Source organism: Pristiophorus japonicus, chromosome 2 (assembly GCF_044704955.1).
Source record: "Pristiophorus japonicus isolate sPriJap1 chromosome 2, sPriJap1.hap1, whole genome shotgun sequence".
NCBI lineage: Eukaryota > Metazoa > Chordata > Chondrichthyes > Pristiophoridae > Pristiophorus > Pristiophorus japonicus.
The window spans coordinates 338758838-338830926 of record NC_091978.1 but is presented as its reverse complement, the minus strand read 5'-3'; the positions used below and the strand labels follow the sequence as shown (position 1 = coordinate 338830926).

General features: G+C 42.8%; 1 protein-coding gene across 4 annotated transcripts; it reads right to left on the bottom strand.

Moving 5' to 3' along the window:
* Positions 1-22143: 22143 nt before the first annotated feature.
* On the bottom strand, positions 22144-68574 carry pcdh10a (protocadherin 10a). Of its 4 annotated transcripts, none has more exons than XM_070872169.1 (5): positions 65593-68574; positions 64629-64687; positions 64408-64514; positions 42704-43003; positions 22144-22769 (listed from the first exon to the last, which is right to left on the bottom strand). In XM_070872169.1, the coding sequence occupies exons 1-5, from the start codon at positions 68071-68073 to the stop codon at positions 22750-22752; spliced, it is 2967 nt and encodes a 988-aa protein (XP_070728270.1). In that variant the 5' UTR covers positions 68074-68574; the 3' UTR covers positions 22144-22749. The 4 variants fall into 4 exon arrangements, with proteins under 4 accessions (XP_070728270.1, XP_070728269.1, XP_070728283.1 ...); XM_070872168.1 differs by lacking the exon at positions 22144-22769 and adding an exon at positions 37997-38089; XM_070872182.1 differs by lacking the exon at positions 22144-22769 and adding an exon at positions 52242-52366 and having other exon boundaries at positions 42918-43003.
* Positions 68575-72089: the final 3515 nt, after the last annotated feature.

Sequence of the window (72089 nt, the reverse complement as noted above, 5' to 3'; positions counted from 1 at the left end):
ACTTCTGGAACAATAATACCATTAAAGACATGAACTTGTAGGTGTGCAACAAAACACTTATCTGGTAGCTCCTATTTTCATGTATCACAGTTGATTCCATTGTATTTGGTCAATATGTCATATTATTATGAACAATTTGGCAGAAGAGACGAGAGCTTTATACAAAATTTTCCATGGAATGAACCCTATGCATGGTATACCTAGACCTTCAAAAGGATAACATTCCACACACAAGGCTATTAGTTGAGCTCAAATCTGTGGCAATCAGGGTAAATCTTGGGAATGAATAAAACATTAGTTAAATGGTAGAAAGCAACAGAGGAGGAGTTATGTTTCGGTGGGGTGGGCTGGGGTGGTTACTGAATGGGGTTCTCCGGAGATTGGTCCTGGGACCATTACTCTTTCTAATTTGCATCAATGAGTTGTATTCAGAAACTGAATGTAAATTAGTGAAATTTGCAAATAATACCAAACTAGAATAGACAGCAAAATTATAGGAGATAGCTCAGAAATTAGAGAATGAGTTGGATAAAAGACAAAAGTAGACAGAACAATGGCAGATGACATTTAATGCACATATTTAAGGAAAAGAAGGGTGACATACGTGCTGAAGAAATTGATTAAAATAACTAAAGGATCAAATTGATAAAGACCTATGGGGTCGAAATTGATCAAAGGCAAGTTTACCGTTTACCGTTGGAAAGACTGCTAAGATCCTGACGTTACAGGACTTTGGTCAAAAAGGAGGAAAAAAGCACCCGGCAGCAAAATGGCCATTACATGCCCATTCTGGGCGGTAGAGGGCGGTAGGGGGGATTCTGGGTAGAAAATGGAATCCTGAAGAAAATCATGCCAAGGCTGGAGTTGGGCCTAGGGAGGGGAGAACGCACAAAAAGAAATGTTCAAAAAATAAAAAATAAAACATCACAAAATCTTCAGAGGACCCTTTATCACATAATTGCTGCAAAAGAAGTAAAAAACAAATCTCACTTACCTTTTCTTGCAGGTTTGCATACCTACCATCCAGGTCAAACCTGCTCCCACGCGGCGGTCTTTTCTCCTGCAGGGGCGGAGGACCGCTCGGATGAATCTGGGGCGGGAGAACTTTTTTCGGCGTTGCATGCTGGCACATGTCAGCGGATGCTCCCAAGCAGTCCTTCCAAACCATTGGCGTGAGAACCTCACTAATCTTCCATGGAGGGGAGAGCCTCAAAAAAATGGGGAAACCACCGAGAAAACTCTGCGGAATCCGATGGTAGGACCATCCATTTCGGCCCCTAGGTGTTTTAGATTTGGTGCTCAACATGTCCAACTGGTGCAGAGCAACAATCAAAAAAGCTATAAAGCAAAAACAGTAGAGTACAAGTCAGAAGATGTCACAATCAAACTATATAATGGTCTGGTCAGACCACATCTTGTACACAAGGGATACACAAGAAAGCCACTCAAGCCTTGGAAGCAATGCAAAGAAAACCTCAAAGCTCTGAGTCATGAGGAAAGTTTGGAAAAACTTGTGTATTTTTAGCCTTGAAAAGAGGCATCTGAGAGGTAATCATTTTGAGCTGTATAAAATAGTTGATAGTATGGAAAATGTATATCTGGAAAATTATTTTAAACTAAGTCGTGAAAGTAGGTTAAAGGAGGTTCAAATTCTTGAATGAAAAATTTAGAACCATTAGTGGGAAATACTTCTTAACACTAAAACTGATCAATACAGTGAATGGAGTCAAAAAGCCTACAATTGTATTTTTAAAAATTGGATGCTGGAATGCGGTTGGGGGTAGAACTTTATGGTCTTTCTGGATGGATGAACTAAGATGGGTCAGCTGAAGAGCCTTCCTCATCCACAATTATCAGAACTCCATTCTGACTTCTGCAAATCCACAAGATGTTTTCATGTTAAGAAATATGGACAAGAAATATGGATAATAATGTCTGTCAATAATAGCTCCTTTGGGTCCCTTCGGCCAATCAGCCCGGCCCAACGACACACTCTGGGTCCCTTCAGCCAGCCGGCCTGACCTAGCCTCGCACTTCGGGTCTCTTCAACCAGCCGCCCGGCCCAATGAAGGGCTGTACCTGCCCTAGTTCGCTAGAGGTGGACACGAACATTTAAACAACTTACATTTTAGACTTTTTTTTATCAACTTTTAACCAACTCTTAATCTATTTATTAAACTTTCAATCAACCTGTGTAACTTTTTAAAAAATTAAATTGGAAATACTTTTAAACTCTTAAACTTTTAAAAAAACTTTCAAAACTTTGGGGAAATTTTTAACCTTTGAAGAAACTCTCCAAAACATCCCTCAGAACACCAGCGGACAGCTGACCTTCCTAATGCCTGCCCCCCAACCAAGCCTCGGGCCATCAACCATCAATAGCGCTACTCAGTGCCGAGCTTGCGGCTAACAACTCGCCGTAGGCAGCTGTGCTTATACAGCAGTGCATGGTCTCCAGTTTTCTTGGACCCCCTTGCCACTGGACCAAGACCTTGCTCAGCTAAGCCTGTGTGGTTGCCGGTGTACAGCGGCCACACCACGTTAAAAGAACTCACGCACAGGCATCTTCCACTTCGTTGATATGAAGTTCGGGACCTGGAACATCAGGACCCTCATGGACAATTCCAACAGCAACAGGCCAGAACGCTGCACCGCCATAGTTGCCCGAGAGCTTAGATGCTTTGACATCAACATTGCTGCCCTAGGCAAAACCCGGTGGTCAGGGGAAGGCCAGCTCAAGGAACATGGTGGAGGTTACACCTTTTTCTGGAAAGGAAAACCAGAGGAATAATGCCGCCTTCATGGAATCGGCTTCACCGTCAAAAATGAACTGGTCGACCACCTCGAAGACTCCCCCTGCGGGGTTAACGAATGCCTCATGACTCTTTGCCTTACCCTATCCCAGAACCAATGCGCCACAGTCATCAGTGCGTAAACCGCAACCCTCGATGCAACAGATGAGGCTAAAGAGGATTTTTATTCCAGCCTCGAGACATCCCTGTCCCGCGTCCCAACTGGCGAACAATTGATTCTCCTAGGTGACTTCAATGCCAGGATCAGCAAAGACACAGCCCTCTGGGGAGGCGTGATTGGCAGAGAGGGGGTAGGGAAAGCCAACTCCAATGGTACCCTACTTCTGACAAAATGTCTAGAACACAAACTCCTCATCACCAACACCCTGTTCCGCCAGAGGGACAAATACAAAGCATCGTGGCAACACCCTCGCTCCAAACACTGGCACCTGCTCAACTATGTCATCGTCCGAGCCAGGGATCACAAGGATGTGCGCATCACCCACGCCATGACTGGAGCTGAAGACTGCTGGATGGACCATCGTCTAATCCGATCCATCATCAATATTAACATAGCCCCAAAGCAGAGGGGACAGCAGAAGCAGTGCTGCAAAAAATGTAATGCCGGGGCACTTAAAGACCCAGTTAAGAGAGCCCAATACAGCCAGCGCCTCACAGCTAAACTGGTGTGCTTTGATGACCCTGAGATGCTGAATGCCTACAGCGCTTGGTCTGCCCTCCAGGCCTCCATAACCAGTGCCTGCAAAGAGACACTTGGTTACTCAACCAGAAAACACCAGGACTGGTTTGATGAAAATGATCAGGAGATCCACTAACTAATAGATCATAAGCGCAGAGCATTTCTGAGCCTCAGGCAATAACCCAACTCGGGAGCTGCAAAGCAACGTTACAGACGGCTCAAGGCTGACGTCCAACAAAAAACCCGGGACCTAAAGAACAGGTGGTGGATGGAGAAAGCACAGGCGATACAACAACTGGCCGACAGCCACAATATGCAAGGATTCTTCATTGCAGTCAAGGCCACCTATGGTTCAAACTCCCAAGGCTTCACCCCACCCCTGGCCAAGAACGGGGAAACACTCATCAAAGACACCGAGACTGTCAGGGCCCGCTGGAAGGAGCACTTTGAAGATCTCCTCAATCGAGACTCTGCCTTTGACTCAAGTGTTCTCAACTTCATCCCTCAGCATGCGACCCGCCACCACCTCAGTGAAACCCCAATGCTGCCTGAGGTAGGCAATGCCATAAAACAGCTCAAGAATAACAAGGCTACAGGTGCGGATGGAATTCCTGCTGAGGCGCTAAAGTATGGCAGAGAGGCGCTGTTGGCACGGATACATGACTTCATCTCTCTCATTTGGAGGGAGGAGAGCATGTCGGGAGATCTCAGAGATGCAGTGATCGTGACCATCTTTAAAAAGGGGGACAAGTCCGACAGTGGTAACTACAGGAGTATCTCCCTGCTATCAGCCACTGCGAAGGTTGTTGATAGAGTTCTTCTCAACTGTCTGCTCCCTGTGGCCAAGGAACACCTCCAGGAATCACAGTGTGGATTTCGACCCCTACAGGGCACAACGGACATGATCTTTGCAGCACGACAGCTGCAGGAAAAATGCCGGGAGCAGCGCCAGCCCTTATACATGGCCTTTTTCGATCTTACAAAGGCCTTTGACATTTCAACCATGAGGGCTTATGTAGTGTCCTCCTCCGTTTTGGATGCCCCCAAAAGTTTGTCAACATCTTTCATCTGCTCCATGACGACATGCAGACCGTGATACTTACCAGCGGTCCATTACAGACCCAATCCACGTCCGGACCGGGATCAAACAGGGCTGCGTCATCGCTCCAACCCTCTTCTCAATCTTCCTCGCTGTCATGCTCCACCTCACAGCCAACAAGCTCCCCACTGGAGAGGAACTAAACTACAGAACCAGTGGGAAGCTGTTTAACCAATGCCACCTCCAGGCCAGGTCCAAGATCACCTCAACCTCTGTCTTTGAGCTACAGTACACGGGCAACGCACATTCTGAGGGTGAACTCCAGGATATCGTTGATGTATTCACCAAAGCATATGAAAGCAGGGGCCTTATGCTTAACATTCGTAAGACAAAAGTCCTCCACCGGCCTGTCCTCGCCACACAGCACTGCCCCCCAGTCATCAAGATTCACGGTGTGGCCCTTGACAACGTGGACCACTTCCCATGCCTCGGGAACCTCTTATCAACAAAGCCAGACATTGATGCGGAGATTCAACATCACCTCCAGTGCGCCAGTGCAGCCTTCGGCCGCCTGAGGAAAAGAGTGTTCGAAGACCAGGCCCTCAAATCTACCACCAAGCTCATGGTCATGTAGTAATACCTGCCCTCCTGTATGGATCAGAGGCATGGACGATGTACAGAAGACACCTCAAGTCGCTGGAGATATATCACCAACGATGTCTCCGCAAGATCCTGCAAATCCCTTGGGAGGACAGGCACACCAACAGCAGTATCGTCGCCTAGGCTAACATCCCCAGCATTGAAGCACTGACCACATTCAATCAGCTTCGCTGGGCAAGCCACATAGTTCGTATGCCAGACACGAGACTCCTTAAGCAATTGCTCTATGAGGAGTTCCTTCACAGCAAATGAGCCAAAGGTTGGCAGCAGAAACGTTACAAGGACACCCTCAAAGCCTCCCTGGTAAAGTGCGACATCACCACTGACACCTGGGAGTCCCTGGTCGAAGACCGCCCTAAGTGGAGAAAGTGCCTCCGGGAGGGCGTTGAGCTCTTAGAATCTCAACACCGTGAATGTGCAGAGGTCAGGTGCAGGCAGCGGAAGTAGCATGCGGCGAATGTCTGTCCCATGTGTGTCAGGGTCTGTGGCTCTCGTATTGGACTGTTCAGCCACCAGAGAACTCACTTTAGGAGTGGAAGCAAATCTTCCTCGATTCCGAGGGACTGCCTATGATGATGATGATGATGACTTTGTGGCTAGCTTTAGGTAGTCTACAGAGACAATTAATCCTCGGGTAAAGGTTTCAGTTCAAACAATTATTAAAAGGTAAGCCTTTGAAATAAAACAGAAAATGCTGGAAACACTCAACAGGTCAGGCAGCATTTGTGTAGAGATAAGCATAGGGTTAACTTTTCAGGTCAATAACATTTTGTCAGAACTGGAAGATGTTACAGATGAAAACCTTAAAAAGAGAAGTAAAGCCAGGGAAAAGGGACGTGAAAAGAAAACATGGTCTGTGATTAGGTGGAGGACAGGAAATGATTAGATGACAGAAGTAGTAATAGTGCAAGGTGGAAGGAAGTGATAATGAGAGAAATTAGATAAACAAAACACGTGTGCAGAGGATGTGTAAATGGTCGCAACAGAATAGCAAAGGAGGGATACATGGAAAATCTGGAAAACAGAGAAAGTTCCCTTGATCCAGGAACATAGGTTGACTAGATAAATTCCTAGAATGACAGAATTGTCCTATGAGGAGAGATTGAATAGATTGGGCCCAAACTCTCGGGAGTTTAGAAGAATGAGAGGTAATCTCATTGTAAGATTCTGAGGGGGATTGATAGGGTAGATGATGAGAGGTTGTTTCCTTTAGCTGGAGAGTGTAGAATTAAGGGGCATAGACTCAGGATAAGGGATCAGCCATTTAAGACTGAGATGCAGAGGAATTTCTTCACTCAGAGGGTTGTGAATCTTTGGAATTTTCTACCCCAAAGGACTGTGGATGCTGAATCGTTGAATATATGCAAGGCTGAGATAGATAGATTTTTGGACTCCAGGGGAATCAAGGGATATGGGGATCAGGCAGGGAAGTGGAGTTGAGGTTGAAGATCAGTCATGATCTTATTGAATGGCAGAGTAGGCTCGAGGGGCCATATGGTCTACTCCTGCTTCTAATTCTTATAGTCTTATGTTCTTATGTTCATAGGAACATGGTGGAAGAAAAATGCTGTTCCACGAACTTGCGCTGAGCTTCATTTGAACAATGTAAGAGGACAAGGACTGCTAGGTCAGAATGGGTGTTGGACAGCGAGTGTAAGCTCAGGGTCGCACATGGGTAAATCGGAGGTGTTCACCAATGCGATCACCCAATCTACATTTGTTCTCCCAGATGTAGAAGAGACTGCATTGTGAGCAACGAATACAGTATACTAAATTGGAAAAAGTATACGTAATTAGCTGACTCACCCGGAAGGAGTGTTTGCGGCTCTGGATAGTGGTAAAGGAGGTGAAAGAGGAGGTGTTGTATCTCTTGTGCTTGTATGTGAGGAAGGAGAGCAGGTGTTGAGGATGATGGAGCATTGAACCAGGATGTCATGGAAGGAACTGTCCCTTCAGAATGCTGAGGGGGAGAGGAGCGGAAGATGAGTTTGGTGGTGGGGTCATGCTGAAGGTGTCAAAAATGGTGGTGAAAGATACATCGAATGTGAAAGGACATAAGAACATAAGAAATATGAGCTGGAGTAGACCACATGGCCTCTCGAACCTGCTCCACCATTCACAGAAACATTGAAACATAGAAAATAGGTGCAGGAGTAGGCCATTCGGCCCTTCGAGCCTGCACCACCATTCAATAAGATCATGCCTGATCATTCACCTCAGTACCACCTTCCTGCTTTCTCTCCATACCCCTTGATCCCTTTAGCCATAAGGGCCACATCTAATTCCCTCTTGAATATATCCAATGAACTGGCATCAACAACTCTCTGCGGTAGGGAATTCCACAGGTTAACAACTCTATGTATGAAGAAGTTTCTCCTATATCTCAATAAGATATTGACTGATCTTCTACATCAACTCCACTTTCTCGCACTGTCTTAGTGGACATAGTCTCAGAATAATTGGCCGCCCATTTAAAACTGAGATGAGGAGGAATTTCTTCTCTCAAAAGGTTGTAAATCTATGGAATTCTCTACCCCTGAGAGCTGTGATGGCTGGGTCATTGAATATATTTAAGACGGAGATAGATTTTTGAGCGATAAAGAAGTAAAGGGTTATGGGGAGCGGGCAGGGAAGTGGAACTGAGTACATGATCAGATCAGTCATGATCTTATTGAATGGCAGAACAGGCCCGATGGGCTAAATGGCCTAATCCTGCTCCTATTTCTTATGTTCTTATGTCCCTATATCCCTTGATTCTTTTAGTGCCCAACAATCTATCAGTCTTAATCTTGACTATAATTATTAATTGAGCATCCATAGCCTTCTGAAGTAGAGAATTCCAAAAATTCAAAACCATCTGAGTGGAGAAATTTCTCCACATCTCAATCCTAAATGACCAATTCCTTAGCCTAAGATTATGACCCCTAGTTCTAGACTCTCCAGTGTCTACTCTGTCAAGTCCTCTAAGAATTTTATACGTTTCAATAAGATCACCTCTAATTCTTCTAAACTCCAGAAAATTAAGGCCCATTCCACTCAATCTTCCTTCATAGGACAGCCCTTTCATCCTAGGAATCAATCTAGAGACTCTTCATTGCACCCCTTCTAAGGCAAGTATATCCTTCCTTATGTAAGACCAAAACTGTACACAGTACTCCAGGAGTGTTCTCACCAAAGCACTATAGAATTGCAGTAAGACTACTCTTATATTCCAAACCCACTTGCAATAAAGTCTAACATGCCATTTGCCTTCCTAATTGCTTGCAATACCTGCATGTTAACTTTCTGTGATTTATGTACAAAGCTGTTAGGGTGGAAGGTGAGGCCACATGTGACCCTGTCATGGCTCTGGGAGGGGAAGGGGTGTGGCCGAAAGTATGGGAAATGGGACTGACACAGTTGAGGGCTCTGACTTCCACAGTGGAGGGAAATCCTCAGCTGAGGAAAAAGGAGAACGTTTTTGCCATAGAAGATGTTATCATCAGAGCAGATGTGACGGCGATGGAGAAACCGAGGGAAGAGAATAGAGTCTTTACAGGAAGCGGGTGCGAAGAAGTATAATCAAGGTAGTCGTGGGAGTCAGTAATTATTGCTTAGACTGATATTAGGTATTCATAATATTCATGTAGACATTAATATTGTATTCAGTTTTTCTATATTTAGGGCTGGTTATTGAAAGACTGGCACGACACATGGTATAGAAAGGAATTCGGTCTCCAAGGGTGCTATCAATGCGATTGTCAGAAGGATTCATAAACTGGTTTCTATTGTTTGCCATAGTTAATTTTCATTAAAGTTAACCATTTGGAAAACTTTTTTAAAAATTCAAGAAAAGGTCTTGTTGAATTTCTCTTGGTAACTTTAGACCTTTGAAAGTCTTACTGGTTGAGGGAATGGTCAAGTACCATGATCCCAGGCTTCTGCCGAGGCTACTCTTGAACCAGTTGCTCACAGGTGTACAACTTGCTGAACCCTAGCTCCATGTTGGGAAGCACTGAACTCTACTCTATAGTTCCTCCCCATGTCAAGGCCAAGTTCAAGGAACCAGCATGTGAATAATTCTAGGCTTAAATTGGCATCCTTCTGCCAAATGACATGGTGTAATGAGGCACTCAAGTAAATTTCTCCAGCATACCTTTTAACTATTTAAGGGGTAAGAATTCCTTTTGTCTATATATGTAGCGACTTTGTGTTAAGAAGTGGGGAGGGATCAATCTGGTAACTACTGGCCAGTCAGTCTAACATGGGAACTTCTAGAGACCATAATTTGGGACAAAATTAATTGTCACATGGAGGAATATGGGTTAATAAATGACAGCTAACATGGATTTGTTAAAGTCAAATAGTGTCTGACAAACTTGATTGCGATATTTGATGAAATAATAGAGAGCATTGATGAAGTTAGTGCCATTGATGTTGTATATATGTACTTTACAAAGGCATTTGATAAAGCGACTCATAATAGACATATTAATAAAATTGAAGCCCATCGGGATTTAAGGGGCAGTGAAAGTGTGGAACCAAAATTAGCTAAGAAACAGAAAGCAGACAGTAGTGATGAACGGTTGTTTTTCAGACTGGTTGCAAGTATATAAAGTGGTGTGCCCCTGGGACTGGCATTAGGACCATTGCTCTTTTTGATATATATTAATGACCTGGATGTGGGGGCATAATTTCAAAGTTTGCAGATGATACAAAACTTGGAAATGTAGTAAGCAGCGAGGTGGATAGCAGCAGACTTCAGAAGGACGTAGACAGACTGGTGAAATTAGCACACGCGTGGAAATTAATGCAGAGATGTGTGAAGTGGTCTTATAAAAGCATATGGGACCCTTAGCTTTATAAATAGAGGCATAAGCGTACAATAGCAAGGATACTGGTTATAGATTACTGGTTAGGGTTTGGCTGGAATATTGGCCCAAAAACTGTCGTCAGAGGCTTCCTGTGGGTGGATGACTCTGACTGAATTATTTTTTACACATGTGCCTGGTGGTCCCGGAGGAACGTATACTTGAGGTCCAAGGCCTCCTTTCGCAGCCCAGCGTATGGGCTCACAATCTCAGGTACGTAAACGCAACCTAGGATCACATCAGCCTGGACCACCAATGCACAAGAAGTATTCTCATTGATAATAATGGGAGCTCCATTTGGACGAGCTACCATTACTATCAACGAGAATATCCCAAAAAAACAGATACAAGACAGAATAAATTTAAAAAACACCTCATGAATTTAAAATTAATTGAAATTGAATTAAATTAAATGTTTTGGGAAAATAAATTATATCTTTGAAAATGTTTTAAAAATGATTTACTAGGGTTAGAAATAAACTTACTTTAATGGACAGGATTATTAATATAAAAAATAGTGATACAATTGAATGTTTCTATCTTTTAAAACTCTTATGCTGGTAAAAGTAGGCTATACGCCTGCTTTTATCAGGCATAAGTGTTTGAAGGACATTGGCTGGGCAGGAGTTGGGCAAATAGCCCAAATCTCTGCGCGTGAATGTCCTTCTTCCAGGGATACGTGTGATCTGTCAAAAGACATTTTGACAGTTCGCAAATACCGGTTCTCGGTGCATGCACATCGCATGTCGATAACCGGCATTTGCGAAGCCTCTTCTGGTGCATGCACACATCGTACGCACCTGGAAAGGCCGCAATTTACCGCCCATTGTGTCTAATTCTGGGCACCATATTTTAGGAAGCATGTTAAGGCCTTGGAGAGGGTGCAGAGGAGATTTACTAGAATGGTCCCAGGGATACATAGAATTAGATAAAATATACAGCACAGAAACTGGCAATTGGGCCCAACTAGTCTGTGCTGATGTTTATATTCCACAAGGGTCTCCTCCCGTTCCATCTACCTCATCTCAGCATTTCAGCCTATCTTTATATTCCCTTTTCTTTCATGTACTCATCTAGTTTCCTTTTGAAAGCATATAAGCTATTTGCCTCAGCCATTTCCTGTGGTAGCGATTTCTACATTCTAACCAGTCTCTGAATAAAGACATTTCTCCTCATTTCCCTATTGGATTTATTAGTAACTATCTTTTATTTATGGCCCCTAGTATTGGATTCTCCCACAAGTGAAAATATTCTTTCCACATCTATCCTGTACAACCGATTCATAGAAATATAGAAACATAGAAACATAGAAAATAGGTGCAGGAGTAGGCCATTCGGCCCTTCGAGCCTGCACCGCCATTCAATAAGATCATGGCTGATCATTCCCTCAGTAACCCTATCTTGCTTTCTCTCCATACCCCTTGATCCCCTTAGCTGTAAGGGCCATATCTAACTCCTTCTTGAATATATCCAATGAACTGGCATCAACAACTCTCTGCGGCAGGGAATTTCATAGGTTAACAACTCTCTGAGTGAAGAAGTTTCTCCTCATCTCAGTCCTAAATGGCCTACCCCTTATCCTAAAACTATGTCCCCTGGTTCTGGACTTCCCCAACATCGGGAACATTCTTCCCGCATCTAACCTGTCCCATCCTGTCAGAATCTTATATGTTTCTATGAGATTCCCTCTCATCCTACTAAACTCCAGTGAATAAAGGCCAAGTTGATCCAGTCTCTCCTCATATGACAGTCCAGCCATCCCGGGAATCAGTCTGGTGAACCTTCGCTGCACTCCCTCAATAGCAAGAACGTCCTTAGATTAGGAGACCAAAACTGTACACAATATTCTAGGTAAGGCCTCACTAAGGCCCTGTACAACTGCAGTAAAACCGCCCTGCTCCTATACTCAAATCCCCTAGCTATGAAGGCCAACATACCATTTGCCTTCTTCACCGCCTGCTGTACCTGCATGCCCACTTTCAGTGACTGATGAACCATGACACCCAGGTCTCGTTGCACCTCTCCTTTTTCTAATCTGCCACCATCCAGATAATATTCTGCCTTCGTGTTTTTGCCCCCAAAATGGATAACCTCACAATTATTCACATTATACAGCATCTGCCATGCATTTGCCCACTCACCTAACCTGTCCAAGTCACCCTGCAGCTTCTTAGCATCCTCCTCACAGCTCACACCACCACCCAGTTTAGTGTCATCCACAAACTTGGAGATATTACATTCAATTCCTTCATTTAAATCGTTAATGTATATTGTAAAGAGCTGGGGTCCCAGCACTGAGCCCTGTGGCACGCCACTAGTCACTGCCTGCCATTCTGAAAAGGACCCGTTTATCCCGACTCTCTGCTTCCTGTCTGCCAACCAGTTCTCTATCCACGTCAGTACATTACCCCCAATACCATACGCTTTGATTTTGCACACCAATCTCTTGTGCGGGACCTTGTCAAAAGCCTTTTGAAAGTTCAAATACACCACATCCACTGGTTCTCCCTTGTCCACTCTGCTAGTCACATTCAAAAAATTCTAGAAGATTCGTCAAGCATGATTTCCCTTTCATAAATCCATGCTGACTTGATCCGGTCCTGTCACTGCTTTTCAAATGCGCTGCTATTTCATCCTTAATGATTGATTCCAACATTTTCCCCACTACTGATGTCAGTAAATAAAAAGAGAAAATGCTGGAAATCTCAGCAGGTCTATCAGCATCTGTGGAGAGAAACAGACTTAACGTTACAGGTCTGTGACCGTTCGACAGAACTTTAAATTTTTAAAGACCTCTATCAGGTCTCCTCTAAGTTTTCTCTTTTTTAAATAAAAAAGCCCCAACCTGTTGAATCATTCCTGATAGCTGGAACCTCTCAATTCTGGTACCATCCTTGTAAGTCCTTTTTGCACTTTCTCCGGTGCTTCTATGTCCTTTTTATAGTATGGAGATCAGAACTTTAGGGGAGTCAAGCATTATGGGGAGCGGGCAGGAAAGTGGAGTTGAGCCCAAGATCAGATCAACCATGATCTTATTGAATGGCGGAGCAGGCTCGAGGGGCCGTATGGCCTACTCCTGCTCTTATTTCTTATGTTCTTATGTTCTTAACTGTGCAGCCTGAACAGGGTCCTCTGCAAGTTTACCATACTACTTTTAAATTCTATTCCCCTATAAAATAAATCCCAGTGCTTTGTTAACATTTTTAATTGCTTTAATGACCTATAGTGCTGCTTTTAATGATTTGTTCACCTGTATCCCTCGATCCCTTTGCTGTTCCACCACACTCAGTTTCTTATTTTCTAAGGTCTACGTGATGTTTCTGTTTTTCCTACGAAAGTGCATCACTTCTCATTTATTTATGTTAAAGTTCATTTGCTACTTAACTGCCCAGGTTGCAAGCTTTCTAATGTGTTTTTGTATTATGTGCATTCTTCCTCAGTGTTAGCTATTCTCCCAGTTAGGTATCTTCTGTAAATTTTGATATTGAGTTACTTATTCCTAAATCCAAATCAATAATGTAAATAATGAATGACAGTGATCCCAGCACCAATCCTTGAGGAACACCACTATCTATCTTCCTCCAAGCTGAATAACTACTCTTTGCCTTCACTCTCTTCTTTCTATTTTTCAGCCAATTTGCTATCCATTCAGCCATTTGTCCTCTGATCCATATGCCCCAACCTTTGTCATGAGCCTACCATATGTTACCTTATCAAAAGTTGAAAGACTTCAGTTTTGTGGCGAGACTAGAGATGCTAGGAATGTTCTCCTTAGAGTAGAGAAGTTAACGAGAGATTTAAGAGAGGTGTTCAAAATCATGAAGCGTTTTGATAGGCTAAATAGGGGAAAATTATTTCCACTGGCTGGAGGATCGATAACCAGAGGACACAGATTCAAAATAATTGGCAAAAAGAACCAGGGGGAGGTGAGGAGATTTTTTTATGCAGTGAGTTATGATGATCTGGAATGCATTACCTGAAAGGGTGGTGTGAACAGATTCAACAGTAACTTTCAAAAGGCAGTTGGATATATGCTTGAAAAGTGAATGTTTGCAGGGCTGTGGGGAAAGAGCAGAGGAGTTTGTGCCAGAATAGGCATGATGGCCTGAATGGCCTCCTTCTGTGCTGTATAATTCTATGATTGTGATGATTTCCAGACCACTATTTCCAGCAAGATTTTGAATGAGATTGGAAGTGCACTTCACAAAAAAAATAATGATCAGCTCCTGTAGTTCAGGCTAACTTGAATGTTGGAGGTGACATGTTCTTGCCATGGGTGCGCCTCTGAAGGGGGAAGAAATTCATGTGCAGCTGCAGGACATAGGGCCTATAGCTGCAAAAAGGAAGATAAATGATGCTGTAGGGGGTCCTGGCACTATAGTTGATCTGACCCCAGTCCAGGATTATGAGAAGGAGGCTGTGGCCCTGGAACTGCCTAAGGTAAAGAAATCCAAGGTGGTCACCTTCAGCTGATCAGATAATGACAGGCCAATCCTCCACTTTGGCTCCAATTCAGCATGCAACAAGTCACATATTTCCACACAGCTTCGCTATTAAAACCTGGGCTCCGGATGCACTGTTCCTGGGTAAGGCCTACACAACTCCTGTGGTGATGGTAGATGCGGCCAGCAGGGCTCCACCTTCGGTGTCTGTGTTTCTTGTCATCAAGATAAGTGTCCTGCATGTCCAGGTTGCTTTCATCCTTGTATGCCAAATATCATTAGATGCTCAAAGACACATCCATTCTGGTGAAGGACAAGTTTGGTCAGCACTCGCCAGCACTCAAAGGAAAAGGTCCAATTTCAGTAATACAGCATTTGAACTCAGTCTTCGTCATCATCATAGGTGGTCCCTCGAACGAGGATGACTTACTTCCACACCAAAAGGGATGAGTTCACAGATATTTTAATGAAGGACCAATATTCCAGTCCTGAACTCCAATTGAAGGGATGGAAGATGCCTGTGCGTGGATTTTTTTTAACGTGTGGTGGTCGTTGCACATCAGTCTATGACTCAGTAACATGGCTATGAAGACCAATTGAAATGTCAGAACTCACTTGTGAAATGCTTCCTGCCTGCTCCAATACAAAGAGGGGCCTCAGAAATGCGCACTCTCGCTGCTTGGCCCTTAACTTTATATGAGCTAGCTGCATCTGGCTATCATATGACCTGTGCTCTGCATAAATAGAGAGCTGGGGTAGATGCCAATGATGTTATCAAAAGGTAATCTTCCTCTTTCAGTTTGAGTCAATTCTATATCGTTAAAAACTGGTCCCAGATCTGTTTGAGTGGTAATGGGTTAAAAGCACACAAATTTCCTGCATCAGCTCATCTTAGTTCAGTGTCCGGCTGCAGACTGAGACAAATGCAGGGAACACAATGGTGGTGGGAGAGGAAATATGTGTGGAAGTGAAATTTAAAAAGATGGGGACAAGTAAAAAGGAGTGTTCCAACGGGGGACAAAAATCTTGAAAGCCTTCAGGAAGGTTCAAAGGGCTCCTCGACCCATTAACTTCCCTTGCCAAAGCTGAAGGGACAGGGAATTTTGAAGTGCCAGACAAAGGATGTCCCATGCACAGGCTGAGGCCACAGCCCATGGGTTCTGCCACTCGATGAGCCAGTTCTACAGTACAGGTTCATAGCAGGTGTTCGTACAGCAGGTAACACAGCTCTGCATCTGGATTTGCTGAGCCAAGCCTTGGGAAGACACTTCCCCACAGCCATTGGCAGGTGGGTGTAATAATGCCTGTAATTGCCAACATAAATAATACCAACATTTATGTCGTACCACATAAAACATGACATACAGTAATTGGATGCTTTTGAGGAATCACCCAGTATAATGTTTAATCAGGGTAGCACACTTTTCGGTGTAAGCGGAGCTGCTGCCAGAACTAACATCATGAGTAGGAGTGTCTGTCTCCATTAATCATATGCCAAAGCGAGGTCCAGTCACCACCTTTGTATTCAAAGGTGGGTGTGCGGGTACCAATGGGCAAACTACTGGCCTTCTTACCAGCACCACACGTCAGGGAATTCCCATTGGGCAACTGATGCTCGTAATGGTGTTGCAGCATAACAAAAAAACAATTAGTATACAGAGAATCTATTTGTCATTAGAGAAAGGAATATAAGAAAAGCAGGTCAGAAATTACCTTTACTCAGCAAAGACAAGTTTCTTTACTTATCCACACTGCTTATGTCATGGCAACCTTGAATGCCCGTCTAAATGGATGTTATTTCCTATTGCCTTTGAAATAGTGTAAAACATGGAAAAGCAAGCAGGAGCCCTCAGCACAATGGCCCTGTGTCATTTAATGAGGCTCCCACCTGCCTCAAGTGGGAGATTTCACCATGCCCACATCCTCCAGGAATGTGTGTCAAGCCCTACTGGGGCAGAGACAGGCATTAATTGTTCCCACCCATATTTCTTTATCAGAACAGCGTGGAAATATGCACTAATAGGGCATGCCAATATGTCAATGTGGATCTTGGCTATGTCTGGAAGCTGCTTTTATTGGATGCCACTAATAATCTGCGAAAGCATGTTTTTTTCACCTCTGCGGATACAGGTGTGTTGGTGCCGGTGGGTTAGCACAAAGCTCATCTCATGTAGCCTAATCTGCCTGGTGTGCCTTCATCATCCTATTCTCCTTCCAAACACCTCAGACAGGGGGTTTCCCAGTGGAAACGCTTTATAGTCAGTAATGATGCTACGGCAAAAGATATTAATAATTTATGATTAGTACAAAGGCGCACGAGAATCTGAATCCAGGCTGTTCTCCCAGCTGCTGGAAATGAGAGCAGAAAATGGGACAGCAACTAAAGAGGGAGGGGTATTCAACACAACAATCCCCATCCTTGCTGCTACCTGCCGAATAACGACCCCAAAACTAAGCGGCTGCCCATGAAAAATCTGAGCTATTGTTCATTAATGAAAAAAATGGTCTCGTTTCAGCATGAGGAGAATTAATGTAATAATGGAACCAATAAGTTACAAAACATCTTTCACAATAAGGTCACAACAGAAAAATGATCAACAACTGAAAGTAATGCTTACAATGAATCAGCTACTGCTGATAGATTGCAGAATCCATCTCTCAGTCTTCTCTAGACTTTGATTACGATAATCTAAGAAACTGGTTCGAGCCTTGAATCGGAGCCCTGGTGCTTTTGGAGCCAAATTGCTGAGGGAAAAACAATCTATAAATTCTTACATGGTGCATCTGTGCACATTTGACATATGTCCACTTATAAACATGAAATGTGCATAGATTTATACATATTTTTAAGAGTTAGGCTCCTAGTCTCATAAAATGAAGGAAGAGTCAGAAGTATGAACAAACCAGCTTTCGTTTTTCAAAAGTTTAAGTCCTTCCCCGAGTTAGGAATTTAAAATTATGAAAATGCAAATTGCTTCATAACGGAATCCTATTTTGTGTAATATGCTGAGATAAGTAAAATTGCTTAGAAATCAAACTTGTGCATATCAGAAAAGGCTAAACCAGTTCTGACCTTGCCAGAAGCAAACTGGGACTTGAATGATTTTATTATACACATATGCAGAAGAATTTTAGTCCAGTGAAAAAAGATTATGTTTCAGTAAGACACGCTCCCTGTCAGCTGATTCTATTATAGTTCCATGCCAGTGTCATAGTCTTGCAACTCCTCCAACCCTTGTCACCATGACTAGGCCTGACAATCATAGTTGCAGTAGGCAACATCAGTAAGCAGAACAATCAATAACAGAAATTGTAAATTTTAAATGTAAGCAATGAAAGTCTGCATAAATTTTACAAGGTTGTAACACAATCAGAGATTAAATAATGTTTACAATCGCTCCAAACTCTTTGAATGCATTAAAAAGTACACAAAACCCAATTCTGGCCTAGCTGGAGAGTGGGTGTAGGGGTGTAAGATCAGAGGTAGGCGTAGAATTGCAGGAGGCCTAATAACTGAGCGAACACAGTCAGAATAGACCACACAAGGTTATAGGGTTACAGTTAAGGAGTGCACAACGCGTTCATTAAGGCAAGTCTAAATGTAATAGCAAACTTTCATTCCACTATCAATCACTGTAGCAGGCCCAAGCTATTGTTGAATTTTGGTAGTCTGTTGAGAGACTGTGCTGAATACACAAAGGGCAAACAACTAAAATGGCTGTGCCCATAATTATGGTGCTTATCTTTGTCCATGGTTCAACTCCCAAACTAATGTGGCCTCGCTCTCAAGTTGTTTGCCGCATTGCACACCCAGAACCAAATGTTATTCTCAATATGATATAAATAAGACAATGCCTATCTTGCTTACATATTGCAGAAAAAAAATCTTATCATGCGATGCTATACCAATTTAAATGAACTGGAAGAACAAAACAAGGCAGTGATAAAGAAAATGTAAATCTAAACGGCAAAACAAAATATGATGGGCCAGATTTTGCTGGAGTGGGGCATCTTGTGGCGTGCCCCACTAGTTATACTTATTCATGTACGTTTAGATTTGAAAAAAAAATTGTCCACAAAGTTGTTGGAAGTGCGAGATGATAAAGTGCAGCAAGGGCAATGGGTCAACTGGGACCTTGGTGAAGAACAGGACAAATGAGATGAGATTAAAGGACTGAGAAATAAACAGAGGAAAGAGGGTTCATTAGAGTGGGTGAAATCAATGTAAAATCAAGTAAAGATAAAAAGAGAAAGAAAGATTGGATCAAGAGAGATAGAAAGAAAAAGTAAAAAAAGTAAACATTTATACGTTTTACATTTTAAAAATCTCCTAAAACAATTCACACCCTGAAGGAATGAGACGCCACACTTATAATTGTTCACTTTCTGCACAATAGAGGTTCACGGGAGGTCTTTAACAATTACCATGTTGTTAAAAGGGTACTTATGCTGTTACTAGACTTAACTTTCTGCAGCAAGTTTAATGGGTAATTAATGTGCAAATGCAGCAACTTCATGAAAATCACGGGAAAGTTAAGGTGCCGTTTTCGTGAATCTAATGGTGGAGCAGTGAAAATTGGCCAGCAATTTGAGGTGGTTCGTAATTCACAGGTTATCTCTTCTTCACTACAAGTTTCTGGCCGATTTGCAATTAATAACGGCATGCGTTGTTCAGACGTCGTTATTTTTTCAGCAAAATCGGGCCCTATATTTGTTTAGAGCTGCTCCAGTTTTGTGGACAGGGCTAGATTCCAGTGTAATGTTTTTTAAACAAGCACAAAAGATCATGGAAAATCGATTTGCTCTGGGTGCAATTTCTGCTTGAAATTCCTTGATCTTTTGTGCTGGTTTGGCCAATTTGGGGTAATTTGTGCTGGCGCAACCTAGTGGTAGCTCCAAGCCATCGGGGCGGATTTTCGGGTCTTCTGCGCACCGTTTTTCACCCCAGAGCGGCAGCACTGGTGGCGGTGAGGTATTCTGGCCTTCAGCGCCCCACAGCGATCCTCAGGTTCGGTTTTGTGGTGGCGCAAAGCCGCACCGCCTGGAAGAGTTGCGCTGGTGTACAACAACCCTGGTTGCGACACCGACACGAGTTTTGACTTCAGCCAGACCCGTACGCCCCTCAGTGCGCCCCGCAGTGAACGCCTGGGAAATCAGGTGGTCCAACGACACCGACTGCAGAGATGTAGGTAATGGACTCCTAAGATAAGTGTGATTATTTTTTCTTTTAATTTTTTTGCGATTTATGTTGTGGTGTCGCGGCAATGTTTTGGGAATGTTTTTGTGGGGGGTTGTTAATATTTTTTTTTCTCCCCAGGCGTTTCTCAGAGCGCTTCCGCCCAGCTCTTTAGCTTGAAATTTTCCCATGCTGGCGCCCAAGAGAAGTGTACAACGCCTACCTTAGTGCTGCGTCCCCTGACTCAGGGCCCAGCTACCCAATTTTACTAACTGAGGTGCAAACTTTACTGCCCCGCCACCATTATCACCCCAACATCATTAAAACCGAAATCCACCCTTTATGTTTTATTGTCAAATATTAATCTCTAAAATAGACAGATTTGATTAAAATTAATTTTGATCTTCCATCGTCAAAAACTGTAGTTTAAGAAAAAATTCCTAAACTGAAATAATAATTATTCTCTTTACAATGAAAGCTGCTAACAATAACATAAGTGCAAATACTCAAAATCTGCACTTGTGTTAAACTAAAACTATCAAAAAACAAAGAGGAGAGAAAATGAGAAAGCAGTGGGGAAAATAAACAGAAAGCACTCCAACATTGTACAGTTCCTAACAGTCACTATAGCTAAATATAATCCTTAACAGTCACTTCACCTTCCTGCAACCCTTAACACAGTCAATCTAGCACCATACAATCCTATCACAGTCACCCAAAGATCAAATAATTCTTAACACATTCACTCCGACATCATGCAAACTTTAACACATATGTCATATAACCCTGCATACGGTGACTCCAACATCATCCAATCCACAACTTGAACATTATACTGTCCTTAACAGAATCATTACATCATACAATAGTTAACACTGTCACTAAAACATCTTATAGTCCTTACTACAGTTACTCCAACATTATATACAGTCCTTAATAGTCACTCCAACATAATCGTGCCATAGACTTAAGGCATGTTTATACTTACTGTACTTTGTATTGCTGACTCCAGAAAGAGACCTCCTTGCCCCACTCTCCACATTTTACACTCATCACGAATCAGTTTTTCTAAGTGTATTGGGCTCCTTTGTATGTCCCGATGGTGAGAGTGCAAAGGTCTAGGACCAGAAACATGTTAGCTCTTAAGAGGCAGCCTTAACCCAAGGGAAAATTCATTGACTGTATTTTCATGAGTATATACTGTTAGTTCCTGGAATGTTGGGTTGCTTATACTATGGACTTCAGCCAACAAGGGCAGAGGGCAGGGGGGGGCGGGGCGGGCGGGCAGAATCACATGTCTATAGTTAACAACACTTCTAAGGTGTGAAAGCATTGATAGTCGTTCCAACACCACACTACAATTAACACAATTACTCCAGCATCAGACTAACATTATTACAGAGACATAAATGGCGTTCACTGAACTTTTAATGAATAGCACTTTAAATCCATGATTGTAAACAATTGCATCATTATTCTGTACTGCTTGTTGAATTAACCCAGATGATTGCTGTGTAGCATTATATTTATTTCATGTTTCAAAGTTTTGCTGACTAATTTAAGCACGTATAAACTACTACAGTGTGGATAGAATAATAACGTATTACAGTTTTTATTGACAATAAACTGCTTCAACAATGTGAGAAAAATACAACATCCATTTGTTCATAATATTTTATTTTTAAAAAAGTCAATTTTTCCCAATTTTTCACCTCAAACTGCTGTTTTCTTTTTTATTCTAAAAAAGTTAAATTTGGTAGCTTAAAATAAGGGTAGGTTTAAATAGTTTCTTTGACCAAAATCAAAAAGGAGTGATCCTGTATAATATAAAAAAGCTGGCTAACAATAGATACCCCACTCAAAGATGTGATACCCTCTTGGGGTTTAATGGTGTGATTAACCATGGGAGCTTTGCTCTGTGGACTATTGGATGTCCAAGAAAACATATCAAATATGTTATGGCCTTTAAATATACTCCCACTTCTTGTTGATTTTATTCCAATTGTAACAGGAGTTACTAGAAACTTATATCACATTTACATATAAGTGGGATTGACCGGGATAACTTTATTCCTAAAAGCCTCCTTCTCCCCTGAGTGAAAGTGAAAAAGACATCACGAGAGAGGGATCTATAGGTTACATGTATGAGATAAAGCAAAACAATCTTCTCTGCTGTCTACGAGTGGAACTGCTGGTCCCTCTTGGGATACAGATCAATTACTCATGATGAGAAAATACCCAGCAAGTAGCTCAAAATGGTTTGTCTGCTAGGAAGAAGGAAAAAAAACTGTTTAAGTGTTTAAATTTACTTTTGACTTTAAGTGTTATCATAGATCAGCTTTCTCAATTTCCCATTTTGTGTGGTTTTAATCGGTCTTGGAAGTGAAAGAAGAGGCTATAGATAAATAGACACTTGGGATTATTGATATTCCGGGTTGCTAAATCATCCCCTTGCTGAATACCACCACTTCAGGAAGAAAAAAAAGGAGTACATTTCTTTTTATTTAGATGTCTCAAAAGAGTACAGTAAACACATTTGCAAGTAACACTGTGTATAAACTACAGAATGTTGCTGAACCGAGGAGCTCTGATAGTTGTGGGTCTGCGGCTCTTCACTGGAAAGACCTAGTAGTGTGCGCAAATGACACAGTCACAGTCTTGAAAAGTTGGTGCAATCTGGGAACACTCCATCACAAAAAAAATAGAAAAAACAGTCACATCTAAAACAGTGATATTGCATCTGTAATGCACATCTGATTGGTTTCTGTACAGTTGGCTTCTTTTGGTGCCGATCTGTGGTGGTCGGTGATTAAAGAAAGAGCTGGGAGCTCAGTAAAAGTTTTTTGAGTGCTGTAAACAGGCACACACAGGTCATGGAAGTGACCAGGCCAGTCACTTCCAAAAAGTCTCCAAATCGCATCATTCTCAGACCTGCTGAGAGCATTCGATTCCAGTATTAGCAAGATTGTGTCCAATGTTAGGAACCGACCATGTTACGCACAACTCGATGGCCAGGATGATGGACTGGAAAGTTGATTTTGTTTTTAAGTCGTTGGCTTGTGCAAAATCATGCTGCAACAACAGAAGGGACTAGCAAATTCTCTTCCGTGCTGTGGAGAGAAACAGACAGAAGCAATAAGTTATTCTTAGAGCTGACAATTGTCAACCTATCATTTCTGTCATCGCCAAAACGTATAGCGCTCTTTATTAGTAACTTTTATATATAATATTTCAATGTCTTATTGTTTCTCCTTCAATCACTGCAGCAATACTAATTCATGCCTTCACTATTTTAGAATCAAACCTTCTTTGCAAGCCTCTCCACTTCAACCCTTCTGAAACGTCACCTAATTTAAAACTCAGCAGTCCGTGTCTTTTCTTGCACAAAGTTCCACATACACATCACTCCTGTTCTTGCCAAACTGGAATTTTTTGAGGATGTAACTGGTAGAGTGGACAGGGGAGAACCAGTGGATTGGTGTATTTGAACAAGGTCCCACACAAGAGATAGGTATGCAAAATCAAAGCACATGGTATTGGGGTAATGTACTGACGTGGATAGAGAACTGGTTAGCAGACAGGAAGCAGAGAGTCGGGATAAATGGGTCCTTTTCAGAATGACAGGCAGTGACTAGTGAAGTGCCGCAGGGCTCAGTGCTGGGACCCCAACTCTTTACAATATACATCAATGATTTGGATGAAGGAATTGAGTGTAGTATCTCCAAGTTTGCAGATGACACTATACTGTGAGCTGTGAGGGGGATGCTAATAGGCTGCAGGGTGACTTGGACAGGTTAGGTGAGTGGGCAAATGCATGGCAGATGCAGTATAATGTGGATAAATGTGACGTTATCCACTTTGGACGCGAAGACAGAATATTATCTGAATGGTGGCAGATTACGAAAAGGAGGTGCAACGAGACCTGGGTGTCATGATTCATCAGTCATTGAAAGTTGGCATACAGGTACAGCAGGCGGTGAAGAAGGCAAATTGTATGTTGGCCTTCATAGCTACGGGATTTGAGTATAGGAGCAGGGAGGTCTTACTGCAGTTGTACAGGGCCTTGTTAAGGCCTCACTTGGAATATTGTGTTCAGTTTTGGTCTCCTAATCTGAGGAAGGACATTCTTGCTATTGAGGGAGTGCAGCGAAGGTTCACCAGACTGATTCCCGGGATGGCTGGACTGACATATGAGGAGAGACTGGATCAACTGAGCCTTTATACATTGGAGTTTAGAAGGATGAGAGAGGATCTCATAGAAACATATAAGATTCTGATGGGACGGGACAGGTTAGATGCGGATAGATTGTTCCCGATGTTGGGGAAGTCCAGAACCAGGGGACACAGTCTCAGGATAAGGGGTAGGCCATTTAGGGCTGAGATGAGGAGAAACTTCTTCACTCAGAGAGTTGTTAACCTGTGGAATTCCATGCCACAGAGAACTGTTGATGTCAGTTCATTGGATATATTCAAGAGGGAGTTAGATACGGCCCTTACGGCTAAGGGGATCAAGGGGAGAGAAAGCAGGAAAGGGGTACTGAGGGAATGATCAGCCATGATCGTATTAAAGGGTGGTGCAGGCTCGAAGGGCCGAATGGCCTACTCCCGCACCTATTTTCTATGTTTCTATGTTTCTATGCATGTGCCTGAACAAAGAAACTTCAAGATCCTTATTTTTAAATTGCTTAACAATCTCCCTGCACCCTTTCCTGGCAGGTGTCCTTGTCATAACCTGTGCTCCAGTGACACCTGATGAATGCCTGTTCCCCACTCCATCATTGGAGGCCCATATTTCACTCACTTCTCTGCTCTAATGCACCTCTCTCATTGTAAAAGCTTTCAATACGCTTTTCTCTTTGACCTTGCCTTAGTTTACCCAACCCCAAATATATCCTAGTGTTGACATTTCTACCTAATTAAGCACTCAGATGTTTACTTTTACATGAAGAGCGCTATATAAATGCATCATTTTTATTATTGTTGTCATAATTTCCCTACGCTACCTAACATTTCCTCAATTGAGAGGATGTGCAACCTGTTCCTCAGCCTTTGCTCACTACTCTCTTGAGCTGGCCAATAAGAGGTGTTCAAAAGCAATGTAGGTTGAGTTGTCCTCCAAGTGCCCTTCCCTGAAGGAGAGCGCCTCCCAACAAGTCTGTCCTCAGATTAGGGCATTCAGGTCTTGGCAGAAATGGAATGAGGTAATCTATGCTGTAACTGAGGATGATACACCCAGTGGCGCTGTCAGCGGACCACTTTGTTATCCTCTGTCCACGTACCGATGCCAGTAAAATACAAAGAACATACATCACAGGCAGACATGAAATTGGTTCGTAACAATCAAAGCTGGGAAACATTCTGTGATATGCTTGATGAATCCTTGAAGAGAATTTCTACACACACAAACACCAAGGTTACTTCAAATACATTTTGAAATCCTTTTTTTTTTCCTTTTAGCATCAGGTTACAGGGCACCTTTTACGAATGTGGTTGATTTGATGAATAATTTCAGTTTTCCATGTTAAAATTAGGAGCAGCATTTTGTTGTTTTCTTTCAGTCCCATTACAATATGCTTTTTAGAAACATCACAAATAATTTAAGCATGTTCGGATTGCATTTTGTCCAATGTTGGGGAAAGGAAATCTTCTTTAAAGCGCACAACAAAGTATCACGTATCATGGTATTCTGATCTCATTAAATTCAGATTTGCTTCAGAGCAGCAACAGAAAAAACAGACATTATAAAATCCTGGCCTAACTACAAAACTGCCAGGCTCATATATAGACGGAGAGTCTGAATATGCTTGATGCATGCCGAATATTTGTAGCATTCACTGTGTTTACACATGTCACGAACCTAAGTATTGACACAAACATTTGCAGTTCGTGACAGTGAGGCAGGTTGCCTAATCCAAGAATAGAATTCCAATGCACCAAACCATTTCCATTCACTCATACAGAATTTCAGTGCGTCAAACTATTTCCATTCATACCTATTTTAAAAAACTACAATGTACCAAATCATTTTCATTCAGTCCTATTATATAGAATTTCGATGAACGAAGCCATCCAGTTCAATCTCATTATATAAAATAATTTTTCTCACCAACTTCTTTTTTCCAGCCTTCTCTATTCCCTTCCTCTTAAGTCGGAATCACCAGGGCACAGCAAATATTGTAACATTGGGCGTATTGGGGTGCAGGGGATAGATCTTGACTTTGTGTGATTGGGTAAAATGTGTGATAGCGAGACAACAGCCTGTTGTCAATGGAAATAAAAATCGGGAGGGCTATAAAATGGGCTGCCGACTCACCAGCACCCATGTTACACTATCACATGGTGTAAAAATTTCCGCCCAGGTCTCCAAAGGAACCTGCATCATTTTCCTTTCACTTGAATTAATGGATGGACAATTTGGAGGGTTCCTTTACAGGTGTGCACTCCGACCAGCCTTATTCTCCGATATTCCCTGTGCCTAACTGATCCAGTGCACTTTGGTGCAGACCTGGGAAATTTTCCCTCTTGTCCTTTCTGTGGGACATCCTCCAGTACTATGCCTAAGTGGTCATTATTCATTTTTGAATCTCGACAATGACTGTCAAAAGCAATTCAACCACAAGGGTTTCATAGCCGACCCCAATGCTTCCCTCACACAACATCCACACACATGTATTTCCAACAATAGCTACCAGATAATGATCAGTTGATCTTCAGCTTCCTAACCTGGGCTTTTTGGGCAAATTGTAGCAACCCTCAGCTGAAATCAGCTACCTCTGTACAGAGTCAAGATCAAAACTGGGACCTTTAGCATATAATACTCACTTTATTAAAAATAGCCAGACCAGTAGTAATTTTAAGCTAGAGTCATCAGTATATTTTACAGAAATAATTACTTCTCTGTAAAATAGCAGTGATTACTACTTTGTCCCAGATTTGCTGATCGTCTGTTTTCATTGGCAGTTTATACTGGTCCAAGCAATATAATTTCTTGGCAAAGAATATTTACATGTTTATTAGGATTCAACTGTAAATACAAATTGATAAATGATTTGTTAATAAACTGCTGATGGAGAAAAGAAAATAATCTAACAAAATCAACTTTCACTGCTTGTAGGATCCAGTCCAAGGCTGCCTGAGTACAGAAAACCTTTCTCCCCTCCTGAGAAGTGATGTGGGCAAACATGGTGAGGAACTTATTAATTTAGAAAGCAGAATTACAAAAATGGGTAGAATGGAGATTGCCTATATATATATATTATATAAGAGACACATCAAGCTGCCTAGGCCCCAAGCTCTGGCACTCCTTCCTTAAACTTCTCTGCCTCTCTCTCCACTTCAGGACGCTCCTTAAAACCTATCTCTTTGGCCGAGCTTTTGGTCACCTGTTCTAATATCTCCTTCTGTGGCTTGGTGTCAAGTTTTTGTTGATAATGCTCCTGTGAAGCACCTTGGGATGTTTTACTACATTAAAGGGGCTATATAAATGCAAGTTTTTATTGTTAACATTATAGGAAAGGGTTGTAACAAGAAGGGTAGTAATGGAAGGAAGGATGATAGAAAAACAGAGAAAGAGGAAGATGTCAAATAGCTAGAGAGGAATGGGGAGAGGAGAGGAAGACTAAATTGGGAAAGGGAAAGAAGAAAACAGAAAATAAATGGGAAAAGGGTAATTTTAATCTAACTCGCCCGGTGGGAGACTTATAGGATTGGATCGGTTGTCCATTTTATAACCTGACCTTCATGGAAAGTGAAACGGCCAGCCTATCCGTCAACTTCCTGCCATGTGGGTTAGGTTAAAATGACCCCCAGTATGTTAGTGAGAGAGCTAAAGAGTTGGAAGTTTAATGATTCAGATACTAGCCTAGCAACCCAGAAGTCGTGAGTTCAAATCCCACTGTGATGAGTTGTGAAATTTCCAACTTTGTCTGTCTGTGTGTTACAGTATGGAAAAGTAGATTATGGGTTCATGCATCCAGGGGTATTCAACATTCAGGAAGGATAGAATAAAAGGAAAAGGAGGTGGGGTAGCATTGCTGGTTAAGGAGGAGATTAAGGCAATAGTTAGGAAGGACATTAGCTTGGATGATGTGGAATCTATATGGGTAGAGCTGCAGAACACCAAAGGGCAAAAAACGTTAGTGGGAGTTGTGTACAGACCTCCAAACAGTAGTAGTGATGTTGGGGAGGGCATCAAACATGAAATTAGGGGTGCGTGCAATAAAGGTGCAGCAGTTATAATGGGTGACTTTAATATGCACATAGATTGGGCTAACCAAACTGGAAGCAATACGGTGGAGGAGGATTTTCTGGAGTGCATAAGGGATGGTTTTTTAGACCAATATGTCGAGGAACCAACTAGGGGGGAGGCCATCTTAGACTGGGTGTTATGTAATGAGAGAGGATTAATTAGCAATCTCGTTGTGCGAGGCCCCTTGGGGAAGAGTGACCATAATATGGTGGAATTCTGCATTGGGATGGAGAATGAAACAGTTAATTCAGAGACTATGGTCCAGAACTTAAAGAAGGCTAACTTTGAAGGTATGAGGCGTGAATTGGCTGGGATGGATTGGCGAATGATACTTAAGGGGTTGACTGTGGATGGGCAATGGCAGACATTTAGAGACCGCATGGATGAACTACAACAATTGTACATTCCTGTCTGGCATAAAAATAAAAAAGGGAAGGTGGCTCAACCGTGGCTATCAAGGGAAATCAGGGATAGTATTAAAGCCAAGGAAGTGGCATACAAATTGGCCAGAAATAGCAGTGAACCTGGGGACTGGGAGAAATTTAGAACTCAGCAGAGGAGGACAAAGGGTTTGATTAGGGCAGGGAAAATGGAGTATGAGAAGAAGCTTGCAGGGAACATTAAGACGGATTGCAAAAGTTTCTATAGATATGTAAAGAGAAAAAGGTTAGTAAAGACAAACGTAGGTCCCCTGCAGTCAGAATCAGGGGAAGTCATAACGGGGAACAAAGAAATGGCGGACCAATTGAACAAGTACTTTGGTTCGGTATTCACGAAGGAGGATACAAACAACCTTCCGGTTATAAAAGGGGTCGGGGGGTCTAGTAAGGAGGAGGAACTGAGGGAAATCCTTATTAGCCGGGAAATTGTGTTGGGGAAATTGACGGGATTGAAGGCCGATAAATCCCCAGGGCCTGATGGACTGCATCCCAGAGTACTTAAGGAGGTGGCCTTGGAAATAGTGGATGCGTTGACAGTCATTTTCCAACATTCCATTGACTCTGGATCAGTTCCTATGGAGTGGAGGGTAGCCAATGTAACCCCACTTTTTAAAAAAGGAGGGAGAGAGAAAACAGGGAATTATAGACCGGTCAGCCTGACATCGGTAGTGGGTAAAATGATGGAATCAATTATTAAGGATGTCATAGCAGTGCATTTGGAAAGAGGTGACATGATAGGTCAGAGTCAGCATGGATTTGTGAAAGGGAAATCATGCTTGACAAATCTTCTGGAATTTTTTGAGGATGTTTCCAGTAGAGTGGATAAGGGAGAACCAGTTGATGTGGTATATTTGGACTTTCAGAAGGTGTTCGACAAGGTCCCACACAAGAGATTAATGTGCAAAGTTAGAGCACATGGGATTGGGGGTAGTGTACTGACATGGATTGAGAACTGGTTGTCAGACAGGAAGCAAAGAGTAGGAGTAAATGGGTACTTTTCAGAATGGCAGGCAGTGACTAGTGGGGTACCGCAAGGTTCTGTGCTGGGGCCCCAGCTGTTTACACTGTACATTAATGATTTAGATGAGGGGATTAAATGTAGTATCTCCAAATTTGCGGATGACACTAAGTTGGGTGGCAGTGTGAGCTACGAGGAGGATGCTGTGAGGCTGCAGAGCGACTTGGATAGGTTAGGTGAGTGGGCAAATGCATGGCAGATGAAGTATAATGTGGATAAATGTGAGGTTATCCACTTTGGTGGTAAAAACAGAGAAACAGACTATTATCTGAATGGTGACAGATTAGGAAAAGGGGAGGTGCAAAGAGACCTGGGTGTCATGGTACATCAGTCATTGAAGGTTGGCAGGCAGGTACAGCAGGCGGTTAAGAAAGCAAATGGCATGTTGGCCTTCATAGCAAGGGGATTTGAGTACAGGGGCAGGGAGGTGTTGCTACAGTTGTACAGGGCATTGGTGAGGCCCCACCTGGAGTATTGTGTACAGTTTTGGTCTCCTAACCTGAGGAAGGACATTCTTGCTATTGAGGGAGTGCAGCGAAGGTTCACCAGACTGATTCCCGGGATGGCGGGACTGACCTATCAAGAAAGACTGGATCAACTGGGCTTGTATTCACTGGAGTTCAGAAGAATGAGAGGGGACCTCATAGAAACATTTAAAATTCTGACGGGGTTAGACAGGTTAGATGCAGGAAGAATGTTCCCAATGTTGGGGAAGTCCAGAACCAGAGGTCACAGTCTAAGGATAAGGGGTAAGCCATTTAGGACCGAGATGCGGAGGAACTTCTTCACCCAGAAAGTGGTGAACCTGTGGAATTCTCTACCACAGAAAGTTGTTGAGGCGAATTCACTAAATATATTCAAAAAGGAGTTAGATGAGGTCCTTACTACTAGGGGGATCAAGGGGTATGGCGAGAAAGCAGGAATGGGGTACTGAAGTTGAATGTTCAGCCATGAACTCATTGAATGGCGGTGCAGGCTAGAAGGGACGAATGGCCTACTCCTGCACCTATTTTCTATGTTTCTATGTGTCTATGTTTCCTCCATAAGTTCCACATCTCATTGGCCAGTTGCAGGAAATACCAACAGAGAAATGGGCGTGCTACTTTACAGCTACAGAATAGTGCATTACATGAAGGTATCTTAAAGAAATGGAGAAAAATAATTCTAATGGGATCCTATCTTCATTAAATGTGTTTGTGAACATTCTTTTTATTTGGGAAAGGAGACAAATTGGAGGAAGTGTAATTTCTACCATGATGGCATTACGTGCAAATGAAGCTATGAAACCATTCAACATGATTACATCATTGCAATGTGTTCTGGTACATGAGTGGAAAAAGGTTTGCCTGATATTTTTGTATGTACTTGATGCCACTTTTAAATGTGGAAGATGGAGTACAAACAAAATTTGAAATTAATCATGCAACAGAGAAAAACAGAGCATCAAAAATCATTTAACATTCGGACAAAAATGTTTCCAACAGATCACAATGAATAAAGACCTTCAGACCATTTGCAATAATAGAAAATACAGTACAGAAGGAGGCCATTCCATCTGTGCCACTGCTAGGTTTTCAACTGGAGCTATGTTTTCTAATCCTATTTCCCTGCCCTTTCCTGTTATCCCTTTACAATTCTCCTTTTCAAGTACTTATCTAAATCCCCTTTAAATAATGTCTCAATAGCCACATATGTAAAAGCTTTTGATTTCATTCTTCCAGAATGCCGACCCCATGCTCTCCTCATTACAGAATTTAGTCTAGTGTCCTGTCTCAACCATCTTCCTGTAACCTTCTGTGTAAAGAAATACTTCCTGACATCTGTCCTAAACTTGTCCTGACAACCTTGAATGAATGTCCTCGTGTCCTGCTGCCATGGTGTATCAGAAGATATTGTTTCATGTTTACATTCTCTACTACATTAAGTGTCTTATATAGCTCTACAAGGTCCCCTCTGGATGTCTCCTTTTTGAAAATTAGCTCAGCTAATCTAATTATTTCTCACAACTCATCCGTCTAACACCAGGGATCTGCCTCATTGTACTACTGCACAACGCCCGTAGCGTCTAGCTGGCCTTCTTATGTCACACCAACAAGAATTGTATTTCATATTGCAAGTGCAGCCCAGCTAGAGCATTGTAAAGCCCCAGCGTGAATTTTGTTGATTTAGTAATATACTCCAGCATTCAGTTCTCCTTGCTTATTGCTGCCTCGCACAGTTGGGACATGGTGAGCCAAATAATACCCTTAGTACTGAGGGAGTGCTGCACTGTCAGATGTGCCATCTTTGGACTAAGACGTCTGCTCTCTAGAGTAGATGTAAAAGATCCCATGGCACTATTTTGAAGATGAGCAGGGGAATTATCCCTGGTGTCCTGGCCAATATTTATCTCTCAATCAACATCACAAAAACAAATTATATGGTCATTATCATAATGCGGTGCATGGGATCTTGCTGTGCATAAATTGGCTGCCATGTTTCCTACAGTGACTGCACTTCAAAAAGTATTTAATTGGCTGTAAAGCGCTTCAGGATGTCATGAAAGGCACTATATAAATGCAAGTCTTTCTTATCTTTTTAAGATCTTGACTGTCTCTTCTGAGCACACAGTCCCTTGTTTGGTGTCATCTGCAAAGTTAATTATCTTGCCTGGTTAATACTAATCTAGGTCATATACTTATAACAGGAACAGAAGGGTTTCCGACATGGACCCATGAGACATCCAACTCAAAACTGCTCTCCCATTTTGACCGAACTCCAGTTACAACTACCCTCTGATTTCCTTCCCTTAACCTGCTACTAATCTGCATCTATGTCTTATCCTTGACAGCCACTGACCTTAGCTGGTAAAGCAGTCTTTTATGCAGTATTTTTTAAAAAGGCATTTTGGAAATGTGGGTACACTATGTCACATGTCTTTTCCTATCAGTGTCGGATGTTACATCCTCAAAATATCTGGAAGGTTGGTTGGGAGCTCTACCCCTTTGGGAGCCATATTAACCAGCATTTATTAGATTATTTTCATACAAGCGCACTTCCATTTGTTTCTGATTATTTATTTAGTTTGTTTTTTGTTTATAGAGACCAGACTAATGGTTGGGTGTGCAATTGCCAAGCATGAATGTTTCCCTTTTCTTAAATGTTGGAACAATACTTACCTGCTTCCAGTCTGTTAAAAATTCTCCAGCATTCCACTTGCTCAATGCCACCCTCAGTGCTTCACAAATCCCCTCCATAGTTTCTCGAAGAAAATTGCAGTATAGTTCATTCATCCATTGGATTTCCAATTCTTTGGAGGTCATTTTAACTTTTGGTGATAGTATAAAATGTGCGATATCGGCTCAGACAGTTTTTAAACACTCTTCCCATGTTTTCGTTTTCATCATCCAAAGTCAAAATGATCCCCCATGAGCCTATTTGGAATCTCTGCTTCATGATCATCAAAGTCCTTCAACCTGCCTGCCCAATATGGATGCTGGGAAAATTCCAAAACAGACACATAACAGTTCCAGGCATTTTGTCAGACAGAGAGGGCCCCGGGTGCTGCAGTGTGTTAGCTCACTGTCCTTTCAGTTCTGGAATCATGGCTCGAATCCAGCTTAAACTGCTAATGGAAAGCATTTTATGAAATGCTATCAATGTTCATCCAAAGATTGCATTGGCCATAAGAAGCAGACATTTTGGACTTAAAGGTAATAAATCGTGCCTCCAAAATCTAGTGGACAATGGCTACCAACCAAATATAATTTATGTGGATTTTCAGAAAATAATAATAATGTTCTTCAAGCTAAGCTTTTAAAAAAGGCGAATTAAGGGCAAACTCGCTAGCTGGAAGAATATTTTTTAAGTAGAATTACATTAAAATTACAACACGGATATAGCCCAACAAGTCCATGTTAGTGTTTTTTCTTTCACACCAGCAGTAGTCCTAATCCTATGTGCCTGCTCTTTTCTAATATTCCTTTATCCCCCTTACCTTTAAACACTTCTGTAACCTATTCTTAAATGTTGTCATGATCTCTTTCAGTCACTAATTTTGGGCATAGATTCTACTGCTCACAACCCTCTATTTAAAAGGTTTCTGCTGCTCTCAGTCCTAAATCTCTTACATTTTACCATATGTCTATGTCCCCTCATTCTAGATCCCTAAACCACTGGAAATAATCTGTTTCCAGCTACTCTGTCCCATCCCAAACTAATTAAAACACAGAAGATGACAATAAGTGGAAGTAGCTCTTACTGGGGAGCAGTTACTTTTGGAGTTCCACAGACATCTGTCCTTCCATTAACATATTTCATCAATAATAGGGAGGATGGTTTCCAATTATGAAGCATGTGGGAGATTAATAACAACAATAACTTTCATTTATATCATGCCTTTAACGTAGTAAAATGTCCCAAGAAGCTTCATAGGAGCATTATTGAACAAAATTTGACACAGCATTCAAAGAGACCTGGACAAATCAAGTGGATTAGCTAAGAAATTACAGTTACATTTTAACAAAGTTATAATTACAAAGGTATAAAGAAACTTGTAAAGTAACTATGGTACAGAATAAATGAGCACCCATAAGCAACAGTGGAAAGGAATGGCATTTAGACGTGATTATAGATAGTTCACTGAAATATACAATCAATGTGATGCTGTTGTCAATCAGTACAGGGTTATGTCTTGAAGATTTTTGAGTATAAGTCAAATTCCATATAACTTCTTGCTAAGACGACACTGTATATCGTTTGGGCACTTTAACTTCAAAAGAACACTGATGCGTTAGGAGAGTTTAGTGAACAAGGACGATTCTTCAACTTGTGAAGAAAGACTCTGAGGCTCAATATGCTTCCATTGGAGAAAAGAACATTGAGGGAACATTATGATTCGGTCAAAAGTTATGAGACAGAAGGGTAATATAGATTTGAGCAGGTTATTTAGCTTAGACTGTGATCACACCAATAGAGGATATGTGCACAATATTAATAAACTCAAATGTGTCAAGACATTGGAAGATTTGTTTTTGGCAAACGGTATTAGATATCTGGAATAGATGCTCGGCAAAAGCAGTTAATGCTGCATTGATTAACCCCTTCAAAAGAGATAGATATCTGGTTAACGATGGAATTGAAGATTACAAGGATACCATAGAGACAGATGATTAAATGCTTTGTGGAACGCAATCGTCCTTTTGCTGTGGCTGAGTCATCTGTGGAAAGTAACTGCTCAGAGTTGAATAGTGCAAATTGTAAGAATGGATTAATATCTTGGAGTTTGATTTGATTTATCATTTAGAGCAGGGAGAAACCTCAGAGTTTGGTTGCCTTCCCCAGGAGACTATGGTCAGAATTTTAATCCGGAGGCGTGCTGGGAGCAATTGTGGGGAGGGGGAGCTAGTCAGCGGTTGAGAGACCCAGGAGAACAGATTTCTCACAGGCCCTGGTGAATTTAACGCCATTTCGAAGGTCTGTTTCCCGCCTGCAGCCACTGGCTGCGGGTGAGCAGGCCTGCGGTATTAGGCCACAGAGAGGAGGGAGAGAGGGAGTGATTGGGTGGGGGCCAGGAGTGGTCAGGAATAGGTGGCCGATTGTGGGGGGAAGGGGGAATGAAGCATGGGTAAGGCTGGAGCATCGGGGGGTGGGGGGGTGCGGCGTGGGGGGTGGTGAGAGAAGCACGGATCGGGGCCTGAGCATTGGGGCCAGGGAGCAAAGCATGGATTGTAGGATCGGTGGGGTGGCGGAGGTGGGTGGGGGAGGGAAGCATGGATCGGGGCAAGAATATCGGCGAGGGGAGTGGGGAGGGAGGAAAACCTTGATTTGGGCCGGACTGCAATTTCTGGACCATTTGCTTTTACCGATAGCCAGTTTGTTTTACAGCTCAGTGTCCATTCTTAAACAATATTTGATTACTAAATTTATACTCCTCCATGTGAATATCTTGCTGTATTACCAGTTGCCAAGCTTGAAATTGACTGCGGCTGCAGTACGATTTCCAATTTCTCCAAGCATGCGCATTTCTGAGTAGGATTGTAGGAAGATAGGAACAGGAGTAGGCCATTCAGCTCCTCGAGTCTAAACTGCCACTCAGTTAGATTGTGGCTGATCAGTACCTCAACTCCATTTACCTGGCTTTGTTACATAATCTCTTGATTACCTAACAAAAATCTATCGTGCTCAGTCTTTAAAATTTCCTGACTTTCCTCCTACATGGCCTATTTCAAATTTTGAGATTGTCTATTTGTTCCGAATACCCTTGTGAGAGGAAATAATTTTTCTGCATCTACCCTATCAAATCCTTTTAATCTTTTAAATACCTCGATATATCACCCCTGAATGTTCTAAACTCAAGGGACTACAAACCAAGTTTTTGCAGCCTCTACACACAATTTAACTTTCAGCCCTGGCATAATTCTGTTAAATATTTATCCCTTAAACAACATAACTAAAAACCAGATTATCTGTCCATTATCACGTTGCTGTTTGTAGGAGCTTGCTGTGCGCAAATTGGCTGCTGTGTTTCTCACATTACAACAGTGACTACACTCTAAAAGTACTTCATTCGCTGTAAAGCGCTTTGAGACATCCGGTAGTCATGAAAGGCGCTATATAAATGCATTTTTTTCCGTTCTTTTAAATCTGTGCTGCACCCCCTCCAATGCCAATAGACCATAACTTCATGAGGTCCAATGACCAAAACTGAATGCAGTACTCTAGTTGGGAGTTGTTGGTATAATTCTCGTAAATCTCTACTGTACCCCCTCCAAAGCCAATAGACCATAACTTCATGAGATCCGTGGGCCAAAACTAAATGCAGTACTCCAGATAGGTGTTGACCAAGGCTCTATGTGACAGGGACTGTGGTTCTCGTATTGGACTATTCGGCCACCTAAGGACTCATTTTTAGAATGAAAGCAAGTCTTCCTCGATTCCAAGGGACTACCTATGATGATGATACAGATGAAGCATTGCTTCTTCAATTTTGTATTCTAACCCCTGGCGACAAAGGACAGCTTTCCATTAGCCATTTCAATTTGATTACTTTTTGCACCTGAGCACAAGCTTTTTGTGATTTGTGCACATTGCACACCTATATTCCTTTGCTCCTCCAAAGCTCCTAGTCTCTCACCATTAAGATGTTTTGAATGTTCTTGTTTATTTGCTTGAACAACAATGTATTGCAGATCTAAGCAATAGACGGTTGCCTTGTATAATTGAGCCTCATTGTTCCTCAAAGCGTAAAGGCCCTGGAGAATTTGTGATCGGGAATCAAATGGTAAGCCCAAAGCTTTCCTGTAACCTCATTTACATTTCAACTACCCTGATCCAGCAGGTAAGGGTTAATTTTATGTTTAGATTTTTTTGCTTCATACAAAGGTCAGTTCCAGGCAAAAGCACTGGGCCAGTTTTGTGAATGCTAAGATATAGCTACCGTGTTTCTGAAATAAATATGTGTCTCAGGCTTAAGCACAAGTGACTTTTGTGTTCACGAATATGTGACTGACAGCCCAGCTACATATTCTATAATGTTAAAGAGTAAAGACTTTGGTAAGGAGTGGGGCATAGCGTTCTAATTCACTGGGCTTAATGGGTTCAGAGTGGTCTAAGCCTAAGAACAATGAATACATTTTCTTTCCACACTGACCAACAGGCTATAACTGCCTCAGTATAGCAGTTAGACCTATAGAGCACTGGTTCTACACCTGTAGAACACTGGTGTAACTGATTGTAACTGGGACCTGTTTGCTTGAAAATTCTTAATCTGCAACCAGCTTGACATCTTCATCTGCCCCATTATAATTCAGACTTAATTACCCACACTGCAGAGCTAGATGTTTGTGATTGAAGAACACTACCTTATAGAGGACATAATTCTTAAGATGGCCATTGATTTAGTCTTCTCCTCACTGAAGATAACATACTATTTGTCAGCCATGTTCAGTTTTTTTCAATATCTGCCTACAATTGTTCAATCCCCTCTTGTTTTCAGATGGCAAATTAATGACTATGAAAGGTTATGTCATCAACAAAAAGCTTGTCACTTTTGATGCCAGTCCACAGATAATTGATCAAAATAAGGAATAGAATAGGGCCAGATACACGTCCCTGAGGGATTCATGCACAAGCACTATTTATCACAAGTGAGAAAGTTGCATACCCAGTTCAAGTCACCAAATAAATCACTCTCTAGTTTTCTGTAAGTGCACATAACAGTGTAATACTGCAGTCTCCATTCTTCCACATGTACACACTACCAATAATCAACCTCCATGTTTATTCTCTATATATTACAAATTTCCATTTCTTCAGGTATTGCTAATATCTACTTCTCCACATGCGTATTTTGCAATATTTCTCCATTGCTAATTACTATATTTCTAATCTCCGCTCCTCCATATTTGTATATTACACTCACTAGTGAAAACACACTTCCTAGTTTTATCTGAACATTATGCTTATCAAAGTGCAGGGCATTAAAGCTGGAAAACAGAACTGATTCCATTTCAGATCCCGAGTGTCAGCATCAAGCAATTCCAGGTCAGGAATGGGACAGTTAGAAGCAGTGTAAAGCATCCACTACTCTGCTCCAATAGTGTGTCTTAGTCCCACCCTCAATTTCAGAAGAGTAGCAAAGGTGATATTTTTTAATTTCCCACAACAGCCATCCTGAAAGTGGTTTTTCTGAAAGCGACTGTCAAATTAGTGCCAAGTTAGGAGCTGTTTTGTGCTTTGGACATTCTAAAAGAAAAAAAGAAAGACTTCAATTTATTTAGTGCCTTTCACGACCACCACACATCTCAAAGCGCTTTACAGCCAATTAGGTACTAGTATAATCACTGTTGTAATGTAGGCCTCGATCAGGCCAACATCCCCAGCTTCGAAGCACTGATCACACTCGACCAGCTCTGTTGGGTAGGCCACATTGTTCGCATGCCTGACACAAGACTCGCAAAGCAAGCGCTCTACTCGGAACTCCTACATGGCAAGCGAGCCCCAGGTGGGCAGAGGAAATGTTTCAAGGACACCTTCAAAACCTCCTTGATAAAAGGTAACATCCCCACTGACACCTGGGAGTTCCTGGGCACAGACTGCCCTAAGTGGTGGAAGAGCTTCCAGGTGGGCACTGAGCACCTCAAGTCTCATCGCCAAGAGCATGCAGAAAGCAAGCGCAGGCAGCGGAAGACCAGACTCCCCACCCACCCTTTCCTTCAGCGACTGTCTGTCCCACCTGGTGACAGAGACTGTAATTCCCATAGTGTTATTGGACTGTTCAGTCACCTAAGAACTCACTTTTACAGTGGAAACAAGTCTTCCTCAATTTCGAGGGACTGCCTATGATGGTGATGTAGGTAACGCAGCAGCCAATTTGCACACAAACAAGCTCCCACAAACAGCAATGTGTCAATGACCAGATAATCTGTTTATTTGTTAATTAAGGGATAAATATTGGCCAGGACACCAGGGATAACTCCCCTGCTCTTCTTCAAAATAGCGCCATGGGATCTTTTACATCCAATTGAGAGAGCAGACAGGGCCTCGTTTAACATCACATCCTAAAGACAGCACTCCTTCAGCACTAAACTGAAATGTCAGCCTCAATTTTTTGGTGCTCAAGTCCCTGGAATGGGACTTGAACCTACAACCTTCTGACTCAGAGGTGAGAGTGCTACCCACTGAGCGACAGCTGACCACATGCTACCTGAACCACAGAGAACCTTTACAGGCAGCAAACATAGGAGACCTTTCATCTTATCATTCTAGTTTGGATTTCAACCCAGATGTCAGCATAAAAGACCACTGTCTATTCCACTATGCAACCATCTCTCTAACACAGACTAACTTCAATTAATGTACACACAATCACAATACCAGCATGGACATGATGAGCTGAATGGCCTCCTTCTGTGTCGTAATTTTTCTATGATTCTATGATTCTATAAGCCCTCCTCTCTTCTATGTCATTTTTTACTTTGAGCTATCATCCCTATTTTAGCCCACAATTACAAAATTGTTCTCCCCTATATCCATCTTTGGTGTGCTGGATTATGTTATGACAATCCAAGCCAAAAACAGCTGCATTTCTGATTCCAGATAAATGGACAAGTTGTTGATAAATGGATTAAACAAATGGCTAGCAAACTCGAACGCCGTATAAGAAAGAGGAACCTATTTGTTTGAAATAAGAGTGAGCACTCCAGTTGTGTTAAACCTGTAATCCATTTAAAATTATCTTATTAAATATAAATTGTGAGAGCACTTTACAATATTTACAATTTCAAGAGATTCCAAACCGAAAAAAAGTCTTTTTAATGCAATTAACTTCACAGAAGAAAACATTTGCAAAATTATAGGCCTCACAGGAATATGTAACTGAAGGCTTATTAATGAAGAAGGAGCTGAATACATTGGGACGTGCAAACCAATAAGATGCACCAGTTCAGACATGCAAAAAGCAAACTGCAGGTTTTCACAAATAAAACCACACATCACCTTTCAACATCTTAAACACTGCATACAAACAGTTAAAAGGCACAGTTCTATGTAGATTATGAAGATAAAAGAGCAAATATGTTGGTTTTTAAATGGGAAATATCAAGCATATAAATAGACTCTACGGCAGCAGCGTTAATGGAAAAAAGTATGGCAAGCCTGTTTCATTTGTTGACCAAACATTGCAACATGACGATGCAATCTTTATCAAAACATGTCAATGCATTGCTTGCATGTAATGCTTCCTGATGAAAGAATTGCTCAACTGTTCTGACTCTTCCTATCTGTGATAAAGGCAGGGAGGTAAATTCTTGCCATCGGTTTGAATTTTTTCTTTATTACTCATTATATGCGCTCACAGAGCTCTGCACCAGAAGCACTGAAGGTGAAAATCTACATCAGTGCCTCTTTTAATGTGTGGTTACGCAGGATAATGCGTATTTTTAATAGGCCAGTTATGGCTTAGGCTTTACTGCAACAGAAAATTTGTAGTTTAATTTGGCATCAGTATAGGTTTGGGCATCAGACCACCTCCATGAGATAGTTTCACACCACTTCAGCTTCACCTCAGTTGCGGTATCATTACAACAATTATAAAGTGAACTTACTAAGCTTTCATTTTAAAGTTAAATCATTCCCTGCCGATCCACTGAACTGCCTTTTAGTTCTGTTATTTTAAATTCAGTCTTTATGCCATTTTTTTCTTTTCTCCTCTCCTAGTTCATTGATTCCTTGATGGGTATGGTTCCTTGGGCACTGAGCACCCTGTGCTATCTTGCCTAAGTAGCCATTCTTCCTGTCTGAGCCCTGATAGGAAATATCATCTAGTTATTCGACCATGAACCATCCCTGCGCAGTTCAGTCCGCAGTCAATCTACACACAAGCACCTCTGCTAGGAATTAATGGAAAGTGAATAGGAGTGGAAGCCTTGATCTATTTTCATTAGGGGCATTAAGACGATTGTTGTACCTCACTGGCTGCTCAACTAAGATCAGCTATATCTGCACAGACCAGGAAATTAATCTGGGACATTCCTTGTTCATACAGTTCAACTACATACTGCTTTTATAAACAGAGCCATCCCCCAAGCCCACCTTTCAGTTTTTAATATCGCTAAAGATGGCCACCAGTTCATTGTTAACATTAAAAATTTTACGAGCATTTGGAGACCAATCAGCAGGCTGTTTAAGCATGTACATCCGATACACTGCTTGAACCTGATTTCAGAGCAGTGCAACACTGGTAGTATAACTCAGTGCAGTTTAAAAATACTTTAGAAAGTTAAAAGTGATATTTACTCTCATAAAGGCAATGGACATTAGATTAAATCTCTCTAAATGGCTGCTAATGGTGGGGGGGGGGGGGGGACACACACACATCAAACATGGCCACTGAATGTGTGTGGGGTACTGACCTCGTCAAAAATGGCCACCACTGCCAGGAAGTGACCTGGGCTGATAAGTGCCAAATAATATTTTTGCCACACAAGTGCTAGGCAATGACTGTCTCTAACGAGCAGGCATCTAACCACCGCCCCTTGACATTCAACAGCCTTATCATCGTCGAATCCCCCACTATCAACATCCGGGGGATCACCATTGACCAGAAACTTAACTGGACCAGCCACATAAATAATGTGGCAACAAGAGCAGGCCAGAGATTGGGTATTCTGTGGCTCACCTCTTGACTCACCAAAGCCTTTCCACCATCTTCAAGCCCCATATGTCAAGAGTGTGATGGAATACTCTCCACTTGAATGGATGAGTGCAGCTAAACAACACTGAAGAAACTCAATGCCATCCAGGACAAAACAGCACGCTTGATTGGCACCCCATCCACCACCTTCAACATTCACTCCCTCCACCACCAGCACACCATGGTTGCAGTGTGTACCATCTACAAGGTGCACTGCAGCAACTCACCAAGGCTTCTTCGATAGCACCTCCCAACTCCGCGATCTCTACCACCTAGAAGGACAAGGGCTACAGATGCTTGGGAACACCGCCATCTCCAAGTTCCCCTCCAAGTCACACACCATCCTGACTTGGACGTATATTGCCTTTCCTTCATCGTCACTGGGTCAAAATCCTGGAACTCCCCCCCTAACAGCACTGTGGGAGTAGCTTCACCACAGGGACTGCAGCGGTTCAAGAAGGCGGCTTACCATCACCTTCTCAAGGGCAATTAGGGATGGGCAATAAATGCTGGCTGTGCCAGCGATGCCCACATCCCATGAAATAATAAAAAAATACAAAAGCTGAGAAAATGTTTTTGCCCTTGCATCAATCTCATCCTGACCAGCACAAACAAAAACAAATTGTGAAGAAAACCACTAAATTTGCAGTACAACTCCAGAATGATGGCTCGATCTGCCTCGAAGGCACAGCACTGGGAGGTAATCTGGAGGTGGCAGTCTCATTCTGCTTTGGTTTGACAGCACATAGAGTATACTTCCAGTGCTGTGTCAAATCTGGTTGGAGATGTACCAATGGCTCCTTTCACCTCCTGAGTACTTTTTACATGTACTCAGAGTTGGTTTCAATGTGTGGACACTCCCATCTGCACTTTCAATGCACTTAACATTTTGACTTCAAATAAACTGCTTAAATTTTTGTGGATTCAGGTTTCTGGTTCAGCTTGATGTTCAATTCTGCTATTAAGCTTCATTAAAAAAAAGTTAATTTACTTCCTCTTTAATATAATACAGAGAATTTGAATAGCCAGGTTCCAAGATGTTATTCAATATTCATGGCAGGCAATATCATTAAAGTCCACTTCAAATTCCCTGCAGGAATTTATTTTTCATCTAAAGAACAAGGTAAATTGATAACCAGCGAATTTTTGATTGAATAAATACTCACTTAAATATGGCGGCTTGTAAGGCGCACGTGTGTTGGGCAGAAGTGCATCATATTCTTTCTTTTCCAAATTAGATGGATGTGTTTTTTCTTTTCCAAATGTAGAGAAGGATTTCTCCCCAGTCTGCTCTGGGGCTTCATAGACCTCGGTGTCAGGCACAGAGTCCATGCCAGGGACGTGCAGATTGCTGCGGTAATCAGGACCCTGGCGGCCATCTGTGGGTACAAAGGTGGGCATCCAGCATCGGTCTGAGTGTCCCAGCGCTTTACACTCTTCTGTGCAATTGGAAAAGAGGTCAGCGCCTACAAAAAGAAAATCAGAATAAAACAACATTACATTGTGATATTAGGAACACTAACCTTCCACTGAGGAGTGCAGAATATCATTTCTATATTAGTTAAGAAGGTTCTGACAGGTCGTAGGATACATGTCAATATTTCACCAGAGTCTCCAGTATATTTGCTCCCACCACAGTCCTCCAGTGCTCGAGGCAAATTTCCACAATTTGTCTTTAATTCTGTTCTGCACACTGAAATAAGCATTAAACGGGAAGGTTCCACAAAGTGATTTTCCCTCCAGCTAATCTTTCTCCCCATGGTATAGTGAACAAAGGTCTTCCAAATGCAACACTACACTCAGAAGTGCAGGGCCAAGGGCATTTTAAAATTCTAATGAACCCTTCCTCTAGATAATAGCGCCCATAGATTTTCCTATTATGAATTTTTGCAACCTTAAACATGTATTTTTAAAGGGTCTCTACCCTGCTTGCTGATGCAGACAAGCAGAAAGGTCATGTTTGTGTCCTGCTCACTGGTGATGCTGTTGGAGGAAGTCTTTCACTATGTCTCTCATTTATGCATGAAAACTCTTTTACAGTTATACCCAGAGTGACTAAATGCAGAGATATTGCAGGCATCACTGACAGTGGAACAGTTTTAATCACAGATAAGGGCTGCATGCTCCTACAGCTTTAAGATATAAACAACACTAATGAGCTGACGTCAGGCACCAGTGAAACTGCCTTGTTAGCTTATCTGTTACAAGGCAAGCCACAAGGACTGGTGTGACACAGATTTCAAAGTCAGATTGGGCACTGATTTACACTGATATGACTGCAGTTATACAAGTACGTAATGCATGGCTTCGAATTAATTTATTTTAAATATGTAAATGATTTTTACGCTCACCATGGTGATTGATGTCAGTGGTGGGAACATGTCCACTTAGACAACCTTCTATTCTGCCTCAAACAATGTCCCTAATCTCCTTTTTCAGAAGAGTGTCAATGTAATATTCTTATTCTTAAGCAAGCTACATCTCCACATCTTTGTGACTTCTCTAAAGCATTGCTGCCCTAGAAATGGACACAGGAGATAGACCAATCCTCAAGCATGTTATGATATTGTGGGCCTAAAATATAACTTCGGCGGGAGTGCAAAAATGACAGTGGTGGATTGGATGCCTGTTATACACCCCGTCCAGTTTCCCTTTCCATTGGGGTATATAATAGGCAGTCGATCTCCTATCACCAGTTTAGTGCCCCTGTCGAAGCTGAATTTCACACCATGTGGCTTCACAACTTGCAATGTTGTCTGGGTTGCTATGTTGATTCCTCATAATATACAGGAACCGACACTAAATTAATCCGTGATTTAACTGCCATTTTCTCCCGAGCAACAGTGTACATGGATTGCTTCATAATTCAGGGCGACTGCTGATTTGTTGCTAAATTTACATCCATACTCATTTATATTCAATTTCCATTTCATAGTATAATAACACCAACAATAATGAGATTGCGAATTGAGTGAATTGCCTTGCACTCTGAATTCCCACCTAAGATGAACTGGGTTAAGATTGCCCAAAATTGTTTCAGTTTGGAATTTTTAAATTTATGTAAGAACTAAGAGGTAAGTGAAGAATACTTGTGGAACAAAAATGCGGGGATAAGTGGAATGTAAAGTAATTATATTGAAGTTCTTTTATAATGGCTCAGAATTTGCGGTCCTGATGATGGAGATCTGGCAGTGTAAGCTGTCATTTCGCCTTCGAAACTGACCGCAACTTCAGGATTTAGCACATGTGCAGCCTGAATTTGCGGTCTGACATTCACTGGCGCCAGCACCCTAACCCACACCCATCCCGCCCCCGCGCCCGTACCTGACCCCACCAGAGCCAGCAATCAGTGAAATCTCTTAAATCATGGAAACTGATGAAAACTTTGGCTCTTCCACAGTAAGTACGCTGTTAAATTCCCCACTGTAAGTTAGGCCCTTTTGGATTAGGTGTAACTGGAGTTTTAACAGCATAATGACTGCTGAACAAGGGTTATGGCCCTAAGATACTCATTTTAATTTTGTTCAGTGACAACTGTGTCCATTTTAATAAAACTTAACATTTTTAAGAAACTTTAAAAAAATAAAAGTTTGTTCATCTTTATCTCAAGTTTGCCTTTTTCCCATGTGTGAGCCCCAATCTTTGTTTTGCTCTCGCTACCATTTTTTAAAAATTAGCATTTTGAGAGCTTACCCACTTCCTGGTTCGTGGTCAGTGAGAAATCTGCGTTTTGATTGGCTGCTTACACTGCTTGTGAACATCATGCAGTTCTTCGCTGGGAACCCCCATCAACTTCCATTGATTTGAATTATGTGTCAATACCTGAAATTCTCGACACAGAGATTACAAGATCTTTGTGCGAAGCTTATTTTGGGGCCAGCAGCGAATGCCTTTGCTTCACGCTGATCGCAAATTCTGTGTCATTACTTCCTCCAGTAGACAGAAACTTCTGTTAGCAACCATTTCGGAAACTTTATTTATATCAGCAACAAGGTGATAATAGACGCAAAGACAAGGTCACAATTTAGGTTGGCTATTCCAAGAAAAAAAATCAAGAGATGCAGAAGCAATCTGTGGAGACAACTTTGAAAAAGTATGCAATGACGGCTCTGAACTTTCTCCCTGTAATTTTTAACACTTCCATATTTTTTTCTCCGATTGAACAGAGATGCACTTTTTTTTCAATGATCACAAATTATACTGAATCCCTCTTTACATCAAAGTTGGTGAGATCAAATCCCACTTACTGCATGCTGTAAGCTATAATTAATATCTAATCCATAAGATTATAACCCATTTGAAATCAGAATCTTATAATGGAAACTTTAGGCAATAATCATTTTAAGATTGAAATGTCACAATACTCAAACCAGGCGATGAACAGACTACATGATATCAGATCAAATTTTGATGGTCTTAAACAACAACTTACATTTCGATAGTACCTTCAATGTTTCACAGAGGTGTGAAGAAGAAAAGATAAATATCAAAATGAGTAACAGTTTCCTAGCTCTACTAGTGGCTCAGTTGTTAAAGATGGCAAGTAGCTGTGGTATAGAAACTAAAATATTCCTACTTCAGCTGCAAAATTAGTTCACCTGAGCCAGTTGGGATACTGCAGATGACCTCAGCAACCATGTGCGACAAAGACTAATAATCAGCTAGAGCTGCCCCTTCTGGTTACTATCCAATGACCTCTGCTGGAAATTGTGTGTGTGTTGACATTAGGTGAAGTCTGGATTGAGCTTAATTATAATGTCCCCATGGTCAAATGGTTTACCAACAATGTCTAAGTTCATAGATGAAAAACAGCCACTTGAGTGAGGCACTAGAGGCTAATCCAAATTAAGCAGCTGAATCCTCCAAAGTCTCATGGGATTTATCACCAAATTTTGCTCTACATCTTCAATTTTCTCCATCTCGCATGAAGATGGTAATTCTTGTTAGGGTGTTATCGCCCAGGTACTGGCAGATCTCTAGTAACTAGCCCAACTGGCCGATCTCCAACACCAATTTCTCCCCTCCTTTCCTGAAGGTAGTTACTCATGTTGGAATGTTCAATGGGTGCTAGCAGCCCTCATTTACCTCACACAAGTGTCCATTATTCATGAGAAATGAATATTATAGATCATTCAACTATTGGGCATCAGTCCTGTCCTTATCTAATGTCCACATGAAGGCACATCCTAGCAGGAGCCAATGGGTAGTGATCAGAAATGGAATCCATGGCTTTTTCACCTCTTCCTAGCTCAGGATGTCTGAGACCAATTTTAGCACTCTTACAACCGTGCCAGCTGAGATCAGCTAACCCATGCTATTAAATTGGATCTGCTGTATCAGTTATGTTCTGATGTTATGCACTGAGACCTGATGTTCAGGCACCAAACCTGTACATAGCCCAGTCCCTCACTGGGTGTAAGTGGCCATCAATTTGTGTGACCTTAGGCACAGAAGTAATTTGTAGCATTTTAACTCATACCATGGTTGAGACCAACGAATTCGGTACAATGCATCAAATGTGGGACCATCTGGGTCTGTGTGTACGGGTACCACACCACAATGTGCATTTATACAGTGAGTCATCAAAAGAGCCTCAAATGTAACTTTTAACCAGAATTATTCCTATTAGGGGCTCTGAAATCCACTGTGGATGTTAATATTCTTCAAATTTGTTTTCATCCAGTTTCTTTAAGTACACCTTTCAGAACACAGTACAGTAAGCTTTAAAAGTAAAAATAAACTTTATTAGCTTTAACAGCTTTAGACTTGACAAAAATGAAGGACAAAAAAGTGCAAGATTAACCTCAATCATTCTGCTAAACACTCACAAGTTACAAGGAATAGCTTGCAGTGAAGGGAGGAAGTAAATGTGTGGACACTTGAAAAGATACATACTTACCCTTATTTTCCCTTACTTTCTTTAAATATGTGTTATATTTCCCCCTTCCCTTCTCTTCATTAGGTTTATCTAGACTGTACAACATGTCCTAGGATGGGGGCAAAATTGCCCCTGCCTTGATTGGGGGGCAGTAACCTTCCGGGGCCGGGACTTTTAGTGCCCGGTGCAGGTGTCCCGCTGCCGCCGCTGAATTGGGCTTACCGCCCCTCAATGGAAACGTAGTGCTATTGCCAGCACATCACTTCTTTAGTGTCCCGGGGCACAACAGGGGCAAAATGTTCAGCGCTATGCAGATGCTCCGGGTAGAGCAGGCGTGCTTCAATGCCCCTCCATTTTGCTACAAGTAGAGTGCCACGGCATACTCTGCACGGCCTCTGATGGCCACCACTAGGCCACCAGGGCAGCGTGCGACCGGGCCAGCAGCCCGGCACCCAAGACAGAGCGGACCATGCTAGGGCCGTCATGGTCGAGCCAACCCGAGCGTTGGCCGACAAAAAAAGATGGTGGCCCAGGGAGATGGCACCCACCCAATTTAATTACCACCCGAAAGCGGATGTCGAAGCTAGCGTGTGCCAGCAATTTCCCCCACGGGGCCGTAAGATGTCGGCACGGGATGGTGAGGGGTCACCGTGTACAGCGATGATGTCATCGCCGGTTGCGCGATGGCCCACAACTTCCTGAGCAATGTCCCGGGAGGCGGTAGTGCGCCGCTACTCTGGGCAAAAACTGCCCCGTAGACGCTAACGGGGCTATAAGAAGGGGCAATTTTGCCTCCAATTTCCCAATAGCATGCTTGCTCCAGTCATCAGCGGGTATACAATAATAAATGGTGGTAATTGACCATCTGATATAATTTCCCTCTCTGTCATGGTAGAGCATCTGGTCTTTACTTGAAAAATCCTTAATTTTGTAATCGCTACTTTCTTTACACAAAAGTCCTTGGTTTAAATGATCTCGTTAGGTTACACAAGTTCGCCAGTTCAGTCAAAAAGAAGTGTGCCAGAAATTCTCATAATATCAGGCAGAAAGAGGGGATCCTTGGAAAGTATATCCACTCGCCAGCACAGACCAGAACATAATTGAATATTAGTTAAAGCATTATTTAAATATTTGTTGCTAGGGACTGTGTGAAGAATAAAAAGACAAGTGTTGATTAGTTTGTAAACAAACCAACTACATTCAAATTATTGGTAGCTAGTGGACATGGTCTATAGTGAGATTACTGCCTTCATCCTTTTCAATGAAATGTCATCCTTCCAAGCTCCAAAGAGAAGTTTTCAACAAAGGATTTCAGTGGAAAGCATTTCAAAAATAAATCTGTGGAATACTTTAATGCCAAGCCATCAAGATCACATCTCAAGTCCTTTACATTAAAGTATGCACACCTACAATTATTGTTTTCCTTAATCCTCAGACATGTAATCCTACAGTTACTTCCTCCTTTGGGTGCTTTGCAACTATACGGTATTTTGTACTAAAAATGATTTCACTCAACATTTACTGTAACCTTTAGGTAGTTTACATTTAAAACATTTCATCTTATTTACTCGTCCTTTTAGGTACTTTAGAGTAAAAATACCAGTTGACCTCCTGTCACCTTGCACATGGAAAATCAAGATCATGTGTAGTTTCTCAGATGAAGCAGGATTAGAGGGCGGGTGATAATTGGACCAGGGCATACAGATATCATTCAGTCCCCATTTTCAAATTCTACATTCGGTCCTTAATTTTTATTAAATGTTCCGATATATTATAAATGAAAACTGACTGTGAAAACTAGTCACTCTTTAATTGCACCCTCCCACTTTGCTGCAGTGCCTCCACAGGGGATGAGGTGTAGCTCCAAGAATAATACCAGAACTCAGAGGTTATACATATCTAGGAATATTGAACAGTTTGGGTCTCTTTACTCTAGAAAAGAGAAGACTGAGGGATGAAGATTATGAAGAGGTTTGAGAGGGCATATGCAGAGAGATTGTTTCCACTTACAGGCGAGACCAGGACTAGGGGGTATAAATATAAGATAGACACTGATAAAGCCAATAAGGAATTCAGGAGAAACTTTACCCAGAGAGTGATTAGAACGTGGAACTTGCTACCACAAGGAGTAGTTGAGGCAAATAGTATAGATGCATTTAAGGGGAAGCTAGGCAAGCATATGAGGGAGGAAGAATATGTTAATGGGGTTAGATGAAGAAGGGTGGGAGGAGGTTCATGTGGAGCATAAATACCGGCACAGACCTGTTGGGCTGAATGGCTTGTTTCTGTGCTGTAAATACTTTGTAATACAAGATAAGAAGTTTACAGAGGCAGTTTCAATTATAAATGTGGACATAGAAATTTAAAATAGAAAAGGAATTGTGCACAGAAAAGATCTTTAATATATTATAAATTCAACCCAAGCTTCACCATCTCTTTCCAATACAGGTACTTTATATAGAGAATCCTTAACCAAACAGATACGTATTCTTTTATCCAAAAATTAATCCAACAGAAGTGAAAAAGTGGTAAAAAGCTATTCATACAGTAACCTCGCTCTCACGTGGCACTTGCTCTCAAGCTACACTGCCTGTATTCAAAAATGTTTCGACTCAAAATTGACAATTTTCACTCATTTATTACATCATGTCGGAAATTGCATGAACCCAGCATAAATAAAAGCAATTGACTCTGAACGTGTGGAAAATCTGACCCTTGCTTTTCATGAAACAGCAATACTAGGATGTGACCTTTTCACTTAGAAGGATAGTAATTTTATTATTTAAATATGTATGGCAAAGTATGCACTGACTTTTGATTTCATTTTGCTTTCAATGTTCCAGATTCTTGAGCATTAAAATGTTGCATTTCTGTAAAGTCCACACAAACTATGCAGTACAGTCCTTAAAAGATTTAAAGAGGGATCTTACACTGAGCTTTCTGTACATTCATTGTTTGAGGATCACAATTTTAACTGCTACTAGATGTATATAGCACCCTTTGAAAACACTGTACAGCACTGTAATTCCTAAAGGAACTAACAGCATCTAGTTATAGAGAAGGTTCTGCACCAACATTTTTTTTATTTTAAGACTACAACAAAATTCGCCAGATATTGAGGTCGCATAATACCATTAAAAAACAGTTATTCATTTTTGCAATGAAAATAACACTGTTATCCACCCTGTGACGAATTGTAATTTCTCTTTTTTTTACTTTAACAAAGGTAGCTTTTTTTTTAAGTTGATAAATCAAAGAGTTGTTTTTGTTACCATTGGGAATTTCAAGCAACAGATCTTGGTAAGTCTTGGCGCAACTCAGTCAGAAACTTCGACCACGATGGCGCCTCTTCATGAGGTGGAACAATCTGGAATCAGCAGCACTACTATTTTTTCCTCAGTTTGTAGTTGAAGTTAAAAAAAGGAACTGAGTGATGCAATGTGTCAGACATAGGCCCTTCACCTCTGATACTTGGGTTCCTGGGTTCAAACCCCACCCAGACCAATAAGGTGAAATTCTCCTCTGTCTACTGGCAATAAGAGCACTGTGTTAAATGATTTGTTTTTAAGCAGTCTCAAACAGTTCCTAGTGGGCACAGACCCACAGAAGAAAACTGCCCTAATTTGGCAATCTTACTCAGAGAAATGCGAAAAATTAAAAAATATTGCCTTGAAGAATTAGTGCTAATGTATACTGTTGATGCAGAGTACAGGGAGTTTTACTTTGCATTTAACTATGCCGAACTTGATTTGGGAGTAACCGACAGAGTACCCAATATTGAAGTGTTCCATTCCCAAATATAAACATCACTTACTTTGATGAAGACAAAAGTCACAAAAATATTAAGTTGATTCCCTGGTTGCTAAGTTGCTAAATTTGCTGCCCGATGTGGAACTGAGTCACACAGACTAGGAAAGTATCAGGCTTGATTCCTGGTCAGTGCTGAGCAAGATGATCTCAACCAGAATGGCAAAGCAGGTGTCCCAGTTGGCCTCAGCAAAGCTGAGGTGAGAAGGTTAAAAATAAAATCAGCCTAGTGCCTGCATGTGGTTGCTATCCTGTAACTGTTGTAAGGTATGTTTGTGGACCTTGAGTGAAGATATGATCAGGCTCAGCTCTGATGTTCCCCCATGCTCAAATAGTTTCCTGGTATTTACAGCTGAGGCTCACACAAAGAATAGCCAGTGTGACGAGATACCAGATGACCACCTATGCCTGTGCAACACCGCAGCATAGGTCAATCAATAGGCAGGGAAGAGAGATTTGAAAGGGGACAGCCAAAAAGATATAAAGGGTGAAGAAAGATACAATTGGTGGCAGACGATGTCTCTGCCTCACTAATGATATTGTTTGATATACTTGTGTTTACAAACCGAATTGTAAGGCAACAATGTTCCTTTAGAGCTTCATTTTACATGCTGGCAATACGATTGCCATGTGAGAGCTTCTCCTGCCATCTCATACTTAGGTTAATCACTCATTTTAAGAGTTTTTCCTTTGGCATATAAAATTTGACCTTAAGAGGGCTCCACTGTAAAATGGTAAGCGACCTTTCAGCATAAGTAGGGTGATCCTGTCCTTTAACGATACCAAGGACAATCAAGGCAGCTCAAGCAGTTTCATGCTTCATTCCCAACCAGAAATTCACATGTTCCGAGTCCCAGGGCTGCCTGTCACTCGAAATCAGTTGCCTCAGTTGGTTGAGCTTCATCAGTTTCCCGACCAGACCCCCTAGAGGAAGCGCTATGTGGAAGTGAGGGATTCCATTCTCGGGGAGGGAGTGTGGAGGGAAGTGAAAGAGAGAGAAGTGTCATTGTCCAACGCACCCTGCTCAAATCGCACCTCCTGCCAGCCGCTCACAGAGCTGCATTGACGGCAGTCGTGGAGAAGTCTGCATCCTGGACCGTCCTGCTCTCCCCCAGCTGGAGGAGGATGCATCTCGGTGAACGGCCTGCAAGGGGAGAAAGACAGGAAAAAAATGGAAAGAACATTTTAAATAACTGGGGGCACCTTATTATTGGGAGAACTTTACATGATAAAATCACAGTGGAATTCGCTAATCAATGTTCATTAAGGTCAGACCTTAATGTGAATAACAATTGAAGACTGACATAACAAAGAAAATTTTAGTTTTGAAGAAAAAGTTCACCATCAAGGCACTTAAAAAAAAAAATGAATTCAAAAAGGTTATGAATCAATTTAATTATTTTTCTGGTTACTTTTGCGAATTTCTAATTTGTTTTTACATATTTAGATTTAAAAGGTCCCCCTGCTGATGGCACCATTGATGGAACTTTACAAGAGGAATTGCTGTGTCTGACAGTGTAAGGGCATTGTAATGATATACAAGCAGTTGTGATGACAAAATGTACCAACATGCTGATGTTACTCAGCTGTAGGACACCATAAGAAATTTATTTTGTTCTAAGAGATGTATAAGGATTAAGATATTTTTGTGTATATTTGCAAATGCCAGAATCTTACTCAGTTCAGGCCACTCAGTGGACGGTCCATTTACAAAATAGCAACAAACAAGTACAGAGACATAAAACATCCATCTGCGCATCTGTTCTGCCATTTTACATATCCCACTGTACATTTCCCCTCTCGAGCGGCAGAAGTTAACCTGAGATAGACCTTCAGTATCTCAGGTCTGAAGGAAACGCAGCTTGCTAAGATTACAAAACCACACCTGCTTAAGAACTGCTATGATGTGCTGAAGCACTTTAACCACTAGTGGCAAATGAGTGACAAGTGCAAACTGTAACAACAAAGATATTTGAAGTTTAAAAATATGAAGTCGGTATCTCTTCAAAAGCAATCCTCCCATTGTTTATATGATCAGCACTTAGCATTCAGACATATTCCAAAAAGAATGAGATTTGAAATTGAATAAGGCGTCTCCATTTTCAGAAATGAAATTTTCTAATAAGATTCAGTTACCCACAAAAGGTTTGGCTTAAAACAAAAGTGATCACATCTCGGGTGATCGTAAAATTGATCCATTTTGTCTGTCAAATTGCGAGTTAGTACAAATAGAGGAACTGAACAGATGTATATAATATAATTTTATACCAGATAAAATGGCTCTGTCGCCAATCCACCAGTGCTCATGCTACTGAAGCGCCTAGAGCCATGTAATTAAACCGAGCTCTCTATTTACAACCTGCCTCTTCTTTCCTCTGGGACTTCTACTGAGGAGATTTATCAAGCACAATAAAAAATAAAGTCCGTGCCTACAGAAGCCGGTAGAACACTTACTCTTCTTACAAGCTTCTTTCAGATATCACAGTCGCATCACCAAAGAAAAGGGCAATGGCACTGAGAAAAAACGTCGATGCAGAAATGAAGCCATGAAAACTGAGCCTCACCACCATATGGCTGACGAGCACAAAGCAAAAAAAAACAGGAAATGACAGCAGGCAACTCTGCACAGATCTAAGTGTTTTTGTTACCAGACTGTGCCCTCCCAACGATAAATTTTACACTTTCCATGTGATTATAAGTTGTTTATCAAGCGGAGAGATAAGGGTCAAATATCTGCGTGACAGAAGGGAAATTGGCTAGGGAAATAGCTCGAGTATAAGCTGCAAGGAAAGGGCTGAAAGTGATACCATGCAGTTTGCTGAGTACCATATTTCATAGAATATAATCACGGGGTTAAGTGTTTTACACAAAATTCATCATCCAGAGTATATTAAACAGATCATTTTTTGTGAGACCTGTAAGAATTGAAGCCAAGCCCACAACATTCCAATCGGAAAGATTTTCTAAGCGGTTATAATGTCAAAAGTCACTGATACATGAATAATAGTTCAGCTCCAGGTGACTGGAGGAGAATAATTCTGTTTGAATAGAAATACATACCAAAGAAGACACAATTAGAAGCATTTTGCAGGTTATTTTGCTAATATCCTAATTTTGCCTAGCTTGTACCATTTTTATTGAGGTTGGACTCTCCTGTTACAAAATGGCAGTACTCATATGCAGTGGAAAAGCATTACCTCTAATCCTGTATTCAACCACACTGCATATCTCGCTGTGCATTTTACTTCAATAGAATTGGATTGCAAGTCAGTGACTGCTGCTTGCTTATGACAAAAAGTATGTAAAGTACCTGGCAACTGGCAATTTAATGGAAGGTGTATGCATCCTAATGAATTCCACATCTAATACCTAGTAATGTAATGGGAGAGCAGCAGGATACATCCTGACAGAAGTGCTTCTATTTGGTTTCTGGTAGTATTTGGTAGAGTCAATCCTGTTTGATCCAAGGAATGCAGCTTAAAATAACAATGTATACTGGGTTCATATTTACCTTCACAATAACATTTGAACACTGGACATTCAAAACTCAAATCAACCCAAAGTTTAAAGAAAAATGTGTATCCTCACCACTACTATTACATTGATCCTATCCATTGTCTAATTATCATTCTGTCTGTAGCTAGGACTGATAACTTACATTACCTCATTCACATGCATTTAGTGACCTGATAGATCAATGTAATTTTAAATTTACAGTTTGACAAAATACTATGTCAGAAGCAGCCAAAATTGTGTTTCTTTTAAAAAATACATTCCTTTCCTATTGAATATTGTACATTTATACCTTTATAAAGAGAGCTTTGTTGCGGTGCAATCAGCATGCCAATCAAAGCAAATTCAAAGAGAGATCCAGTATAGCACCATTAGCTCAGCAAGATGGATTAGCCGATTAGAACATTTATTTTGCTACATGGAATGGACTGGAATGATATTATCAATTTAGCAATAATGAATGAGATTGCGCTACAATTTGTCTCAGCAAGCAGACAGAACTCACTGTACACTGCCATGAGAACAGCTTGCTTGTATTCAAAGCATATTTGTTCACTAAGCCTACCATATGTAGCTAAGTGCCTCCACTGCAGAAGAATAGAAGAGTAAAGCAGGAGATAAAGGAAAACTATAATCGAAAAGAATAAAGACAAAAACAAAGCAAAGGAGCATTAAGGGATGAAATGCCAATGGTAGTTTTGGTATTGAGGTTATTAAATGAAACTTGGTTTCATTGTTACTGAGCTCCCCCTGGCTATTAAAACTAGTGGAGTACTGTTTGTATTTAAGGGATGTGTATTCAAGCAAAGAAATAAGGTACAGTGCTTTAATGAGAAATAAATAGGCATATAAATCTACAGCCCAGCAATAAAACATGGATGTTTTAAAATCAATTGAAATTACAATGGTTTCATAAATTAAAATTAAGAAAACATTTCAGAATATGAAATAACACATTCTTAAGGGAGAAAAATGTAGTTAACCAACTCTTGTTACATTATACTGCACATTCGTAATGAATATTGATGATTATTTACAGGAATATAATTCTGCAACCAAAAATATTTGTGTCAAATAATGCAGAATGGAATTTTATATACCAACCTCCTTGCACTAATTTATTATTGAATATTTTTCACAAGATCCATTTCTTGAAAATAACTATTAAAGTACACCTTGCTCACTGCTGTTTGCTATTCTGAGCTATCTACACCTGCCAGCTTATTAAAGTAAGTACTTTTGATATGACAGTACAACTCTGTATCACAGAACAGGCAACAGCGCTCTGTGATGGGTGATCCCCACAGAATAAACCCATTATGTCTTTACAAAAAACTTAAATAAACTCATAAAATAAGTCAACATGAGGCACATATGAGACACACAATGGGACTAGATGGCTTTTGGAAAAATAAATCATAAGTGATTAGGGTATAGAGTTCACTCGTCCTTTGGGTTCATGAGGTAAATACCTGACATCACTGCTTGATTTACTTATCACTTAAAGTACTCCCACCATTATAGATCCTCTACGTAAGCCGACTTAAAAAAAATAAAATCTGGCTAGTCGGCCAACTTAACACAAGAAGCTGATAATTATTATTACTTTTACACTTATTAACAGAAGCACGGCAGTTTGAAGTATTTTTCATTCTGAGGAACGGTGTGGCTAATTGATTAATCTGTATGGAGAAACACACCTTGGTTCTGTTTGACACGGAGGCAGATGCTATTGACGTGTGCTTGTCACTGCATGTTCTATTGGCAGGCGCTTGTCTATGTAAATACAAAAGTGTTTTCTTACATGCAGCTGGAGCCCAGTGGGTCTTCCGCTGAAAAGAACGGCTCGATTGACGTGGGTTTTACCGGTGGCAAACCATGAGACAATCGCTTGCCAATATCTGTGGGGCGATAATCCATTTGAAAACAGTAGCAAAGGGTTGCATCAGACATGTGTAAACAGACAGCGCCCCTTTCAGCTTTTGCATGTCGCACATACATACAAGCAGGCACGGATCAAACCCGCGCAGCATTCACGTTGGTCGTTTCAAATTGAATTGAGAGATTGTACAACACGCCCTTCAACAGAAAGGTTGGCAGGAAGCAACGATACGGGTGACGCCATGAAAAAAAGCAAATATATCTATAGATATTCCAAAATTTCATGCAAAGTGTTAGGAAAGATGTCGACTTTGTTAACATGGCCTGGCACTATTGCATTTGCTCAATGAGGGAGGAACTCGATCTATGGCAATAACAGCTCTCAAAAGTTCTGAAGTAAGAAACCTGGTATGCAAGATGCAAGAGAATTAACGCAGCACATTATCTGGTCATTATCACATTGCTGTTTGAGGGAACTTACTGTGCGCATACTGGCTGCCACGTTTCCTACGTTACAACAACGACAACAACTTGTGTTTATATAGCGCCTTTAAAGTAGTGAAACGTCCCAAGGCGCCTCAGAGGAGCATTAGGAGATTTTACAAATTACAACTTGATTGGCACCCTGTCCACCACCTTAAACATTCACTCCCTCCACCACCAGCGCACCGTGGCTGCAGTGTGTACCATCTACAAGATACAATGCAGTTTCAGCAGCACCTCCCAAACCCGGGACCTCTACCACCTAGAAGGACAACGGCAGCAGGTGCATGGAAGTACCACCACCTGTAAATTCCCCTCCAGGTCATACACCATCCTGACTTGAAAATATATTGCTATTCCTTCATCGTAGCTTGGTCAAAAACCTGTGACTCCCTCCCTAACAGCACTGAGGGAGTACCTTCATCACAGGGACTGCAGCAGTTCAAGAAGGTGGCTCACCACCACCTTCTCAAGGGCAATTAGGGATGGGCAATAAATGCTAGCCTTGCCAGCAACACCCACATCCAGGAACGAATAAAAAAAAACTGTGACAATACTTCAATGGGAAAATTATTGGAAAAAATCCTGTAAGATTGGATAAATCTACATGTGGAAAGGCAAGAATTAGGAACAGTCAGCACAGATTTATTAAGGGAAGAACATGTTTGACTAACCTGATTTAATTTTTTGAGGAGGTAACCACCAGGAAGGTTGATGAGGATAGTGCATATGATGAAATGTACATGGACTTTAGCAAAGCTTTTGATAAGGTCCCACATGATAGACTGGTCATGAAGGTTAAAGCCCATTGGATCCAGGGCAAAGTGGCTCTTTCGATCCAAAATTGGCTTCGAGGTAGGAAGCAAAGGGTAAAGGTCGATGGATGATTTTGTGACTGGAAGGATGTTTCTAGTGGGTTTCTTCAGGGCTCAGTATTGGGTCCTTTATTTTTTTGTTGTATACATCAATGATCTAGATTTGAATATCGGGAGGATGATTAAGAAGTTTGCAGATGATACTAAAATTGGCTGTGTAGTTGATAATGAAGAGGAAAGTCATGGGCTGCAGGAAGATATCAATCTATTGGTCAGGTGGGCAGAGCAGTGGCAAATGAAATTTAATTCAGAGAAGTGTGAGGTAATGCACTTTGGGAGGGCTAATAAGGAAAAGGTATACACATTAAGTGGTAGGCCACTTAAAAGTGTAGATGAACAAAGGGACCTTGGAGTGATTGTCCACAGATCCCTGAAAGTAGCAGACCAGGTGGATAAGGTTGTTAAGAAGGCATACGGAATGCTTTCCTTTATTGGCCATGGCATAGAATACAAGAGCAGGGAGGTTATGTTTAAATTATATAATACTCTGGTTAGGCCACAGCTGGAGTACTGCATGGAGTTCTGGTCGCCGTATTATAGGAAGGACATGAATGACTAGAGAGGATGCAGAGGAGATTTACTAGGATGCTGCCTGGAATGGAGAATCTTAGCTACGAAGACAGATTGGACAGGCTGGGTTTGTTCTCATTGGAACAGAGGAGGCTGAGAGGAGACCTCATTGAGGTGTACAAAATTTTGAGGGGCCTGAATGTAGTGGATTGTAAGGGCCCTTGGTGGAGGTGTCAATTACGAGGGGGCATAGTTTTAAGGTGGTTGGTGGAAGGTTTAGAGGGGATTTGAGGGGAGGCATCTTCAGGCAGAGGGTTGTGGGGGTCTGGAACTCACTGCCTGGTAGGGTGGTGGATGCAGAAACCCTCATCACATTTAAAAGGTGCTTGGATGGGCACTTGAAGTGCCGTAACCTGCAGGGTTATAAACCTTGAGCTGGTCAGTGGGATTAGACTGGATAACCTCTTGTTGACTGGTGCAGATGCGATGCTAAGTACTGCAATGAATTGAATATGGCCAGAGTGATCTCCTGGGCTAGTTTTGATTGCCTGGATGGGTCAGAGAGAAATTTTCCCAGATTTTCTTTCCCCCAATTGGCCTGGGTTTTTATCTGTTTTTTGCCTCTCCCAGGAGATCACATGGCTCTGTTTTGGTGCAAGGGGTGTCGCAGTTGTTTGGGCAGACTGGTTGGGCTGGGTGCTTTTTACTTTTCCGCTATTGTTCATTATTCATTGTTCATAGGTTTATTTGTGACCTTCAGGGCTGCTGACTGAGGGCAGTGTGGCACTTTGTCCGCCGGCGCAGACAAGGTGGGCCAAAATGGCCTCCTTCTGTGCTGTATAATTCTATGTTTCTAAAAGTACTTCATTGGCTGTAAAGCGCTTTGAGACGTCTGGTGGCCGTGAATGGCGCTATATGAATGCAAGTCTTTCTTTCTTGTATTTGCAATGCAGCCTTGGTCTCAAGCCAGCCCGCGACGTCACGACCCCTTTCATCTGATCGGCGTTGCGCCAGTTAACAAACTCGAGGAGCTAAAAGTGTGAGCGAACAGTTGAATAACGTGGCGCGGGAGGGAGGCGAAGGCTGTTATCATGCATTCATCTCCCTTCAAAATCTCATATATATATATATATATGATGAATTAAAGAAGCTCGTACGATGCAAATGCAAGGCTTCGATCACAGCCCTACATCAGTAATTGCTATGCAGAAGTCTGAAAGCAAATTACTGATCAGTGAGCTGTTGCAGACTGCGGACGTGAACTGGAAACGGGATCACCAGCGGCGGGTTGTTTTTTTTCTGGGGCAATATAAAAAGACAATCGACGTGTTGGGTCTTCGCGGCTACGATTGGGGTTTCTCTCGCCGACTGCTTTTATTTCAGAGCTGTTCAAACAGGATCAAGCATTTCCATGCTATTTAACATGCAATCACACGGGCATGATGACATTTACTAAAACTGCTCCAAGTTGACTCATGTTTACACTGACAAAGCCGACTGCCATTCGGTCGCTGCGGCTCAGCCTTTTCGCAATCCCGCTCCTTTCCTCTACACTTTGTAAGGCTGACAAACGCCCACTAACTTATTTGCTAAAATAAATAAACACCTTTAAAAAAATGTTCTCGAACGCAATCGCAGCGGGGGGAAGGGCTTTCGGAGTCCTGAACATTGAGTAGCTCCGACTTGTCAGGATGCCCCTGTGAAGCTTTGAATGGGGAGCACGTCCTGTTCCGTTGCCTATTTACACAAACCATTCATTTTTTTTCTCACTGTGGTAAAGTACGCTTTGTACATCTTCATGTTCCTCGTTTTCGAGAAATACGAGAATCTGTTAATCATCCTCGACTATTTCCTTAAATTGATCAACAAGTCACATCTTGACACTTTCTGCTTTATTATTCATACCTTATGTTCCATCTCAAAACAGTTCTTGCTGTTCATACCTAATGAAGTTTGGAGCTTTCACACTGACGTCCATTCATTTCCCCACTTTTTTCATGCCAGTTGACGCCATTCATTTTGCACTTAACCCTTGAGATTTACAAATATTTTGCAGTATTTAAGTTAATAATCTCTTCTAGTATATGTCTTTCATTTAAATCGATATATACGCTCATATTGTCATGACTTTCCTTACTCGATTTAAATACTTTGGAAGATTGCAACAATGCTTTCAATGATGAACTTGTGAAATCCGATGATATCTAAATACCTTAGTGTACAAAGAGCAACGATGAGCCGCGCCTGTAGACAAATGTAACATGCGCCCAAAGTTTCTCCTTCCGGGATCTCGAGTTTCTCAGGCTTTCTCTTCCATTGTACTTCATACCTGATGACCCCGGCTCCATGATTTCCCCCTGCATTTCTTGGAGGTAATGTCACAACTAAGGCAGCACTGAGCAAAGAGGACGCCATAAAGTGCCACTCCACAACCTATGTATCAGTTTACTGTCTATTTTAAGCTAACATCTTTGAAAGCTATCCAATTAATTGCCCAATGTAAGGTAGACACAGGAAACATAATTAGGGGTCATGTGATGCCATCTATATTCGACTGGTACTATGTTCTGTTGCACATTGAAACAATACTACTCCCTACACCGCTTCTCCTTGAATTTCAACAAAGAATATAAATCTTGGGAATCCAACACCAGCATGTCCTTTATTGACACGAATATGTAGCAACGTTTTTTTTCAACGTTTGCCTAAGGATATTTGATTCTGATATATTTTATTATAGTATTTCTGAGGGGTACTCGTTCCATATTTGTCCCATCCCCCTTTCTATCTCACAAGATCAAAAATATCCTGACTTCCTGAGGATGGGTGGATAATCTGCTCTCGGGAGTTCCCACGTGTAACTTTTCACTCAGTACCAAAATAGGTAAACTTTCTCCAATTTACACCTCTCTCACGGCACTGTAGTTGAGATCTTTGAATGATTGGTGTAAAAGAATCAAACGTGCATTCCTTTGTTCCACCGTACTGTGCATCGGTGCTTGGAACTTGTTAAACCAGCTGGAGCAATTCCATACCTCGCTTGTAACTAGGAGATGGTCTCTCGGCTAAAGTCGTATCAGAGAGTTGACGGGTCAAGGGCCTGTGCTGAATTATCTGGATGCTCTTTGTTTTCCACTGGATGTGAGATATTATTGCTGAGAAATCGACACTTTCCATTTTGCAGTGTCCGTACGATGCCCTCACATGGCAATTGGTCCAGGAATGCAGCACCACACAATGTGGCACGTCCCAACATCGAAAGTTATACCGTTGTGCATTTTCCTTTCTTCCACACCCCCCCGAGATGTCTGCCCCTCTAATTCTGCACTCTTGAGCATCCCTGATTATAATCGCTCAACCATTAGTGGCCGTGTCTTCTGTTGCCTAGGCCCAAAGCTCTGAAATTCCCTGCCTAAACATCTGCACCTCTCTTTCTCCTTCAAGATGCTCCATAAAACCTAGCTCCTTGTCACCTGCCCCAATTTCTCCTCATGCTGCTCGGTGTCAAATGTTTTGTCTTATACTCTTGTGAAGCGCCTTCGGAAAGGCGCTATATAAATACATTTTTGTTGTTATTTCAAGAGTCATCCAGGGGGGCTTTCTATGAGTGGGTGCCTAAGTAATGTGGAATTAATTGTTTCATACTACAGACTCATGCCTACTGGGAACCTAGGGGAGACCACTCAAATTCATTTCATTTACACTCTATATGCTAGGTTGGAGGTTAGATCGGTTCTGTATTCTCCAACAAACTAACTTCTGGTATGCTGTATGATCTACCTGGATTGCAAGTACAGGTCCAACTGAGACCCACTTCAACCTCTTGTCTCGTGCACCTATCTCTCCCCTCCCTCCCTCCCTTTGCCCCCACCACTTGCATCAGGGGGCCTTCAGCTGCTTAGGCCCCACTCTCTGGAATTCTCTCCGTAACCCCTCTGCCTCTCCGCCTCCTAATCCTCCTCTAAGACGCCCCCACCCCCTTAAATCCCACCTCTTTGAAAAAGCTGTCGGCCTCCCTTCTAATCTCTCCATCTTTGCTTGGGCGTGCCTTAGGCATAGCCCTCCTCCCCGCCCCCCCCCCCCCCTCAGTTGCAATGCAAATGCTAACAGTTGTTGCACTTCAATGGATGGCTGGGCGCCAACACTGAGTCAAGTAGGCGCACCGAACATCATTCAGGCAGCTGTCGTCATCTTCTGTGTTTCTGTAAGACGATCCCAGATAACAGTACTAATTTAATTGAGGGATAAGGACCGTTAAAGGTACTTTGGAGATGCAGGTGTCTTTTTAATCCCATCAGATAAACGCACTAACAACACAGGGGACTGTATTATTCCAAACACATTGCATTAAATTAGTTGGAGACATTTGTACCAACACAACAGATTATCTAAAGGTACATTGTGCATTAGCTGACGGAACAGGAGACTGCGTTGTTGCCCGCAAACAAGCTAAAGAGTACCAGCATGTATTGGTACAATCCAATGTCCGGTACCATTTAGCCAGCGTGTCTAGTTGAAGGAAATGATATTGAAAACTGCGTTTAAAGATTTACACAGATAAGGCATTAAAAGAAGCAGATTTGGAATTATTACGAGCTACATGTGCACGATCCTAAACCGTCTCATGGAAAAAAATTAAGCCATTCACTAGTGCCTTAATCGGGTTAGAGCCAATGTTGATCTGATGTCCAGAATGACTTGTTAATCAAACGGGTTCACCGGCAGCATTTCAAAATGTAGCGACCCTCAAGAGTGCTCAGTTTAAAGTCTAGCCAGTGGTAAACATAGACGTGTGGTTCACTGACCAAGTTTAATGAGGTTGTACTTTTCCTTTATTGTTGCTGGTTTTACCGTTACTTCAAACTGACTAGACGATATTCTATATATTTGGGAGTTTTTGTTAAACTCAAAAATCATTTCCACTTTCGAAATGGCCAGAAGAGTCTGTTAAGTTTTGCATTGCTGCCATCTTCTGTGATGTGGATGTATTTAATAACCCTCCATTTTGAAAGCGAACAGCAGGATGATGTACAAAACAGCCACTTCTATTTTTTTTTAAAAACGACCCACAGTCCTTTAAGATTCAATCCGCAGAGTTTGGGAAATTTGCAAATCAAGGGTTTGAGAACTATCTGAAGCAGCAACACACACAACTGCTTAATCCCTCCAGTAAGAGTTGGGTTGGGACATCTGGCAGAGCCCATCGCTTTGTGTACTTTTCAATTCCCTGACCCTGCCACTATCGCTTCTTTCCAAATTCCATCACGTCCAACAACAAGCGGGGAATGATGGAGACGAATGCCAGTCCTGCAGGACTCATTTAAGATCGCATATTCATTAACGGCAGAAAATAAAGGGACCATTGAGCGGCCGTTTGAACCAAACGTGTTTCCCATAATGAGCAGTAGTCGTCGGGTTGGATGAAAGCAACCCAGGAAACAAAAAGGGAGAGGGGAAATTAGACTGAGAAGAGTTTGTTGGAGGACAGCTTGTACCCAGTGCACATTTCAAAGAAACAGGATTCGGCGCGACGCGATGAGCAGTAAATAACAACACGCCCCTTCCTCAATCCCGTTCAATAGTACATCACACAATTCTTTCAAAGTCTGTGACTCAACAGTAATATGCATGAAACACACACCACAGGGTGAAATTCGAGCTGCTGAGTTAACTGCACGTTATTCTCCATTCAATACTAGCACATGTGCACATACTGTGCTGACATGCCCACTCATTCATACATTCGAGCAGTTTGGTGAATTACTGAGACACCTCAACACAGTCAAAGGAACGTGAATTAAACACAGCTCGCAACTGAAATACAACAGCAAGCCGGGGAGCGTTATGCTTTCCAATACAGAATGCGGAACTTATGCATCACCTCCCGGGAACACGCTTTAGAAAATCCACTCTGCACACTTACCAGAGTTGTGAGCTCGATTGGTGGCATCGTGGTCACTATCCCCTTGCTCGCTATCCCCGTGGCCACTGTCCTTCGAGCTCACGATATCCGCTTCCTGGAAAGCAGAACTGTAAAACAAAAAGCACCACCAGCGTTAGCGCCCGATTTTAAACACAAGCAGGGCTCCCCTATCTTGCCAATGGTTGAAAGCTGGCGAGCGCTCCAGTCAGTGGGTTGCCTACCTGTTAACTCGACGGGGTCTGTCCACAAGAAAACTGAGTTCGGTCCGCTGGTGTTTTGTCTGGAAAGGAGTAAATGATTATGTCAATATTCGCTAACTTAACAGGCAGACAACGTGAACCGACTGCACTGCTGTTAGTATCGTTCTATGTGCTAACATAAGGAAAGAATCGGAGTAATGCACAGTTTTAGTTGAAGGTAATACTGTGATGGAGAAATTTAATTACCGTTACTAATATGACATTGGACCTCGTAATGACTGTGCAATTACAGAATTGAAAGGGTAGTTCAAAGCTCCAATTGGCAAAGGATCAAGCCTGTGTGACATTTTCTAAGGCAAAGGGTAGAACAGTGGGGCTGTAATTTAGATTTGTTTATCCTAAGCGTGATAGTGAATTCTCATGCCGTGTTACCCTTACATTCTTTCATGTGACACTGCATCGGACAATCTCAAAGACTTAAGATTGTTAGATCTATCAAGGATGTTACTGCGCTGTAGGGTGTGAACTGCTGTCGGTGCTCAAGTGGTTAATGGGGTTAATGAACTAAAGTGCTGCCCTTTTTTTCTGGTCGAGATAATAAAGGGTTAAGACCGTTATTTTCTGGCCAAGAGCCAGAGTTCTTTCGTTTTACTCCGCAATCTGTGCAGGAAGTCACCGATTATTTAATCAAATCACAGTAGTCGACTGTTGCGATTTAGCTGCACTTACAGCATTTCATATTATGATACTCGTCTTTGCTCTATAAACAATACACGTAGGCGCATCCGATAATAATCGCAAACGAATTTCGAGTGAGAAATAAGCAGGGAATTGCAATAGAGCGAAATATATGAGGTAGTGAAATCAAAGAGAGTAAAGGATTATATGAAAGGTATGAGGAGAAAGTGAGATGGTCAAAATTAGAGGAAAATATGTGGGCAAGGGGACAAGATAGAGCCTTCTCGGCGCAGTTGAAGTATCTTACCTCGTTTGATAATATACTCCCATTGGAAATGATGTCGGGCTGCTGGTCGGTGTACCCGGCTATGATGGCCCCGCAGGGGTTGTGGTCAGCCTCCGTACTCCTGGCTGGGCTGCACGGTTTCAAGAACATGAGATCCGTTTTGGCCGATTCCGGGGTCAGGCAAACTTGATAACAATAATTTTGGCTGTGGTGGCCGAAGCCGCCTTCCTCCGCAGGGACCTGAGCCGCGTTGGTGTTGGTGGTCTGCACCAGCATGATGTCCGATTTGCTGAGTTTCTTCTTCCTGTTCCTGGCTTGCCTGCAGCAGGCACAACACTCGCTGGCCAAGCAGCTGTAGATGTTCAGCTTCTTGTCTTTCTGGCACCGGATGGCCAGCACGATCATGGCCAGGAGGAAAACGAAGGACACCGAGCCCAGGGCGATGATCAGGATGAGGGTCAGGTCCAAGGAGTTCTCCTTGGGATTGCCGGCTCGGTTGCCCCGCTCTCCCTGGCGATCCACGGCGCTGTCCACGGCCATCACCAGGATGGTGGCGGTGGCCGAAAGAGGCGGTTGTCCATGGTCCCTCACCTCGATCAGCAGCTCGTAAGGGGCGCTCGGGTCTTTTTTGTTGCTGGCCAACCTCCTGACCGTCTTGAGCTCCCCGCTCCTCCAGTCCATCCTGAAGAGACCCAGCTCATTGCCCTTGGCGATGTAATAGGTGAGCCGGGCGTTGTCCCCGTCATCCGCGTCCACCGCCACCAACCTGGCCACCAAGTAGCCCGGCTCAGCCGAGCGGGGCACGATTTCTTTGGCACTGCCGTTGCGGGACACGGGCGACACGATAGAGGGCGCGTTGTCGTTCTGGTCCACGATGATGATGTTGATGGTGGTGTTGCTGGCCAGGGGTGGGCTGCCCGCGTCCCTGGCCTGGACGGTGAAGCTGAACTCCTTCAGCTGCTCGTAATCGAAAGAGCGCAGGGCGTACAGGTAGCCATTCTCGGAGTTGATGGAGACATAGGTGAACACGGACATACCCTGAATATCGCACTCCAATATGGAGTAAGAGATGTAGGCGTTCTGCCCCACATCGGGGTCCACGGCAGTCACTGCGTAAATGTACGCCCCGGGAACATTGTTCTCGGTGACATAGACGTCGTAGGCCGGTTGGGAGAAGCGGGGCGCGTTGTCGTTCTCATCGGCCACCTGAACCTTGATGGACTTGCTGGAGGCCAGAGGGGGCGAACCCCTGTCCTTGGCCATGATGGTGATGGTGTAGGAGTCGGTGCTCTCCCGGTCCAGGGGCCCGTCCGTCACGATGGTGTAGTAATTCTTGAAGGACGGCTTGAGCTTGAAAGGCACCTGCCCCAGGATCTCGCACTGCAGCTGCCCATTCTCGCCCGTGTCGCGGTCGGTGACACTCAGCAGGGCCACCACGGTGCCGGGCGCTGCGCTCTCGTTCACCGAGTCGGACACGGTGCTGAAGCTGATCTCGGGGGCATTGTCGTTCAGGTCGCTAACTTTCACCAGCACTTTGCAGTGAGCCGGCACCGCGTTGGGCCCGAGGTCTTTCGCCTGCACGTAGATCTGGTGCAGGCTACTCTCCTCGTAGTCGATGAGCCCCTTCACCTCGATCCAGCCGGTCCGGGGCTCGATGCTGAACAGCTCCTTGACCCGGGGCGAGACATGGTTGCTGAACGAGTAGACCACCTCGCCATTCTGGCCCTCGTCGCGGTCGGTGGCGTTCAGCTGGATGACCAGGGTGCCCAGGGCTGCGTTCTCGGGCAGGCTGACCGTGTAGACCGACTGCTCGAAGACCGGAACGTTGTCGTTGGAGTCCAGCACCCTGATGGTGAGCAGAGCGGTGCCGGTGCGCTGGGGCAGCCCCCCGTCCACCGCCGTCAGCACGTAGCGGTGAAGCTCTTGCTGCTCGCGATCCAGCGCCTTCTCCAGCACCAGCTCGGCGAACTTGTTGCCGTCTCCCTGGGTCTGCACGTCCAGATAGAAGTAGCTGTTGGGGGTGATCTCGTAGGTGCGCAACGAGTTGCTGCCCGCGTCCGGGTCGAAGGCGCTCTCCAGCGGCAGGCGGGTGCCGGCCGACGCGCTCTCCGAGATCTCCACCGTGATGTCCGCCTCCGGGAAGGTGGGCGGGTTGTCGTTGATGTCCACGATCTCGATCTCCACGCGGAAAAGTTCCAGCGGGTTCTCCAGGAAGACCTCGAGGTGCAGCAGGCAGCTGGGGCTCTGCCGGCAGATCTGCTCGCGGTCGATCTTCTCGTTGACGAACAGCACCCCGTTCTCCAGGTTGACCTCCAGGTGGGGCGTCCGGGAGCTGGGCACCGTCTGGAAGCGGCGCGCCGCCAGCTTGGTCACGTCCAGTCCCAAATCCTCAGCGATATTCCCCACGAAGGTCCCATGTTCCTGCTCCTCGGGCACCGAGTAGCGGATCTGGCAGGCAACGCGCTCGACCACAAAGCAAATCCAGAGAAATAAGAAGATCATCTCCACAGCCCGCACCAGAGTCGCGTCCCCTTCCTTAAGTTCAGTGGCGGGCTGCAATATTACTGATTCTTATTGACTTCGCGCTCTCTCTCTCCCTCTCCTGCTTTGATTTTTCCATCACATTTGCCCGCAAACGCCAGTTACGCGAAGCTGTCTCATCGCATCCCAAGCTGAACTTCGAATCTTTTGTTTTCCTTTTAATGAGTCAGATGCTGGTTTGATCTCACACCATTCAGCAGTGGCGTGGATGTCGCGATTCCCCAGGGCTTTGGTTTCACGTCAAACCCTTTGACACAGCGGCCGCTCATATCCTCGGTGTAAACACGGCAATTGGGTCCAGAGTTTATCATCAAAAACACCTCCTGGACTTCTGCTCCCTAATCTGAATCTCACTGGGTTATTTCTTTTTTTTAAAACATCTCTCTTTCTCGCTCCCTTTTTTTTGACTGGCGGCTGCTGCTGTTCACTTTTCCCCCGCCGCAGTTGCCCGGCTCCTGTGCCGTTCTCTCTACTGACAGATTGCAGCTCTCTGGGCTCGGCGCTCTGTTTTTGCGTAGCGCCCTCTTCGCGTCGACCAATGGCCGCCCTGGGCACCCAGCGCCCCGCTCCGATTGGCTGGCGGTGGGGCACCGAGCGGCTGTGCGTCAGGCCTCTCGCCACCAATCGGCGGCATAGCGGGCGGGTCGGTTTCATTCTCCCGGCCGTGCCAGTCTCTCTCTCGACTTGCCCAGAGTTAGTGCACTCGCACAGGTGCCCCGGACTGATCAGATCCTATCGCACCACATCTCAACAAAGGCACGGTCCTGCTGCTGTGACTTTAACTCTGTACTCATTGATACACTGACTGTGTTTATTTCTTCCAAAGCAATCCTGCTTGTTTCCTCATTTTCTGATTCAAAAAAAATCATCTTTCTATAGAGTTCCTGTCCACATGCAGGCGAGCACTAAATAAATCGCAACTATTATGCATGCTATATTTGATTGGTGTTGTGGCACCCAGGTTTTTTGGCACATCTTCCAAGAATAATCCCTCACCGCCAGCCCAGATAGCTATTTAATACCGACGATGTCGAAGTCTAGGCACAATTGCAACGCGCCACATCATTTTTTGATTACAACATTCTGCGTAATGCTAGTCATTTATCCAAACGTATGCTTCGGGTTTTTTTGTTGTTGTTGCCTGAATTCGCGGTACACCCGCTATCTCTAGCGATATTTTCTGGAGTGCCCCAGTATGTCAGGGTCTCTGCCTGTGTGACTCGTGCCAGACGTTGTGGGAGCGTCACTAACCAACGGTCTCTGTTGAACCGACTGCTTGTGTTGGTCTGAGCAGGGAGTTCGTATTATTACAGCAGAGACAAGTAAGCACCGGGAAAATGCTCCGGGTGCTGCTCGCAGTTAGAAACCGTTGCTTTTCTCATCTGGGGTGCGGGGTTTGTGATTTGTTCGGTTCATTTTCACAATCTTGTGTCGCGCGTCGATTATTTAGGGTGTGTGATGTTATGATTAAGGCAGCAGAGAGTTTAACATTGGCACCGAAAATCCACAAAATAAAATGTTATACTCCGAGAAACGATGGTAGGATATTCCTAAGGTATTTGCCACCTTACAATCCGCTCTGTACCAGATCCATGTCCTAAAACCTCTGGTAGGGTGAAGATATTTATTTTAAATATAATTAAGTATCAATAAACATTAATAGCATATATGTATCGCGACTTAGAATAAACACACATAAATTGCGCTCGGTATTGGGACTTGTACCGTTGCAGTGTAAAAATGCTTTCAGCCTATCCTGATGTTAGTTGAGTAGACACTAACGTGTCTAGAATATGACGGCTGTGTCCAAGAGTCAGATAACATGAGGGTTAAATATGAGCAAAGCGAGAGATAGGGCTCTTTTTTGAGAGCACGCGGGTAGGTAGGCAGTTGATAGATAGATAAGATAGATAGATAGATAGATAGATAGAACATTAAGTCATATTGTTTTCTCCGGGGTTTACTATGATTTTTGCAGAAAGCATGAGCTCTTTCTGGGCGTTTGTGTTATTTCTGCAGAAGATAGAGACCGATTTCTGCGGCTTTTTAAATCGCACGGCCAAACCGTGGCGGCTGGGAGAGGGAGAAAAGGACTCAGTCGGCGCGAAAAGCTAATTTCATTTCAGTCTCGGGTATGGGATGCAGAGAGCTGGGACACTTGATAAAAGAATGGTTTGATCAATAAAAAGTAGATTATGGTCTATCAGAATATTAATGTATCCGTCTAATCAATACGTGCTTCATGGTTCCTTTTACAGACACAGTCTGGACATCTTGATCCTAGAATGAATCTTCCTTTTTGTGTGTGTGTATATATTTAGATATATATAAAGGCATCTGCAACAGCTCTTTAACTGACATTCTTTTTGAATGGATATGTACTAATTGACCTTTATTCTCCGAGTACATCAAAACTCCTCCCATAATGAGTTCTTGTCAACTGTCTTTTGTAGAATTAGCTGAAATCGTTCATTGGAAAAGATAGTGCTGGAATCAGCATGTCCTCACTGGGGTAGACACATGGAGAAATCTCTGCATGTGGCGCGAACTGCTGGGTATACATGCCTCCTATCTGCGACTTCAATAATAGCACGCACTTATTTGTAGATGTGTGGAACGTAGGGCTGCGGAGGGACACGCAGTAAAGATATCCTGCGCTTAAATTGGACGAACTTTTCGCAATGGTCTAAATAGCGGTCATATTCACACAACAAATGCTCAAATATTAAACCCGGCGCTGATGCTATCAATTCAGGCGTAGTGTGTGAGCGGATTCCATGTAGTGTCTTTCTCATTACCAAGTACAGAACCTGGCGCTGCCAAACTTGAAACGTCCCTCCTTTGTGTATTATCTGCATTCTATAACTGGCGTTTTCAGGATCAACATAATGCACAAGGGAGAGTGTCGGGGCCAGTGTTCATTTTAAGACGGCTCTTTTCAGAAACTTCCAGCTGATGTTCACAAGTCTGGTTTATGAACATGGCCGCTGGAACATTGCAGAAGAATTGTAGCAAGAATTGTGGGGATTTCCCTGCATCACTCGAAGAGAAATTGCGGCCTATTCTGGATATATATATATTGGTTCTCTCTGTTATTAAATCTGAGTATCCAAATATTTCATTAATCCACCCGTTCTCTGTTTATGGAGACATTTATCTTCCTCTTTCCCTACAGCACACTGCTAATTTTCTTCCGCCCCCTCCCTAGTTCACAGTGAGGCCCTTCATCCCCGCCCAGGTCACGGAGCGACTTTTTTTTCAGTGATCCAATATTTTTATTATTTCAAACCCAATTATAGGATCAGTTAATGTTTACATAGGCTTGGAAGGAGGCTCACGTGAGATATTGGCGCCTGGCCTGAAACATTGGGGTTGGGGGGTGGCGGTTCGGTCCTTCCTAGCCTCCCGGATGCGATTTCTCACCACCTTGCTGTGGATGGCACAGATGACATAGTGATGTAACTTCACGTAGAGCTTGGGCAGCAAGTATGCATCAAAGACGTTGGCCTACAAAATATCTCGGACTGCAGCAGCCTCCACAATGTTGCGGATGACAAACTTTTTAATGGCTTTGTCTTTGGGGACGCAGCGGGCGCAGTTTGTGCACCTGATTGGCTGGACATGGCCACGGCCCTTCTTGGCACGTCCGTTATTCCTTCGCTTCTTAGTCATCTTCAGCATGAGTCGCTTCACGCTAGCCTTCTCCCTCCTTCCATCTCCTTAGTTCACATTTCTCACTTTCTCCTCAGTTCAACCTGACACTCTTCCCTCTCCACCACTGGCATTCGTTTTGCTCCCTCACACTTTGTCCTGTCCTCCCAGTTTATTGGGCCCAGCCTTACGCGACTCATCTCGCATCATGTCCCTGGTGCCTACCCACTGATGCTGCTTGTGACGGGGTGTGTGTGAGGGAGGGTCGATCAAATTCTGTTGCCTACTGTAGGCAGAAATCCCTGATAATTGAACAATTATTCCAA

Excerpts from the sequence above, each read along its gene's own strand:
- pcdh10a (XM_070872168.1), bottom strand. The coding sequence starts at position 68,073 with ATGATCTTCTTATTTCTCTGGATTTGCTTTGTGGTCGAGCGCGTTGCC. Across the intron at positions 64,515-64,628 it reads AGACCCCGTCGAGTTAACAG|TTCTGCTTTCCAGGAAGCGG; the intron begins GTAGGCAACCCA and ends TTTGTTTTACAG. Across the intron at positions 38,090-42,703 it reads TTACAAGCCGCCATATTTAA|AATGTCCAAAGCACAAAACA; the intron begins GTGAGTATTTAT and ends TTTTTCTTTTAG.